The sequence below is a fragment of the Sycon ciliatum genome, chromosome 8 (genome assembly GCF_964019385.1).
Source record: "Sycon ciliatum chromosome 8, ocSycCili1.1, whole genome shotgun sequence".
Lineage (NCBI taxonomy): Eukaryota > Metazoa > Porifera > Calcarea > Leucosolenida > Sycettidae > Sycon > Sycon ciliatum.
Genome location: NC_088650.1, coordinates 26,953,658 through 27,025,169, shown reverse-complemented (window position 1 = coordinate 27,025,169; position 71,512 = coordinate 26,953,658). Strand labels below are relative to the sequence as shown.

At 48.8% G+C, this 71,512-nt stretch overlaps 4 protein-coding genes across 5 annotated transcripts in view; 2 read left to right on the top strand and 2 right to left on the bottom strand.

Annotated features, from left to right (window-relative positions):
• The window catches only part of LOC135822538 (adenylyl cyclase-associated protein 1-like), a 4,793-nt gene extending 2,605 nt beyond the window's left edge, over positions 1–2,188 (bottom strand). The window contains exons 1-4 of the mRNA XM_065335329.1: positions 2,024–2,188; positions 1,863–1,894; positions 1,645–1,713; positions 722–1,135 (exon numbers count right to left, since the gene is read on the bottom strand). Coding sequence (XP_065191401.1) covers positions 722–1,135; positions 1,645–1,713; positions 1,863–1,894; positions 2,024–2,132 — 624 coding nt within the window. The 5' untranslated portion in view covers positions 2,133–2,188. The remainder of the gene's footprint in view (positions 1–721; positions 1,136–1,644; positions 1,714–1,862; positions 1,895–2,023) is intronic.
• Positions 2,189–4,019: 1,831 nt separating this feature from the next.
• Positions 4,020–8,051, top strand: LOC135823668 (uncharacterized protein K02A2.6-like). The gene has a single exon (XM_065336517.1). The coding sequence runs from the start codon at positions 4,020–4,022 to the stop codon at positions 8,049–8,051; it is 4,032 nt and encodes a 1,343-aa protein (XP_065192589.1).
• Positions 8,052–11,760: 3,709 nt separating this feature from the next.
• Positions 11,761–20,314, top strand: LOC135822537 (ras-related protein Rab-32-like). The gene is made up of 7 exons (XM_065335328.1): positions 11,761–12,414; positions 14,207–14,323; positions 14,741–14,819; positions 15,226–15,254; positions 17,986–18,138; positions 18,730–18,873; positions 19,458–20,314. The coding sequence occupies exons 1-7, from the start codon at positions 12,412–12,414 to the stop codon at positions 19,563–19,565; spliced, it is 633 nt and encodes a 210-aa protein (XP_065191400.1). The 5' UTR covers positions 11,761–12,411; the 3' UTR covers positions 19,566–20,314.
• A 1,218-nt stretch (positions 20,315–21,532) lies between these two features.
• LOC135822536 (RNA-binding protein 24-like) lies at positions 21,533–50,307 on the bottom strand. Of its 2 annotated transcripts, none has more exons than XM_065335325.1 (6): positions 49,569–50,307; positions 44,962–45,088; positions 31,238–31,313; positions 29,532–29,692; positions 23,681–23,811; positions 21,533–23,097 (listed from the first exon to the last, which is right to left on the bottom strand). In XM_065335325.1, exons 1-6 carry the CDS (start codon positions 49,878–49,880, stop codon positions 22,807–22,809), a joined length of 1,098 nt encoding a protein of 365 aa, XP_065191397.1. In that variant the 5' UTR covers positions 49,881–50,307; the 3' UTR covers positions 21,533–22,806. The 2 variants fall into 2 exon arrangements, with proteins under 2 accessions (XP_065191397.1, XP_065191398.1); XM_065335326.1 differs by having other exon boundaries at positions 31,238–31,310.
• Between the last annotated feature and the right edge of the window lie 21,205 nt (positions 50,308–71,512).

The following is a 71,512-nucleotide window of genomic DNA, read 5'->3' as shown; positions in this document are numbered from 1 at the left end:
CTTTGTGAGCATGGCGCATACCGGACATTGGAGTGCAGACGGCGACTAAAAAGATTACCTCTGCATGCACATACTGCTGGCATCAATACTATCGACTGTAAGCAGTGCACATCGGTGGCGCGAACCCAGAGAGGCATTAGTGGTGTCCAGGCATCCTATCCTATTATTTCAAAGAATGAAAGGTGTGAAGTTCAAGTGTGCATGCCATCATGGTAGTTCACATCTTGATGCACACCGGTCACCTATCCTACTCTTCCAAGGTGTGGAAGGTAGGGGTAAAGCAGACCAGCTTCACCCTAAGGATGTGTTTACATGAGAAATTTCAGCCCGGGTTGAAAGTCTGTACGATAGACAAAATAGGTGAGCGTTTACACGAAGACAATTGACCCGGGTCAAATACTGATACGCCGCCAAAAGTCCACTTCTACATTGCTGTATGGTCACGTGAAACCGTTCGCGCGAAATTTGCATGTGCAGTGCTGTTCAAACCTGGCGCGAGATACGCACAGAAGTACGATTGTATGATTTTCTTGACCCGGGTTGATTTCAACCCTCCCCCAAGGGGAGGGTTGAAATCAACCCGGGTCAAGCGCAATGAGTCATGTAAACGCGCCATTCATTTTGTGTAGATGGCGGGTTGAAATCTGACCCGGGTTGAGACGCCTCATGTAAACACAGCCTTACTGGCTGGCGGTGTCACTACACTATTAACTTCTCTTACCTGTCGGTTCCATGTCACACCCGTGGTGTGGTGCTGCTTGATGTAGGCGACGAGGTCGACCATGGCACCGAGGTAGGCCTTGACCCAGTCGACGTGCTTCTGGTCCTTCTCCTTGTACTCCTTGAGCACACGGTTGGTGTAGAACTGGCCGGCATCGGACATCTCCTTGACGTACGGGCCTGGCTTGGGGGTGATGGACACCCAGCCGAGAGCCGGGATGGACTCGCTCACGGCGGACAGGTGGTTGAAGAAGGTGCTGCCGCGGCTCTTCTCGCGGAACTGCTGTGCGGCGCCGATCTGCTCAGAGATGGGCTTGAGCAGCGCCTGCATCACGTTGGCGGCGGGCTGCTTGCACTTGGATGCGGTGACCAGGACGGCACGCACGGCCTTGTAGGCGGCCTCGACCATGGCAGCCTGGTGGCACATCAAATACACCACAAGCGCAATCAGATACTCGTAGTTTGGTGTTATCTGGCATACGTCCATACGACCAACTCCCGTGAAACTCTGTCTCGTTAGGTTCTATTTGACAGGATAGTGCTCCTGACAACATTCCGTGTGAACTGTGTTCAGTTAGAACGTGCATTGGACTGAACAGCAATAACTTCTGATCAGACTGCTTGGAATCCTTACACATTTGCCAGCCAGCAAAGCCCTTGATCTATTCGACAGGGCATTTCAATCATGCAGGAATGCTTTCCCAGGCGGTAGCTCAGGGACAATGAAGACACCGTATGTCGCATCCAGTTGATTCTGAAACGTCACTGATGCCGTAGGAATTATTGAAATTGTATCTGGAGACAATGTGGGGGTTGTGGAGCTAGAGGTATGCCATACACCGCAAGTCAGAGATCGTGTGAGGACAAAGACAACGAAGGCCGTGGGAATTCCCGCGGAAGAAGCATCTCGAAAGTAGTACTAACCTGAGTGGCGACATCACCGCCGATCTCCTTGGAGAGGGCCAAGAAGCGGGCAACCTTGTTGGATACGATCTGTGAAGAGGAACAAACGAGCAGGAAGACAAGCCAATGAGAACTCCTACTGACACAAACAGGAACAAGACACCGGAAGGGCATGAAGCTTCGAAAGAAGACAGCTGAGGGCACTACCACGTTGTATTACTTTCGAAGTTCTGCCTTACCTCATCGAAGGCCTCGACAAAAGCAGCAGGCTCTAGAGTGGAGAAAGGGACATCGAAGAATAGTTCAGTGTGTGTAAGTAACTGTAATCAAATGCTCGTTCAACTCAAACTCCGCAGAGCAAGAGACGAAGACAATGTTGTGTAAATGCTTCGGCACTCACCTCCCTCGGCGGGGGCAGCACCACCAGCAGCACCACCTTTGCAGGACTCAAGCCTGCTAACGGCAGCCTCCAGGCGGGCAGCGATGGACTCAAGACGATCGGCAGACATGATTACTATGATATAAACAAACTAAATGTCACTCCCAAGGATTGTTTGTATGAAAACGAAGAAGGAGACGTCGTTGGGTGAGTTTATACGAGTGTTGCTGTTTTTGAGGGTGCGCGGTCGCGGCAGGCAACACCGACAGTGCGCATGCGTATATCTGTTACACGTACGATTTCTTACTGTACCCTTGCACTTTCATGTACGTCGTAGAGTAGCAAGGTCCGGAACAAGGCCGAGTTGTAGCATCACAATGCTACGATTTTGTCGAATGAAAGCTCCTTGGTACGGTGACGTGTGATGTTCGAAATGTTTGCCGGTTTGGGATCCAAGGCGTCCACATCCAGCATCGACTTCCATGTAGCAAGAGTACATGAAAACCATGTACTCTTGCATGTAGGCTTTGGCTTTGAAAGGGTCCTGTGTAGTGCTGAGCTACAAAGCGTGATCTTATCTGTGGTATGGGTCGTAGCGGATAAGCATCACTGTGGCTGATTTGGACACGGATGGTTACACATTGGAATTTGGAGCAGCTGAAGTGGGTCGCGCTGACTCATTCCCCGAGCCTTTGAGTTTGACTTCGAGAAGTGAAGCAGACAACGAACAATCATCATCAGCACTGCGGCTTTGGACAGCGACGGGTGCCTTGCATATTTGAGAGCCTATTAGCTCCTCTTCAGTGCCAGAAGCCTGGAATCACGGTGCTGAACCACATTGGGAATCATCCAAACTGCATAGAAACGGTACGACCGAGCTAGTGCGAGAAAAAACATCCAATAAAAAGAAAACATTTATTTATTTGATAACCGCAATCATAATACAAGCTGGCCTGGATCGACATTTGTGTACACTTTATTCATGTAATGTAAAACTGTGGAGACAATGTGCAATAAAAAATAAATTTCACGGTTCGCGTGAGACTCGGCTGGAAGCCGAGTTTTCCGCATCCGCCGTGGGAACGCCACCACCCTCTAGGATCAAAGGCGCAGATGCAGCGCCTAAACGGTGGGAGGTGAGTAGATCAGACGCACCACCAAGTGGTCAAAGACCGAAATCCCATTAGCTGCATCCATGTTACCCTCGTGCCAGGCCACGAGTTCCCAATTAACTGTGGGTCGCAGCACGGCTGGAAAAATTCCTTCCGCTTCCAAGCAGGACTTGAACCTGGTACCCTCTGTTTCTCAATCATGGTCTTAGACCATCCCACTATGCCTGAATGTGCAATAAAACGATGAAAATGTGAAGAAATGGTGTAGAGAAAATGAGGATTCAAACAAGTTTTCGTACAACACTCATCAGGAATCTTCGTTGTACTAAAGGACAATGAAAACAAAATTGAACTATTATAGAAAATTTAAGTTAGAGAAATAACACTAAGAACAACAGCAGTGAAATTTACAAGTGTGAATTTTAACAATGAAAGCGAGAGCAATAACGAATGCGTGTACTAACACTAAACTTGCAACTGAAAAATGAACAAAGAAGAGAAAGAAAGAAGGAAGGACAAAGTGATAACAAATAACAGCAGTACATTACACCTAGAACATTAACGGCCAAGCTTGGCCGCACCAAACATGACACTTTACTTGAACAATTTCAACCCAAGTATACTATCCTTCTGTACACACAAATTAGGCTTATACAGACGCTGACAGATGGCTTCCAAAACTTTTAACTGTAGTCCATAACCATGACGACTGTAGATATCGTACATGCAGTTGTATGTAGTACTATGTACGCACGTGCAGGCATGCCGTGCTTGTACCGCTTTATGTATAGCACGAGAGAGATGACATGGCGCACTTCTGATAGAGAACTAAAGAAGATCTGTTTAGCACAATGGCTGTCTTGTGAGTGACTGAATAGATGTCTACATTGGCGCAGTGAACGAAAATGACAAAGGGCAGGACGCCCAAGGAATTTATTCCTGACTATGCTGCGAGCAACGTCGGTGCTGATTTTGAACTCTGGCTCGAGGACATAAATGATTTCCTTTCAATCAGTGAAGTGACGGCAGCAGCTGACAAGAAACGCTTGTTCTTGAATCTGGCTGGATTAGCAGTGAGGCGCATTGTGAAAGGTCTGGTTGTCACGGTGGAGCAGACACAAGATGGCTCACCTGGAGATGAGTACCAAGCCTTGACGGACGCATTGTTGGCACACTTTCGACCGTCAACAAATGTCACGTCTGAACGTCACAAATTCCGCCAACTCCGCCAAATGGAGGGCGAGTCGGTGACTTCGTTCGTTGGGCGGCTGAGAGAAAAGGCAGATGTTTGCGAATTCAGCTCCACTTCTGTGGATACCATTGTCAACTGCCAAATTCGCGACCAGCTGATCGTGGGCCTGCGTTCTGTTGAGCTTCGAAAGGAGCTGCTGAAACAGTCGAAGCTGACCCTGAACGACGCCGTCACCAAGTCAGTGGCGTTGGAAGCGTCGATTACTGACAGTAAACTGTACGATAGTACCAGAGCTAGTGACGCACCGCCTGTGTTCCCCGTGCCCATCCAGCGTGTGCAAGCTGTCTCTGCAGCTGGTTCTGGATCAGAGGGAAAGAAGTGCAAATACTGCGGACGTAGTCACAAACCAGGCATGCGTAACTGTCCTGCGGCCAACGTCACCTGCAACAAGTGTGGCAAGCGAGGGCATTTTGCAGCGGTCTGCATGTCAAACAAAGTGGAAAGACACGAAGAAAGAGCCCGGCCAGTAGAGGATGAGCCTGATGAGTATGAGCATGCAAGTCGCATGTACGACTCCGCTTTCGCCGTCAGTAGCTATGCACTCGCTGGCGACAAGACATTCCAGACTACACTCAAAGTCAATGGTGAGCTGTGCACTGGACTGTTAGACACAGGTGCAACTCGGACGATCCTCACTGATGATGTGATCAAGCCCACGCGCAAGAGTGACCGCTTGCTGAAAGCGTACAATGGCGGTGTCGTAGAGACTTTGGGCATGGCTGACGTCCACATTTCACATGGTGGCAAGAACGTGAAGTGCAGTTGTTTCGTGGTAGCAGCCAGTCAGCACTCCGTTCTCTTCGGACAGGATGTCATCAAGGAGCTGAACCTCCTGTCACAAGCAAACGTGGTGAACGTGTCACCCATCGAAATCTCTCTGGAAGACGGTTCAAAGCCTCTAGCCCAGCCACCACGACGCCCAGCTTTCAGTATCCGGGCTGACATCGAGACCGAGCTGAAACGGCTGACCAAGTTGGATATCATTGAACCCGTCAAGGAAGCCACGCCGTGGGTGTCACCACTTGTTCCAGTCCGCAAACCGAATGGAGCATTGCGACTATGCGTGGACTACAGAGAACTGAACAAGAGAGTTACACGTGAGCGCAACGTTCTTCCAACCGTTGACGAGATCACAGCTCAGCTTGATGGCGCAGGGGTCTTCTCAGTTCTGGATGCGGAATCTGGATTCCATCAGCTACTCTTGTCAGAAGAAGCAAGGCCTCTAACGACTTTCTCATCGCACTGTGGCCTGTTCCGTTTCAAGCGTTTACCTTTCGGTATCGCATGTGCGCCTGAGATTTTCCAGCGAGTGGTGTCCGACATTCTGGAAGGCCTGCCAGGAGTCATCGTCTACATCGACGACATCCTAGTGTTTGGCTCCAATCAAGCAGAACACGATGCACGGCTAGAAGCAGTCAAGCAGCGACTGCGAGCAGCTAACCTCCAACTCAACTGGACCAAGTGCCGACTGAACCAGGACCGTGTGAAGTATCTGGGACATTGGCTAAGTGCGACCGGCTTGTCCCCAGATGATGACAAGTTACAAGCCATCCAGGAGCTGGCCCCTCCGAAATCTATCTCTGATGTGCGACGGTTCCTGGGGATGGCTACGTACCTTGGAAAGTTCATTCCGAACTTGGCCCAGATCACGGCTTCTCTGCGCAGGCTAGCAAAGCGTGATCCCTTCAGTGTGGATGATGAAGTCCTGCAGGCATTCACCTCAGCAAAGGCTGGTATAGCGTCAGCTTTGCAAGCGTTGGCATTCTTTCAACCAGCATTAGACGTCCCTACTGCTATCAGCTGTGATGCATCGCCAGACGGTTTGGGAGCAGTCCTGTGGCAGAAGAATACCAGTGGCTGTTGGGTACCAGTGACATGTGCCAGTCGCTCTCTATCAGATGTTGAGTCACGCTATTCTCAGCTGGAACGAGAGATGCTGGGAGTGGTATTCGGCCTGACTCGCTTTCGGCAGTATGTACTAGGCCGAGAAGTGCAAGTGTTTACGGATCACAAGCCGCTTATTTCTATCGTCCAGAAGCCGTTCGACGAAGTGCCACCGAGGCTTCAGAGATGGCTGGTCGCATTGATGCCCTATCGCTACAGCTTGGTGTTCGTCCCTGGCCAGCAGATGGTTTGTGCTGACACCCTCTCTCGAGCTCCTCTACCTGATCGCACAGCTTCACCTGCAGAGGCACGTTCAATGGCGGAATTCGTTAGTCTCATTCTCGAGGCTTGTCCGGTTCGTTCCAAGGATATTCGCCAGGCCACGGACTCTGATCCGACACTGAGCAGCGTCCGACAAAGAGTGGGCACATCAGTTTGGTCAGGGTGCATCCAAACGGAAGAGCCTTACTTCCTGCTACGCCATCAGCTGACAGTCATTGAAGGGATTGTCATGCTAGACAATCGCTACGTCATTCCAGAAGAGCTCCGCCCAGCGGTGCTGCGACTAGCACATGAAGGTCATCCAGGCATCGATGCATTCCGGGATACCCTTCGCGAACGGGTTTGGTGGCCAGGTCTCATGAAGGATGCCAATCTGTTTGCAGAGAAATGCTCTGAATGCTGGCGTAAACGCTCCAATCCAGCGCAACAGCTCCTCCCTACAGAGATAGAAGGTGTCTGGCAGAAACTGGCCATTGACCTTGTTACCATTGAGGGAGCCACGTTCCTGTCTGCTATTGATTATGGTTCCCGCTGGCCAGAGCTTCTACCACTGTCCAATACTACGACAACGGGTGTGATCGACAAGCTGATGGAGTTGTTCGCACGGTTTGGTCTGCCTTCAACACTCGTCTCGGATTGGGGCCCACAGTTTGCATCCACTGAGATGTCCAAGTTTCTCGCTCAGTTGGGTGTTGAGCATTGCAAGTCTAGCCCCCGGTATGCCCGCTCTAACGGTATGGTGGAGCGACTACATCGTCTGGTGAAAGAACGAGTTGCCAGCCTGAGACCTCATCTACCGCTACACCGCCGCATCACTCAAGTCTTGTTCGACATTCGCAATTCGCGGCACCGGATGCTAGGTACATCGCCGAGCGAAGCGTTGTTCAGCAGAGTCATTCGGACACGGGTTCCAGCATCCATCACCCCACAGATCGTCAACCCATCTGAGCAGATCAAGGCGAAAGCAGCAATGGTTGAAGGTCATGACTCGCGCCGAGGTGTCCGCAAGTTACCCCATTTGCCATCAGGTACGCGGGTAGTGCTCCATGATGGGTACAGCGACCCTCGAAAAGAATGGAAGGTAGTAGAGCAGTATGGTCGTCAGGTTGGGGTCACTGATGGGTCACGCATACTGCTCCGGAACCGTCAGCATGTTACCGAGTTTGTAGCACCAGCAGCAGCAGCAGCAGCGGAGAAAGCACCCATGAGTGAACCTCCGGCACAGTCAGAGAGGGAGCATGTGCCAGAGCCAGTGTGTGCTCCAGCACTGCCAGTGTCCGACCCAACAAGCCTTCCGTCAGCGAGCAGCGCAACATCCAGGCCCGAAGCTCCGGTAACTGCGCTCACATTGCCGTTGTCTCCTGCAGCTTCACCGGAGACGACAGCATCACCTGCAACACCGGCCTGTATGTCACTGTCACCGCCAACTTCTCGTCCAAGTGTATTCCGTGAGGGCGTACAGACCAGAGCTGGCCGTCAGATCAAGCTTACAGAGAAAGCACGTGAAGCTGACATCTGAGTCGTCGAGTCATGCATTACCAAATGAGTGGCTTCAATCGCTACCAGATTGGCGTTGTTTAGAATCTTCTAACCAGATTGGCGTTGTTTAGAATCTTCTAACTACCTTGTGAATATTTAGATTTTTCTTTATTTTTTCCCCTTATTGGTCGAGTTTGCATTGTAACTCAAACTCATGGTGTTTTTGCCTCAAGTTTTGAGTCAGATTATTTCTAATAGTTGCAACACTTCCCGTCTCTCTTTTACTCCAACACATGTACGTACATTCCTCTGCAAGCTGCAGGATACGGATGCAAGTGTTTTTTTGTTTGTTTTAGTTTTCCTTTTTTCTCTTTCTTCTTTTTTTTTTTCTTTTTGAGGGAAGGGGGGTAATGTAGATATCGTACATGCAGTTGTATGTAGTACTATGTACGCACGTGCAGGCATGCCGTGCTTGTACCGCTTTATGTATAGCACGAGAGAGATGACATGGCGCACTTCTGATAGAGAACTAAAGAAGATCTGTTTAGCACAATGGCTGTCTTGTGAGTGACTGAATAGATGTCTACAACGACCACAGCACAATACAGTGAAAGAAGAGTCGGAATACGAATTGCAACAATCAGGACTAGTCAACAGATGATTGTACACTGAAGATTTGCTACCACGAAACCTACGCACAACACTAACATTCTCACCGGCACTCTCGCGATCACTACAATCGTCGCTCTCCGACTCATTGCTCCCTTCACCGTCCGTCCCATCACCCGCTTCCTCTCCGCTCTCTCTGTTATCCCGCCTGACTTGGTCCATTGAACGGGACTCGGCCGTCACCCTGCTGTCACGTCCCTCCTTACGCCCTTGTCCGTTGAGTGCGTAGCTTCTGTTGTAGTTGGCTGTTGATCGTCTTGGTCTTTCAATAGTGTGCTTGGACGGTGGATTAGTTGTGGTTGCTGTAGATTGCATTGTTGGTGATGATGTGGGAGCTGCTGATACGCAAGGTGGGTCTTTTTGAGTTGGCAATTGTAGTGTTATTGCCAATGTCGATGTTGCTCGCGGTCTGTCACTGGCAAGCTCCACCGCCGCAAGAGCCGATGGCGGAGGATCAGGAGGAGGCAGTGGGACCGGGACCGCAAGCGGCACCACCCCAGCCAAAGCCGCCGGGGGCACTGACGAAGGAACCGCCGACGGCAGGAGCAAAGGCGGCGACACAAGCCGGCCCGATGAGCCACCACGCCCACCCTCCTCCACCAGCGACGGCGGAGCAAGCACAGTCTGTGAACCAGGATCCACAAGTTGTGTAGGTAACGGTTGTTTTCTGGGTCGCCCTCGCTTCGGTCTTTGTTGTTGTGCGCAAGGTGGAAGTATGTGACGTGGTGTGTGTTGTTTGATGCGTGCGTTTAGGTGCTGAACAGTCCTACCAACATACCGACTAGCGCATTGTCGGCATTCAAAATTGTAAATAAGATGACTAAGGTGAAGGGCTGGTAGGACATCCTTCCGCACCGTAAACGCACGCACCGTCGTAAAGACTGGCACAAAGTGTACTGCATAGTATGTTCGACGAACAACAGACTTGACGGCACTACAAACTTTAGTCGACTCCTGTCCTTTCCAAGGACGGGACAACGAGCAGGACCAAACACAGGAGCCTTAGTAGTTTGTTCGACTTTCAACAACTTCTGCAACAAAAAAACTCAGGGTACCCGTTCTAGTTCCGTGGAAGCACTGGAACACACGCACAGAACATGTTGAATGTGCACCATACTCAACCTATAGAGAGCATGCTGTCCTGCAAATTCCTATAATTTTCATTTTCACTCTATCTTTTCCGGCTTCGTGAAGGATGAACAACATTCTGGCATTCAAAACCGGTAAATTGGCTGGCATGCTTGTAAAATAATCACAACACCAACGCACTGCGTGTCTGCGAAGTAGGCTGCACTGAATCATGCCCGATTGAGTATTGTGTGCACAAGGGCCTAACGCTTCTGACTGCGGATCATTCATACGGATCATTCATACACGTACATGAGATCAACATGAGATCAAGAGAGTTATGCAGGCTCTTGGTGACTCAGTCACTGACTGGACTTTCTCCATAGAAACACCACCACCCTTGAGCCGGGATTAAGGCGCACTGAGATACAGACTCTCCAGCAGTGGGAGGTCACTGGCGAGTGGATCAAACCCACCACAAAGTGGTCAAACAACTGTCTCCGAAAATTCCATTCACTGCTATGCAAGTATAACTACAATGTACATGTAGGTACTAAATTCAATTGAGTTCTTATGGCAGAAAAGGGTAAGCAGCAGATTTCAGCCTGTTCGTCAATAAAGCAATTCCACCTCCACCGCATGTGCTCTCTGGCCGACCTTAATGGTCGAAACAGCATTGTATGGAGGGCATTCTATTCGCCAGTATCTACACTGTTGACTCAGTGGTGACTTGGAGTCATGTTGCTCCGGGTGTGATGAGGTCGGCCAGAGAACGCCGCATGATGCGGCGGAGGTGGAATTGCTTTCTTATGGAATCTCGATTGAAACTGTGGTAAGTGGTGTCAGCACATGACATTTTCTCTGCAACCAGGTTCTGGCAATAGGCTATTTTTAATTTATTAAATTTTATGCTTATTAAAAAAGGTGGTATGAAACGGGCAGGGCTGCCAAATTTCGATGGCTTTAGAGAGCAAAGAAGGATAGGAGTACACAAAAAAAAACTGTTCCACTGTGACCTCAGATACCAAACTATGGTTTGTGAATGCAGTGACGCGTGACTTGAAACAGCTGCTGCGCCTGCTGCCCCGGTCACCGTGAGTCTGCTGTGATACTACCACAGACTATACGACTGCATAGCTTGGTAGTCTTGACCAACTAAATACTCCCTACAACGTCAAGCAGGCTGCTGTACAAGGTCTGTGCCCTGAACCGTGACTGAGGAGCTGGATGCCATGTCTGTACGGGTAACATCATCATGTGGAATGACATGATGTCATCATGGGTTGGAGTCAGGTGATGCACCATACAGAGCCCTGTGTCACCAGCAACCACCACAATGAAGTCCTTTTCCTGTTCCTGTGTCTTTCAGGCTCTGCCAGTCACCCGCTGGTATTGCTATTCCTGTGTCTGCCAGTGTCTACTCATCAGTCTCAAGACTTTATACACATACACCTGGTTCAGAGAATATGGCTGATGCAGTCATCCTCCGCTACGGCTGTTTGATGTGATGTAAGAAATAGTTGGTTCTTATCGAAATAGGGATACTGGGATGTCTATGTGGTCTGTCCTCACCTTTTTGCCCAAGTGTCAGTTGTATTGCTAGCAGTTGTACTTTGACTCCGACGCAGGGGCGACACGTGATCACCTCAAGGTCTTGTTGTGGCATGCATGCATTCGCAGCATGAGAACGATGAAAGACCATAACGAGGCACAGTCGCTTTTACTTGGCATGCAGATCTAGAGGCGATGGTCACATTATCAGCAGCAGTCCGTGCATCATCATGCATGAGGTGACATGACAGTGAGGCGGTACGCGGTTGCTGCAACAGCCAAAGCCTCAGCTCAAGACTTGGCCATTGGCATTGGCGAGGCAGCTCAGACGCCGAGACTCCGCACGCATTACTTCACGCCTTGGCCCCGTTTATGGCACGAAACCCAGAGTCCAGACCATAGCAAGACCCGCAGCTCAGTGCAGTACACTGTACAGTGGCGGCACTGATTTGCCTGCAAGTCGAGACTCAAACTCGAAGGTGCCCCTAAAAACAGTCACTTGCGCTTTTCACATTCAGCTTCTGTGTTGTCTTGAGGGTGAGAAATATTGGAGGAGAAGTAATTATTTTGTCCAACGTTCTTTTGTCTTTTACATTCTTGAACTAAGTAATTAGTTACTTACACGGCTTGCGCTGTGTGGGTGGATCTAACCAGCAAGCAACTACAACTACTCGTACGAGAACTAGGCAAAGATTGAAAGAAGGATTTGGCTGGATCTACACTTCCGAATAGTTTAGCGCCGCGCGGGCGCAGCTAGCTATAATCTATCTCATCGATCATCTGCAACATTATATTTTTTTTGTTGCAAAAGGTCACCCATATTTGTACTCGATCGAGTACTCGTAGTCTACTCTGTAGCTGTCTGGAACAACGGGCGTATCGCGATCTCGCACGCGTGCGAGCACTGTGTTCTCGTACAGAAAGCCTGATAGTTCAACTGTCCTCGACTCGATTGTTGTGTTTTCGGCATTTGGAAATAATTGGAGCAGTTTTCAGGACACTCACAACGGATTTGTAGCATTATTTGTTTCCTGGACTTGTTCATTCCGGAGCGAAAGAGCTACTGCCCGAGTCACTGAATCTGGCCGCTGAGAGTGCCAGTGTTTCCAATAATGGTGAGTACCCTCTACGTACCGATCAATTACTTGCCCCGTTTTACGTTTACATTAATTTTGATGGTGAGATGTGGGTGGCCTGGGGACTACCCACACCAACCAAGCCATGGCACGCTGAGCTACTTGAGTGCTTTTGTGCGGGAGGTGTGATCAAGTCCACTCCTATTTTCCCTTTTATCAAGAGCTAGGCGTGGAACAAGACAGTCTTTTCCTGCTTCACATTTTTCGTGACAATTATTTTAATATTTTGACATTGGTTCTCTCAACGTGAAAAGAGCGAAATCAGCAGATCGCGTACGAGTACAGCGTGCATGAAGCACTGACGATTATGAATAATGTGCAAGTACGAGTACCGTAGCAGGTGTTGCCGACAGGCTTTGTCTGGGCTCCCGGGGCTGAATGAGCTGCAGAGTGAGATGCAAGTGCTAAAAGTGCACTATCATAATTTAAACTAAGAAGTAACTTTTCATAGGCTGTGGTCGTTTGGTCGGATCCTGATCCAGATCCGAGATCCACTGGGTCTCTTAGAAGACAGAACCCATGGATCACGTCTGCTCACACCGCTACTACGACCTTATTCTATATATTGATGTGAGCGGAAAGTCACTCCACGGCTACCGGCATGCGGCATTGTGCAGTGTATGCCCATGTGTATGTGCACCAAGTTACACAATAAGGTTGTTACCCGCCAACCAAGTGCAGGCATCTCGGTTAGGCGTTAAAGAATCAGTCGGAACCTGTCTACCCTGCTCCCGCACTAGAGTTGCATGGATCTGGATTCAAACAGTCGATGAATGCAAATCGACTGGATCCTATGGATCTGGATCTGGATCTGAACAGACCACTGTCCTCGGGGGGAAAATTGCAATTCCACGGATGCTATTTTCCCCCGGTTTGACGACTTTTTAGAAATCCGCAAATTTTGAAGTTTTGTTGCGTGAAAACATTCTGATCGACTGTGCTTGCATCACCTGGTTTAGTTCTTTATGAAAGATAGACAGTTTTTGGCAGGCATACTGGTAGATTGACCAATCCACTTGCAAGTATACCAAAAAACTGTCACAAATTTCCCACGAATTGTGCCAATGTTGACCTCAAATCGTGCTGCGAATTTTGAGCTGGTCTTCCGCTATTTCCTCCCGCGGACAGAAACGAGGTGCAGTCTACTCACCGTGTCGTGTCATGAGTGCCTGCGCTTAGCTAATAGGCCGAATTTGATATGATTTCCTGGAGATTTTGTCATGACCTCTATGACATGAAGATGAACATATTCACCTTACGTCGCCATGTTCAATGTGCCCATCTTTGTTTATATCAAGTGACAACGCTAAACCTTTTTTTTGGGGGGGGGGGGGTACTTTGGCAATGGCATTTGACACAATTGAAAGTTGCCTACTGCCAGCATCTACATCTCTATTCTGTTATGGTTGTGTTAGTCTTGTGCCCGTAGCGCGAGATACGCATCCATTAGAGGGGTTGTGCATAACGCAGTTTTGTAGCTGTTCACAGAGAAAAGCTATGACGAAAAGGGCTATGGAAATCCGTTCAGTCATGTATTGGGAGCATGCGAGACAGTTGGAAAGTAGTGCGGTTGTTGTGGTGGGTTGAGTCATCGCCATCACAATTTACTGATCCTTTTACCATGTTTACTATCAGCAGCCCAGTCTCCCCCCCCCCCCCTCTCTCTCTCTCTCGCTCTCTCGCTCTCTCTCTCTCTCTCTCTCTCTCTCTCGCCTTCGTTCTCTCTTTCTTACTTTGTCGGTATGTGCTACTACTGTCTTGTCTCCATCAGGCTGAGAAGAAGGAGCATCTGTACAAGGTTCTCGTCATCGGAGACCTGGGCACCGGGAAGACGTCCATCATCAAGCGATACGTCCATCAGTTCTTCTCTGTTCATTATAGGGCAACCGTATCCTTGATTCGGCTATTTCTCTGCTTGTTGAAGTTGTTCCAGTCGGCTGCTCTGTCTCTACTCCTAGAGTGATGTTCATGTTTTCCTACTGCTATACTACTGCTATACTACAGTTGCGCTCGATGAAATGCGACCCAAAGTGCAAAGCTGGCGCCCTGGACCCGTTCCGATTACATCATTGTATTTGTACATGTGCACATACAGCCGCATTCGTGCCACTTCCAGGGCGTCAAGGGCCGTGCAAGTTGAGGGCGCCAAATATGCACTTTGGGTCGGATTTCAGCAAGCGCAACTGAAGTTTGTTATGTGATTGTTGTGACCCTTGCATTGTGCTCTACACTGGCAGCACTTCTAGCGTCCTAATGTAAAAGGGAGAGTCCCAATAGGTTTCCTTAACGGCAATGTGCTCACCAGATCGGTGTTGACTTTGCACTGAAAGTCATCAATTGGGACGCGGACACTTTAATACGACTGCAGTTATGGGACATTGCAGGTGCAGTATGCGCGGGATGTTGCAACGGTTCTCTCTCTCTCTCTCTCTCTCTCTCTCTCTCTCTCTCTCTCTCTCTCTCTCTCTCTCTCTCTCTCTCTCTCTCTCTCTCTCTCTCTCTCCCCCCCCCCCCCCCCTCTCCCCCCCTCTCTCTCCACACACACACCATGTTACTTATTGTACCATGACACAGACAGACGCACACACTCCACTCACCTCCGACTCCGACTGGGAAAAGCTTGGGATAGCAACACTATTGTTGTCTGTGCCTCTTTTCTTTTCACTAGCCTCCTCCAGACATTTCCCTAGAATGTACACAAATGTACATGTAGTATGATCATTTGTGTGAGTGTCTGCCTCCCCTGCTGTTTTTTTATTCATCATTTTGTTGGTTGTTGATGTGCAACAGGTCAGGAAAGATTTGGTAATATGACCAGGGTAAGCATTACCATACTTTTGACTCTCTTGTTGCGGCTGCTGCGCCGTCGTTGTTGGTCTGGGTCTTCTCGTTTAACCCTCTCAGTGCCACGGGCGACTTTAGTCGCCCAGAATGAGTATGGGTGTACAAATAAATTTGTATCTCCACTTCTACACACAGGAGAGTTACAAACGACCACTCTACGTGTTCAGGAAGACCTTGGCTATTGACTCATCACATCGCTTTGTGTCCGTGGGGATAGATATCGCCAGGGCGAAGCCTGAAGTGCGCGCGCTCGGACAAACAATTGTCGCGCGTAGAAAACATGACGTATGCGCATCGCGGGTTTCTCTATTTCTTTCGCGGCAACCCATGCGTATTGGGTATCAAAACATCGAGATTTTCAGTGGCTTTCGGGCCAACTTTGTCCGAATTTCGTGCGTTGAAAGTTGACTGCACTGCGATCGATCGCGCGCGTGAGAAAGTGCAGATGCTACGAAAATGCAGAAAACGGACTTCGCTCAGGCACCCTCGCGAGGAAGACTATTTTCGCTGCATTTTCTCTTCACAGCTGTCTGCCTGGCCATGATATCTTTCCAAAGAGCCATCGTTTGTAAAGATCCGTGGATATACAGCTGAGCTATGAAAAATTTGAGTTCGGCTCAACTCAGAAAAATTTGAATTTTTCTGACCCCCTTGGCACTGAAAGGGTTAATACTACCGGTATTGTTGTGGCGTTACTTGGCTAACTGTCCATTATATCTTGTTGCGCAATAAACATAGCACTTTACCGTTCGCACAATTTTCGATGGTCGTCCCATAAGGGGCCACCCGTAAATACCGATACTTATTTAGAAGCGAAACTAGTCGTTTCTCTTCAACCCCCTCCCTCAGAAACGAACACATACAAACAATGCATAGTATCGATATTTTTTCTTTTCTTTTCTGGCCGTGCCCACACATACAAACTGTGCATTGATATTTTTTCAAGAAACGAACAGGCGCTCAACCCCCTCCCCCCCCCCCCCCCCCCCTAAACGATTAGTTTTCGTTTCTATTAAAATAAATATCTATATTTACGGATGGCCCCTAAGTTTTTGATTGGCTACATTGATATGCCATGGTTTGCATTTACCGTTCACTCTAACAACGGTTGAACCAGCAGTCCACGCGTATGCATATACCGTAAAGTGTCGTTGACCCGCCCCCTGATTATTAGTAGACTGAGTGATAGATATCTACGTGTGAAGCAACTACTTCATTCGGCGTGTACGTCAAAGTACGGTGTTGAGCCAACGCATGCACTGCTGTACACGATACGTGCCAGTGCAGGTATGCTTATAGAATGATCATAACACAGTGCATCATTGAGCAGGGCAAGTCTGATCTTTCTTGTAGTTGTACAACATAAGTCACTGCACTTGAGAGCCTTGATCTAATTCCCACACCCTGCCGAAAGCCAGCTGGGAAGCCACACGCGCAGGGTGGGGGGTGGGGGCAGCGGTTACTGCACCGTAAGGCGCGTGCCTCTACCGTTGTGCGCAAATGTCCGAACGATGATGCATTTTTACTCAATTTCCACTGCTGGATATGGGTACCATGGAACGTAGTGTGAACACTAAAACTATGACTGTGTTGTTGAACAGTGAATTTGGCGACATCAACTTTGTAATTGCGATAACGAGAGTGAGTTGTACTGGCAACCTGACATGTCTAATATGTACGGAGCCCGCCCAGCTTTCTTTATCAGTTTATGTCAACAGTGCTGCTCAGTGAAATCCAGTCGTGTCACTCTAGTGCGTGCCGAGCGTTGCGCAGCCCTGGGCTTTCAAGTACTGGGGGGCTGCGAAATGGTGAAAGGTGCAAACTTGAGTGACGCGACTGGATTTCATTGAGCAGCACTGCAGTAGTGCATGTACTGTGGTGGACATGGACATCCTGTCGCACGTCTAGCGGCCCCAGGGCGCTGGCCATGCAACCATGAGTAAGCGGTACACACAACATTCATATACCGTAAAGTCGCGGATAAAAGCCGGGTTTGCATACAAGCACATCGCGGATAGAGGCCTGAAAATCAAACGCCCCAGGGCGCTGGCCATGCAACCATGAGTAAGCGGTACACACAACATTCATATACCGTAAAGTCGCGGATAAAAGCCGGGTTTGCATACGAGCACATCGCGGATAGAGGCCTGAAAATCAAACAGGTCAAATGCATATGCCTGTCGCGCGTAGAAGCCTGGCTTCTATGCAAGCGCGGATCGGGTAGGTCAAGAGTGCATGCGCTATGTACGGTGCATAGTAAAACTGCCACCATACTGGTAGTCAGTGGCAGATCTACGCGTGTCGCGCATAGAAGCCTGGCTTCTATGCAAGTGTGGTGCATATAAGCATGGTTTGCATACAAGCCTGGTTTGCATTAAAGCCTGATGCAGAAAGCGGCTTATATGCTTATAAGCCCGGCTTTTTTCCCGCGACTTTACGGTATGCGCTGCAGCGTGCTGGTCGGGTCGGATCAACATGTGCACTGCATGCAACGTACTGTACACGCTGAGGGCACCGGCCCCGGTCATTCGACCGGATTTCCATGTCCACGACAGTAGTAGGGTAGCTATACATGGACAGTACCTGATTGCCTTGACTAACACTCTCGGCGCGACGGACGCGTCACGTTCAGTGTCAAGACTCATCTTATCATAAGACTTATGTTTTCTCCCGTTTTTGTGTGTATGTGCATGTGCACCATGTCAGGTATATTACAAGGAAGCTGTCGGGGCCTTCATTGTCTTTGACGTAACGCGAACCTCAACGTTCGAAGCAGTGCAGAAATGGAAGAATGACCTTGACACGAAGGTGACACTTCCCAATGGCAAGCCTGTTCCTTGTGTCTTGCTGGCGAACAAGGTGAGATTGTAGGCGTGTCGGTTGTACCCTGTGTGTGTGTGTGTGCATGCGTGTGTTTGTTTGTGTGTGTGGGGGGGGGGGGGCAGGGAGGAGCGCGTGCGTATTCCGTGTGTGTGTGTGTGTGTGTGTGTGTGCGGGATTTGACAGAGTAGTGGTATAAAATGGTTGATTCGGAGCCTGCCCAAGAAAAGTGGGCACTTCACGGTTTCTTCCGAGTGCGGGAAATAGGTCTTAACGGCCGGGTATGAATTACGGCACTTGAGGCAATCCATTTGTCTGTGGCTCTCCAGCCATGGGTAACCTAGTTTTACCAGTAGGAAGAAAATTCTTTGCCTGCTATACTTGTCTTCATTGCTTGCTATACTTGTCTTCATTGCTTTGTGTAATGTGGGGTGTGTGTGTCTGTGTGCCTCTGCCTGCTCTCTACCTGCATCTCTCTCTCTCTCTCTCTCTCTCTCTCTCTCTCTCTCTCTCTCTCTCTCTCTCTCTCTCTCTCTCTCTCTCTCTCTCTCTCTCTCTCTCTCTCTCTCTCTCTCTCTCTCTCTCTCTCTCTCTATGTCTTTCTCTGTCTTTCTCTCTGTCATGGTGTAGTGCGACCAAGCAAAAGAGGGTTTAGTCAACAGCAGTGCTCAGATGGACGACTACTGCAAAGAACGTGGCTTCGCTGGCTGGTTCGAGACCTCGGCCAAGGAAAACATTAACATTGATGAGGCAGCCAAGTTCCTCGTTAGTTCGGTGAGTACAATGGCTGGGTATCTTTGCGTTGTGCCTGGTGTTCTCACATGCACGGACAGTTCACTTGTCGTCACGAAAATCTATTCCGGCGCAATGAACTTTTTTTAAATAGGTGATTAAACTGCAATCATTGAACCTTTTTTTCCAATTATCGAACTTTCTGGGGAGCTCACTCCAAGACAAGCAAGTTAAAGAGTTAACACCACAGCTGGAGTCTAGTGATCGTACAAGTGTACCAATGCCAGACGTTACGTTTAACCAGCCGCTCCAATCGCTTTGCTGGTGTCACAGCTGCGACTTGAATCCATGTGTCCCTTGGCTGCAGGGCGGTATGCAGTGAGATGCTAAAATACCTTTTTTTAAAGCAACATCGAAGTGAACGGCCTGTGTGCTGGCCTGGCTATTTTCTAGCGGACTGTCTGCCATGGTGACGGCGAGGTTGGTCAGTGTGCATGGTGGTGGTGTACACGCATTGGCCAGTACAGTGTAGACAGTATGCGCCTCGTTTGCTGCAGATTGCTGTTGTCGCGCAGCTGCGAGAAGCGTTCTCTTCTTCTTTTTTTCATTTGTAACACCTGTTGCAGATCTTGGAGAACGACCGTGCTAATGACTGGGAGGGGAGTGGCACCAATGAAGGTATGCACCTGAAAGATGAGCCGCAGCCAGAGCCGAAATCTGGCTGCTGCAGCTGATCAGCTGCGCCACCGTGCAAGGCCTGTCTTTCTTTTGCCGCTGTTTTTCTTACGACACCCTAGTCCTGTAGCTCGCAGGTAGTAATCATTCCTTGTAGCGCTTCCGGCACCGATGGAGGCACACGCTTGTTTCGTCTTCCCCGCCACTCTGATTTTTCAATTTCCATTCCCAGCCTCAAAGGGCTGTCTCGAAGACAGTGTTTGCAAGATGTCCTTTGTTTTACCACGTGAAGACGTTTACAAAAATTTCCTACGTATTGGCTTTCATATCATCTAATGTGTCGACTTGCCATTGACCGAGTTTGTGTACCTGGTGTGGATCACTTCGTCATCCTGTTGCTTCTCAGTCTTTCCCATCGCCCAGTTTTTAGTTTAGCCCATGTATAATTTGGATGCATTGCGTATGTTCCCTTATCGAAGATTCGCACAGGCGCTGGCAGTCGTCTGTGTTCGCTAAATATATCTATTCTTTTTTTTGTTGTTGTTGTTGGACAGTGGGATTGATTTTAACTGCATGCGATTTTCTCCGCATCCTGCCACAGCATCATTTCCAAAAGTATCAGTAGAGGTGAATCTATTATGTACCCGTCTCTGTCTACATGAAATACACGTGATTTATCAAATGCCAGGTTTGCTAGTCTGGCTTTCTTTTTTTTCTTTCTTTTCCTTCTTCTTCTTCCGATTGAAGTTAATTTGCTTTATGCTATGGTGTGCTATGGTGTCCAATAGAACTTGTAGTAGCACGTGGAGTCTTGCTCCCTCGGTGTTGTTTGTACGCTGTACGCCGCGCGTGTCTGCTTGCTTCGCTCTCACAAACCGTCGACAGTTTCTTCAAGGGTCTCTTGACTGCAGCATGCTGTAATCTGTGGACACGGTGTCATCTTCAGGATTGATCAGATACAGCGATGTGCACAGGATAGCCTGTACAGCCATGTCCAGGATACCGTACATGTACATGTAGTCCACTCAGAAAAAGATGAGCGCTGGCTCTGGCGAGCTGCCGTATTTGGTGATTTTTCGTGAGTTTATCATACGCTGTGCAGTGCAGCAACATTTGAAACTTGAAGAAGTGTCGGCAAAGGTACATTTACCTCAACCCGGGTTCGAACCGCACACTGTACCGTAAAGTACCGCCAGAGCGCCCCACCTTGATTTCACAGCCAGAGAAAGGAGGGTATGGCAGAGTGCAACGAAGTTTGTACGGTGTGAGAACCTCCGTGTACTAGGGTCACACTTAGCAGGGTTTTGTGTGGAGCTCGTGTCTGCTCGAAGGTGCGGATTGACTGCAAAACGTGCACTATTTGTATAAGGTTTGTGTTGTATGACCTACAGACAGCAGACCACCTCCACAATATGACCACGAAAGGACGAGATGGCGGGGTGCTCTTGCGGTACTTTACGGTACTATTGCAAGTGGAGTGAAACGGCCTGGATTTTCATGGTTTCTCCCAATTCAGTGCTCTTGGGGCAAAACCTGGCCGAAATCCTATTGTTATGAAGACATCGATTTCAGAAACATAAGTGGAAGAGCATTCCATGGGGGATTGCCCAAAAAATTGTGAAAGAACTGCAGTGTAGCGAAAGCGATGCCACCATTCTCGCAATCTAGAATACTTGACAGCGCTCACCATGAACACACAACTACTAGTCCCAGTAGGCAGGATGTCCAGCACGCCAGACCGGTCCCACCAACACGAGAAATGATGCAAACGACCAACAAGCTAGGAGTGCCAAGCAACACAATTACCAATGTTAGCCCCCCCCCCCCCCCCCCCATGCACCATGTATACGCCCGTCGCAAGAGAAGCACGCAAATCTGCAAATGCACTGGATGTGCACCCACAGATTTTCTCTTATAGCGACGATAGCGAACAAGTTATGAATGAGACAGATCAAGACCCACATGCACACACACACACACATGCACGCACACACAGACAGATACCACAGCCACAGAACACTCGGCGTTGATTAAGCTACGGTGCAACACACAAAACACTTTGCAGTGGCGTGCGTTGCGTCAAAACTACGGCATTACGACATTACTCTAGTAGCGAAAGAAATGTTCCAAGTGATGGCAGCATACATGCGTTATCTTATTCATGATCCTGCAGGTGTAGGTGGAAACGAAACAAGAAGCATGCACATGGACGCCGAAGAACGATACAAGTAGGATGTGAAAGAGGCTAGAGCAAGGGTGGGAAACTGGCAGCAACTATTGAACAACTACGGCATTACGGAGCTACACTGGTAGTGAGAGAACTGCTTCCCATGATGTCAAACATGTAGACTATGTTGATAATACATGCATTCAGCTAATTTCAGGGGCAAAAGCAAACTACAGAAGGTGAGAAAGCAACACCGTTGGTGCAAAAAAATAAATGCACTAGTGTGATGATCGGATCGTGATCATATTGGTCATGCTACGGTGCGACACACAAAACACTTTGCAGTGGATTGCATGGCGGGTGCGTAATATCTTACTGTTATCTTAGTCATCATCCTGGAAGTGCAGGTGGAAATGAAACCAGAAGCATAGTCTTATGGACGCCAAAGAAAGATACCTGTATTTGCCATGGGTGAAAGAGGCTAGAGCAAGGGTGGGGAACTGGGAGCAACTTTTGAGGAACTACTGCTCGTACGAAAGTGAAAGAAAATGTTCTCTTCTGTTGAGTGCGACAAGAACCCTGCAAATTAGGCGTATCTCGTAATTGAAACATGGGAAATAGACAACGAATAGAGACAAATGTGCTGAAAGTGGATATCAAGAAGAAACAAATGAGTAAAAGGGTAGCAAAAGGTAAGACGAGAGGGGATGTAATGCACATTCATCCTACATTTGGTTCTTCACAATGGTAGCGACCTTCCACCATTCGTCAATGGTTTTTGTTTTTGTTTTAGTTTTTTATGAACTTGGTTCTTCACGATGGTAGCGACCTTCCACCATTCGTCAACGGTTTTTTAGTTTTTTTTTTAGTTTTAGTTTTTTATGAACTTGGTTCTTCACGATGGCAGCGACCTTTCACCATTCCGTCAACGTTTTTGTTTAATCTACTTCCTTCGGTGCAGATTGGCACCTGGACACCAAGAGTACGCGACCCTCCCAGAGAGTGTGCAGCTCACCTGTTTGACGTCGTCGTGAAATTCTGCCGGGGGGGGGGGCAGCAGCCCACCCATGCTGGAGTTGCGCACACTCCCCCGGGAGGGTCATGTACTCTTGACGACACGCGGCAGCCGCCGCTCAGATGTAGACCTGCATGTGCGCCCTCGTTGCAGGAGGGACTGCAGGAGCGACGGTGCCAGCGGCAGGAGGCATCATGTTGTAAGTAGCCGGTGCCATGTGGTAGTGGCTGGCCGGTACTGGGCCTTGCGGGTGTACTGGGCCTTGCGGGTGTACTGGGCCCTGCGGGTGGTAGTACGCCAGGCCAGCAGCACCCATAGCGGTGGGCAGCAGTGCTGCTGCTGCCGGTCCATTAGCAGGTCCCATGTCGGGAGCTGTGCTCAGCTTGCCGTTTTGCAGCTGATACGGTATCTACAGCCACAGTAAGAGCAGCAGCAGCAGCAGCAGCAGCAGCAGCAGCAGCACAACAAACAACAGTTACTGATGCTAGCCCTTTGACAGCCAAAGAACATGCCTATATTCGGAAGTCAGAAATGTCTTTCACAGCTCGCGTGAGACTCGGTCAGACTGCGTTTTCAACATCCGCAGGAACGCCACCGCCCTCAAGGATCAAGGCGCAGATGCAGCTCCTTATGCAGTGTGTGTGTGTGGGGGGGGGGGGGGGCGGGGGGTACACACACACACACACACACACACACACACACACACACACACACACACACACACACACACACACACACACACACACACACACACCACCACCACCACCACCACCACCACCACCACCACCACCACCACCACCACAATCATTCGAAGAACTTCTTGAATCCAATAACGTTTGCTTGGTGATGTTCATGAGTTGAATTTACACCACCGAAGGGTAGACAATGCCAAACAAGCATTTGAAATGATGACGAGCGAGGCTATCTGTTGTTTCTGGTCTTAATTTTAACACACGGCCCTAGTTCACGTTGGAATCTCATTTTTCACTTACCACCGCAGGCGATGCCACCCGGGGAGCCATATGCATGGGTGCTGGGTTGACCGGCTGCATGTTTGCGATCTGCCGTGCGTAGTCAAAGTACACAGTACCCATGTGCTGCGTGGGGGCCACGGCAGCAGCAACTGCAAACGAGATCACAAAACACAATCATGCACATACGCGCGCGTGCTCGCGCACACACACACACCACCCATACCTTGTATGTAGTTCAAGGGCCACGAACAGGTGAGAGTCACACATACCCTTCACTAGGGTATCAGGTAGTCACACATACCCTCTCCTAGGGTATCAGAGAGTCACACATACCCTCTCCTAGGGTATCGGAGAGTCACACATACCCTCTCCTAGGGTATCGGAGAGTCACACATACCCTCTCCTAGGGTATCGGAGAGTCACACATACCCTCTCCTAGGGTATCGGAGAGTCACACACATACCCTTCACTAGGATATCGGGCAGTCACACATACTCTCTGCTAGGGTATCGGTAGTCACACATACCCTCTACCAGGGTACTGGAGAGTCAAACACACCCTTAACTAGAGTCACAAATACCCTCTACGCGCGGGTATCACACACATACCCTCTTCTAGGGTCACAAATACCCTCTACGCGTGGGTATCACACACATACCCTCGACTAGGGTCACAAATACCCTCTACGCGTGGGTATCACACACATACCCTCTACGTGGGTATCACACACATACCCTCGACTAGGGTCACAAATACACTCCACGCGCGGGTATCACACACATACCCTCTTCTAGGGTCACAAATACCCTCTACGCGTGGGTATCACACACATACCCTCGACTAGGGTCACAAATACCCTCTACGCGTGGGTATCACACACATACCCTCTATGTGGGTATCACACACATACCCTCTACGTGGGTATCACACACATACCCTCTACGTGGGTATCACACACATACCCTCGACTAGGGTCACAAATACCCTCCACGCGCGGGTATCACACACATACCCTCTTCTACAGTCAGTTTCAAAAAGATTAGCAATCCTGGTGATCGCCCGGGGAGTTTGCCGTCTTACCGTATGAGCGCCCGAGCGCTACCTGGAAAAACTCACTGTGAACTCGAAGAAATATTCCGCGCGAAAGCATGAAAAATGACAACTCACTCAGGTCGATGTCGGTATAGTCGTGTACGTCTGGTTCACAACAAACGAGTTCTTCCTCGTATCGATTATGGAGTCAGAGAGGACATGTCGAAAGTGTAGTAAATGCCGAGGCTGACGAGCGGCATGGGTCCCAATATGTTTTGTGACCAAATAGTTTCTTTGAGCTGCGATGCAATTTACTCTCACCATGTGACGAAAACAACATCGATACAGACTCATTCCCAAGGCCATGACTTGGCGAAGCTATCCGTGTGACTTCGACAACATTTTGAGAAAAGCCTGTGGAAGCTGATAGAAGACGGCGTTGACTACTAAATTCAAATAAATTGGCGATCTTGAAATGCTAAAATAATTCTCAAAAAGAAATCGATCGATCGATGTGCCGGTGTATTCAAAACGTAGCTACAGCGCAATGACTTCCGTATTCACTCACACCGTTTCAGTGTTGTGGGTGTGTTCACATGGCGTGAGCCAGTCAAGTGTCAGTCAGTTCGGGAGGAAGCGGGAGCTCCAACAACAACAATACAACCGTGAACAACAACAAGTCTGCTTGATCACCAAAAAAAGTGTGAGTTGAAGATAGGTTGGGATTTGAACTCATAACTTCATGGTCAGCAGACAGCATCCATAACCACAAGGCCAGAAAGGAAAAGATAAATCGTGGGTTTTGATAGAAAATCGATACTGGCTTCCAGGGCAAATTGTAAACCATGGGAAAAGGCCGGAAACCTGGCCGAAATTCTAACTCCTTAACGGCTGGTCCAATTGTTCCGAAACCTTCACAGAACAATTTGCCGTGCCCTAACCAGCCCTTTTATGTACTTCGTTGTCCAATTTTCCCTTATCTTCATACTTTTTAAGACCAAAACCTGATTGCTAATCTTTTTGAAACAGACTATAGGGTCACAAATACCCTCTACGCGTGGGTATCACACACATACCCTCGACTAGGGTCACAAATACCCTCTACGCGTGGGTATCACACACATACCCTCTAAGTGGGTATCACACAGATACCCTCGACTAGGGTCACAAATACCCTCCACGCGTGGGTATCACACACATACCCTCTTCTAGGGTCACACATACCCTCTACGTGGGTATCACACACATACCCTCTACGTGGGTATCACACACATACCCTCTGCTAGCCGTGCTGCCAACCTTCCGTATTTCCTGTATTTGTACGGAAAATCACTCCTTCGTCTGCGCGGAAAATTGAAGAGGATCGATGAGATACAGCTACATGTATCTACGCATAAGGATGTCAAGCATAATCTGAGCGATGAATATGGTTGATTCTAATGCATAACAGAGAGGTTAAGTTTCACGTAAAAGTCTTACGTCCGTGAACTTTTACGTCAAAAAGTGAAAAAACTCACGTAAAATTTGACGTGTTTTACGTGAGTTGACTATCCCGCACGTAAGTTCATGACGTGAGTTTTTGGAAGTTTCGCTTGGTTATCCCGGCCGAAATTTGTGTGAGTTTCCGGAATTTTATCGAGATTTATCAAGTTTGTTGGAAGATTAGATATTTGTGCGAACTAAACCCGAATCCTGCCAGGCAAAATTTCACGTCACGTCGCACGTGTAACTTAACCTCTAAAAATTACACGTAACGTGAGATTTGCACCGCGTTTTGAAAAAGGGCAAAAAACGTGTAACTTAACCTCTCTAACGTATGCCCCACTGTTTTCCATGTTTTCAATTTAGATAATTTTTACATGATTTGTTTGGAAACCGCGCGGAAATTTACAATGGCCGCTAAAGGGTATCAATCAGACCGCCATTTAGGAAAATTACCCATTTTCTAGTTGAAGGCACACCTGCCTTGACCCCTACAATTTATAGCGATGCATACCGAAAAAGCCCGTGTATCGGCCCCGGGCGTATAGACAGGGTTCGCACCAAGTCATGAAAATATTATTCAAGGGTTTTCAAGGGCCCCAAACCCCATTTTTTCAAGGACATTCAAGGACATTAGTTGGTGGGCTAACCGTTGGTTGGAACATCGCCGCCATTATCACTCAGAGAGAAGACATCGCGCTCAGAAGAAGAGGTGTTCACGCTGCGTCCAAGAGTGAACTATTGTGCTCTTTGACCCTCCATAGTTCCTCTGAGAGAGTGCCTGGGAGATAGGTAGCTTGGAAATGGCCGTAGAACGTGCTTTCCTGGACGCAATATTCAGCCATTTCTACCGTCTTCTTCAACTTGATTTATTTCGAAAAAAATGTTATTTTTCAGGGTTTCTGCACTGGACGCGTTTGGGATCGAAAATCTCACCTGCGCGAACAGGCTGCGCAGCTCACGCGCTGAGATCCCTATCAGTACTACCAAGAGTGGATCCACTCTTGGTACTAGATCTACGGACTACGGTACCGGTTACGGGTACCCAGCAGTGCGCGTAGACCTACTGCATGAACGTGAGTAGATCTACCGCATTCAAACCCAAAATCAAGGAAAAACACACTTTTTTCAAAAATTCAAGCACCCACACGAAAATTCAAGGATATTCAAGCACTTTCAAATCCGGCTTTGACATTCAAGGACTTTCAAGGAATTCAAGGAGTGGTGCGGACCCTGATAGAATAGCAGCCTTGATTTCCTGGGCGTATACAAGGGCACGGGCGTTATTTGGAACCGGGCGTATACTTGGAATAGGGATAGCAGTAAGTATTGGGTATCAGTACCTGTACATGTACTGGTGCTGCCGGCATACCTGGGCGTATACATGGGCATGGGCGCTATTTTGAAACAAAAGTGTTGACTTTCCCTGACTGGGCGTGTACAGGGGCTTTTACGGTATTCGGATGCAATTATACTGTATGATTTTGCCACCCAGCTTCAACCTTGATCTCAAAGAAGTACCTCCGGCACAATGGTTTTTTGTTTGTTGAGATCACAGCTGACCAATTGAAACTCATATCCAGTTGCCAACCGGCCAGCATTTTTGTTTTAGAACACGAATTTTACTGTTGCTAGAGGATCGTGGTTTCCGGAGATCAACTGGGCAAAAACAGGGAGAGGTTTTTAAATTGGCTTGGTTTCCTTTGGAGAATGGAGTTGTGATCTGTCAACTTTTTCGTTCATCCGTGACCCCCCCTTCTCTGCCTATCCTTCTCTCTCTCTGTCATCATTTCTTTACTAATAGTTTAAAGGAGCTCAGGTCCCCACAAGCTACACAAGCTGATCTATAGTCCATTCAGAAAAAGATGGACTTCTAGCTTTTGGCCATAAATGGGTCAAACTTTGAATTTTTTTCTGCAATCCCCTATGGAATCCTCTTCCAATGATGTTTCTGAAGTTTTTTGGTCCAAAAAGCAAGCCATAACAAGAATAGGATTTCGGCCAGGTTTTGCCCCAAAAGCACTGAATTGGGAAAAACCATAAAAGTCCAGGTCGTTTGACCCCGCCTGCAACAGTGCATTGTGCGGTTCGAACCCCAGTTCAGGTACCTTTTTGGACCCTTTTTCAAATTTCAAATTTCGCAGCACTGCATGCACTGTGTATGATGAAATCACGAAAAGCGCCAAATACGGGAGCTCGCCAGAGCCAGGGCCCATCTTTTTTATGAATGGGCTGTAGAGCACCTGATAAGCAGCACTTATGCATCATGGACCACACGTGAGCCACATCCTGAGTAGGTCAGGCCCACCAGTTCTGTGCCAGGTACACTGACATTCACACTATCACTCTGAGCAGCAGCTCAGCAAAACATGACTCATCTTTCAATTTTAGATACACTTTGGCAATAGTGAGTGCTGAGGTATGGCAGCAGCACATGACCAAGACTGCAAGAGTGTACCCCCCCCCCCCCCCCTTGGAAAAGGTCATGGTTCTGGGAAGTTGTACAGCACTATAGCACCAGGAAGTAAATTTACACTCATTTGTGGTGTATTTTCGGCCGGGGCCAAGCACAAGGAGCAACCTTTTGTCCACAAAATCTGAAAAAATGGTGCTCAGAGCTGCCAAGTTCATTTTTGCTTTGGTCAGGAAACATGTGGATGAGAACATAAAACAAAACAAAGGGGATGTAGGGACGACGTGCCGATGTACTGAGAGCAACTCGACCGACCAGAGGTATCAGTGTTGGCGTTGCGATCAGGCATCGTAAATGGAGAAAAGGGAAGGGGTGTTATAGAAGAGCAACGCTCTGCAAGGTCAAGAAGCACAACTCATAATTGGCCCGTGCATTGCTCCCCTGCACCCCGTACATATAGCTTCCTGCGTTCCCGTATGACACCTTACGACATTCCATTGGCCTGGGTAGCTGCTTACGCACCCATATTACATTTTTACAATAGGTACCCAGGCCCTTCATCTAGCTTTCTTATCATCATGAAGTCGTTTGCCTTCCTGTCTTGTCCCTTGTTGTTTCCCCAATGCAACCGTCATCACCAACCTATCTCGCTGTTGGATTGCTGTGAGTGCGGAGCAATGGGGCCAAGAGGACTGCAATGGGACCAAGGGGACTGCAATGGGACCAAGGGGACTGCAATGGGACCCAGGGGACTGCAATGGGACCAAGGGGACTGCAATGGGACCAAGAGGACTGCAATGGGATCAAGAGGACTGCAATGGGATCAAGAGGATTGCAATGGGATCAAGGGGACTGCAATGGGACCAAGGGGACTGCAATGGGACCAAGAGGGCTCAACAGTACTCTTGAAGTGACCTGCACTGCGGCAAGACTTCGTCTTACCTGGCTGAATGGCGCCCCGCTGGCACTGGGCAGGTTGCTGGTACTGGGCAGGTTGCTGGTACTGGGCAGGTTGCTGGTACTGGGCAGGTTGCTGGTACTGGGCAGGTTGTTGGTACTGGGCAGGTTGCGGCTGCATGTAGTACGGCTGCATCTGCTCAGGTCTGTTGGCAAGATATTCAGGCAGACACGCACGCACGCACACACACACACACACACACACACACACACCAGCAGACAATGCCCATCCAGTGCATGTGTACGTACCAGCAGGTACCATTGTAGTTGTCCGCACTCCGCGCGGCCAGCAGTGTATAGGAAAGCGATACTGTCGGATGATTCAGCAGTACGGCTGGGTGATGTAGCGCTACCGAGTAGCGATGAATATCAGGCAAAACACCAGTCAGGCACCCAGGATGGAGACTATCACAGCATACTACTTCATCCGGAAACATCAACTTTGACGAGTACTCTATCGACATTCTAGTGCATTATGCAGTTGAAGACACCATATTGCCAGGTGTGTCTTTATCACCATATCTATCAACCATCCTAGTGCGTGGACTTGTTTTTAATCCTTTAAGAGCCACAGGAAAATTTCAAAATTCTGCATTTTTCGTGTTCCTTGGATCATAGCTTCAGTTCTACTCACTCAATCCTCACAATCTAGGGCTTCCTGGAACGGTCTCCGCGAGAGGAAGAGAATAAGGTCGGTCATGATAGCCAGCACACCGTCTATCTAGCGCTAGATCGCAGCGACAGTACGAAAAATGCCCCAAATGCGTCCAATTGCGTCCCGCTCCAGATATTTCATTTTACTCGATCGTGGAGTTCCAATTTTTTCGCTGTGTACTCTTGACAATATCAACAGTGAAACCCGTGCTAATTTGAGTAAACCAGCGTGACGAAAAGTCTCAAAATTCTCAATACTAAAGTCGCACTGCGCGCTTTTGAAATTGCCGCGATCGCGGCTCAACTTACGAGTGATTTATCTCAGGAACCGTTGCTCGCAGCGCTTTGCGGATTGTTTCTCCCGACAGGTGAGAGTTTTCTCTTCGCCCTGGATATTTCGATCACTGGATTTGAGCGAGATTGGACTGAGTTACGATCTTTTGAAGTTTTGCATTTGAATGCGTCGTTTACGACGCATTCAAGTATGTGGCGGCTCTTAAAGGGTTAAAGTATGTGCACTATTGTACAAAAGGAATCGGCACCGTTCGAGTCTCACTTGTGGTCACCATTGCTTGATTCCCCGGAGTTCAATTCACAAAAACCAACAGGTTGATCGAGGTCGCAAAGGTTTTTTTTGTTTCCGGAGGAAGTACACAACCGAACTGACACTTGAGGTGCTAATTTCATCTAGCTTCAGCACCATACATACACCCTATACGCACTGTGCATACTGCACACACTACACACACTGTACATTAGAAAAGGTCTCTCTCGAAATAGAGAACAACCAATTTACTAGTCCTTTTGGTGTGTGGCGAGTGCGAAGAGGTAGATCGTCACCAAAAGCAGGCGACAACACCAATGTGACTTACATACATAATCCGTTGTAACATGGGAAAAATGTGGGTACAAGTGCACAAGTTTTTTTCATGTTACAATTTTTCCTTGGCTCCCCATCTGAGTTCATAACCCACTGTGTTTGTTTTTGCCCGTATTAAAAGAGGATTTTCCTAACTCTCTCAAAATATAAGACTTACATAGTCGCCATAGGTGCCTGTACCGCACTGCTGGGGTAGGAGTTCATGCGAGAAAACGCCATAAAACGCCCTGCTGCTGGACAACACACAAGACAACAGGAAAACTCTGCAATAACTATTTACTTTTCATGGTATCTCTATTTTTTATTATACATCTACATGACTTTATCTTGCCCGTAAAAGAGGCCGTGCGCTCACACTCGATTGGATGCAATACGTTCACACTAGGGAAGTTTCGCTCTACGGAATTACGTATGAAAATAACGTAGGAACTGCACGGAATTTTCATACGTAAGAATCAGAGCTGCTGGGTTTCGCTCTACGTGATTTATCCACGACTGCTAAACATGCCTTGTTGCTTTGGAGACGCGTTGGCTGCACGCGCCCACGGCATGCACCATGAACCGAAACCGCGTTTTCCATCTTATTTTGCACGTGGTGTACGGTGTGTGTACCTTGTGTTTCGCGCGGCTTGAACGTTGCCATGGACAAATGCGGAAAATGCGAAAACATATTTTCAAAAAGTCCTACGGAGGACCCAACGTAGGAAAGAGCTTTCCTACGGAAATTCTTAGAGAGAGATTTACGTATGAAAGCTGCCCTCGCTCCCCGGCGTGTAAGACATACGGATTTTCATACGTAATTACGTCGAGCGAACCTCCCTACTCTATTGGATGCAATACGTTCACACTCTATAGAATGCAATACATCAGTGGAGCTCTGGTAAGATGTATCCCCCCCCCTGTGAATATGTATAGGATATTTGACCAAGACGAGGTCTATATGGAAAATATAGGCCGAGTGTAATACGCGACCGAGTGACAAGGCAAAACTGGTTCAGTCTCTCCGGCAAAACACAGGTAGTATTCTCAGGGAACAATATTGCACACACGGAACGACAAACGTAGGTGACACAGAATTACTTATAGTATATTGAAAGACTCAATAAGTGAAGGGAAGACGACAGAAACAACGGACGCAAGGACTCTGCAACAACTGAGCTGGGCAACTGACACACGGATCTATATATATGGTACGAGATTGCCAGTTACAGCTCCGAGCGCTAGCTAGCGAATGAAAGCAAGGGATCTGATGGTGTCAGCAATGCATAGTGCAATACATAGTAATACATAGTGATTTGTGTAGGGGGAAGTCCGTCTACTACGCTACATAGTAATACATAGTGATTTGTGTAGGGGGAAGTCCGTCTACTACACTGCTCCCCCCTCAAATAATTTTCCGTCCTCGGAAAACAAACAAGAACATAATACAGAATTAACGTAGACCTAAACGAGGCTCAAGCAGCAAAATACATCAGCAAGAAAAAGAAAATCATACACAAGCACACAATGGAAACAGAGTGGAGCAGAAAGGCAAGGCAAGTGCGAGTTTGGAACTCATTGTGGGAACACATAGTTGTTCCTGTAACGAACAGGACGACCGGCGTTGCGGTGCAGATGGGCACGCGGACCAGGTGCTGGTGGTGCTGGCTGCAGCAAAACCGGCGGCGGAGGAGGAACAGGTTGGGGTGGGGCATCATCAGCATCAGGCCAGGAGAATAGCGGAACAGGCGGCGGACATGGAGAAGTAGGAGCCAGTGGCGCTTCAGACAGCGGGACATCTGGGCCGGACTGAGAGACTGACGACTTGGCGTTTGAGCGGGCGTGTAGCTTGAGGCGGTTGAAATGTACACGCTTACTGGTGCTGGAGGGTTCGTTGATCAATTGAATGTCGTATGACGTTGGTGGCGACACATGGACAATCCGGTATGGTCCGGTCCACGGTGGCTGGAGTTTGCGACGCATTCCAGGTTCAAGGAGCCACACACTATCACCGACTTGGAATGCAGTGCCACGTTGACGAAGGTCGTAGTGGTCCTTCTGGCTGTGGTGCGCAGCATTATCATTACGACGGGCAGTATCGAAGCTATGGTGGAGGGACTTGGACAGTTGTGTTATATATTCGGCGGGCGACACAAACTCTGTCGGGGGTGACCCATAGACAAGGTCGATAGGCAGACGGAGTTGGCGACCAAACATAAGCTGAGCTGGGGTGAATTGAGTAGAAGAATGCTTGGCTGTACGGTATGCAAGCAGGACGGTTGAAACATACTGATCCCAGAAGGTGGGCAGATCCGCTACATACACTCGCAACGTTGAAACTATGGTGCGGTTGAGGCGTTCCACGAGCCCATCGCCCTGGGGATGATACGCGGTGGTCCGAGTCTTTCGGATATTCATGAGGCGACACAGTTCACTGAAGAGTTCAGATTCAAATTGTGTGCCCTGATTGGTGTGGAGTTGTTCTGGGGCACCAAACCGACAGATCCAGTTCCGAAAGAACACATCCGCAACGGCAGCAGCAGTCATAGTGGGTAGAGGGTACGCTTCAGGCCAACGTGAGAAGTAGTCACTACATACCAGTAGGTAACGGTTGCCATGGCGACTGGTAGGCAGTGGTCCAACGAGATCCATGGCTACGATCTCGTTAGGGAAGCCAGCTCGCATGGACTGCAATGGTGCTCGGCCAGTCGTAGCGCTCTTACGGGACATGCACTCTTGGCAATTAGCTACAAATGTGCGCAAATCAGCTGACATACCTGGCCAGAAGAAACGGCATTTGGCCTTGTCAATGGTCTTTGTAGCACCGAGATGACCACCACTAACATCGGCGTGCACTGCAGCTAAGATATCAGCTTGGAAAGAGAACGGAACAGCTAATTGCAAAACAGAATCAGCCGATGGGTCTGTGCGATACAAAACACCATCACGTAGGGAAAGCAAATGAATTTCAGAAGCATAGCGGCGAACAGCACGGCTAGAGGCAGTTAATGTGTGTGCAGGGGGAGAATTAAACACATCATGACTAGAATCATGCCAGCCTAACACAATGGACACATCAGGATCCTCTTTTTGCGCAGCAAGCAGCTCAGCAGCAGTAAAGCGCGGCAGCCAGGAGTCAGGTGCAGGTTTCGGTACAGTGGGGCCAGGATCACAAGCAGGAGCAGGAGCTGCTGGTGCGGCTGGTGACGACTGGTCAGGCGGTGACTGACGGGTAGTGGCGGCAACAGACTCAGGAGGACGGCGAGACAGAGCATCGGCATTGCAATGTTGACGGCCAGGGCGATGAATAACCGTGAACTCGAGTTCAGCAAGTTGTTCTAACCAACGGGCACGACGACCGCGTGGTTCCTTGAGCGAATGGAGCCATTTGAGAGCAGCATGATCAGTGCGCACAACAAATGCTCGACCAACGAGGTAGTAGCGGAACACATCAGCGAAGTGAACAAATGCAAGGAGTTCCTTCTCCGTAGTGGAGTAGTTACGTTGGGCGGTGTTGAGAATAGCACTACCGTAGGAAATCACACACTCATGGCCATCTTGTACCTGAGAGAGCACACCGCCCATACCAAAATCACTGGCATCCACATCAAGGATGAAGGGAGCGGCGGCAGACGTGTAGTCAGGCTGAGCAAGCACAGGCGCAGATGAGAGGCGTTTTTTTAGTACACAGAAAGCAGCCTGACAAGCAGGACCCCAGGAAAACTTCGCATTTTTCTTAGTGAGTGCGGCCAGTGGGGCGGCAGCTTGCGCGAAGTGCGGAACAAATTTCCGGTAATACCCAGCGAGGCCGAGAAAACCACGCACTTCACGAACGGATGTCGGCGTACGCCAGTGAACAATATCGTGAACCTTCGAAGCTGAGGTGTGAAGGCCATCGGCACTGATGTCCACACCAAGGAACTTAGTGCGGGGCTGCAGGAAAGCGCATTTCTCAAGCCGAAGCTTGAGATTGTACCGACGAAGACACGTGAAAACGGACCGGAGGCCATCCAAGCCAAGACTAACAGTGGCTGACCCAAGGCCAATGTCATCAAAAAACACACGGCAGACGGGATCAGGACTGGTAAGGAGATTATTTAGGATCGTTTGCATCAAGCGCTGAAATGTGGCAGGCCCATTGCAGCAACCCATAGGAAGAACCGTGAACTCGTACAACCCAAGGGGCGTCACGAAGGCTGTTTTAGCTTGGTCTTGAGGGTGGATTGCGATTTGCCAGTAGCCACTAGCAAGGTCAAGTGTCGAGAATACCTTAGAGCCAGAGAACGCGTCTAGGGTATCGTCGACCCGAGGAAGAGGATAAGCATCAGCTGTGGTGATCTTGTTGAGCCGGCGATAGTCAACACAGAGACGCAGAGAGCCATCTTTCTTAGGCACGAGGACAACAGGCGAAGCCCACGGGCTCGCAGAGGGAGTAATGACACCTTTCTGCAGAAGGTCATTGATAATATTCTGGAGCTGCTCACGATGACGGAATGGAACACGGTAAGGTTGTTGTTTAATAGGCGAATGATCACCTGTGTCTATCTTATGTGGCGCAAGATCACAGTACCCATGGTCGTCGGGATGAAGAGCAAATACATCGTGGTACTGCAGGAGAAGGTCACGCAAGGTAGAACGGTCCGTTGGTGACAGGTGACAACAATTCTTTTCGATATACGCATCAATCTTCTCTACTGGGACAGGCGGCGGCGGCATGAACGGCGAATCATCAACAGCAGCACAAGTGTCAGCACACTCAGGGACAGGTTCACATACAGCAATATGAGTATTTGCATGCAAGGCAATCTGGGTGGTACCACGGTTAACCACATTGATAACCAAGTTATCCGGGGACGTGACAGACGTTCCGACATCCAATGTCGGGTGTTTCTCTGAGAACGAATCAAGGGGCTCGATTAGATACGAAGTATCAGCAGCAGGAGAGCCAGCAGCACATACCGACGGGGCAACCGGAAGAATAACTTCATGACAGGGCGGAACTGAAACAGACTGTGTGATGAACACACGGAACGAGGAAGCAACACGAGACACCAGAGATTCAACAGCATTGGCAGCAGCAGCAGGCGGAGCAGCAGCAGCAAGCACGGAGGCAGGGACGGCAGCAGGTACGGAGGCAGCGACGGCAGCAGGAACAGTCGGAGCACTCAGGTCGGGCACGACAGTCGTAACATGGGCTGGTGTGGGCGCGGCAGCAACAGCAGCAGAAAGCGAACGCACACGTGGAAGGGGTACAAGCGGCAATTTAACATCATCCAGGACCAACTGAGCCCGGGAGAAATCAAGCAGGACATTGTGCTGCTGTAGGAAGTCAGCACCGAGGATTACATCAGACGTGATATCAGCAGCAACGATAAAATTCTGAACAGCTACGAACGAGGGTGTACAAACAGAGAGGGACACGGTACCCGTAGTGGAGAGGGGACGGCCCGTCACACCAGACACAACAGGAGCAGCAGACACAGGGACAGAGGAGGTCGTGCACAGACTACGCCACAATGCAGTAGACACAAGGGAAACACTAGACCCAGTGTCAACAAGAGCATGGCATTTCGTCTCTTGGAGACTAACCGCAACATAGACAGACGGAGAAACTGCAGAAGACGACTGAACATGCGTAACAGGACACACAGTCACAGGTGCAGACGTAGGGCAACGCACATCCACAGTACAATAACAGGGACGACATTCACAACCAGTACAAGTCGGCACAGTCGAGCTAGGAACACTAGTATCGAAGACTGGAGCTTGCCGAGCAGCACCAGTCAATAGCGGTTTCCCGACGGACGACCCCCACGCGTCGAGTGGGGACAATCACGACGGAAGTGTGCCGGATCGCCACAATTGAAGCACCCGCGATCCCGCGCGCCATCGTAAAGTCCGCGGCCTGTGCCGTTGTACGGAGGCGGGTTACGATTCGAGCTGCCAGGAAATCGAGTTGGGCCCGACATGGGCGCGCTTCGAGGGAAGACGCTGTGACCACGGCCGCGTGGAGCTCGAGTGTCGTCACTATACGCCCGTGGCGACGGAGCGGAGGTTGCGGAGAAGACCTGTAGATCAGCTAGCTGGTCCGAAATTTTGCTCAACAACGATAGTACGAGCGGGTCGGTGGAGCTCGAAGTCGAACTCGGAGCTACGTGGGCCACGGTGGCACTGGACGTAGGAGTCGGATCCGCGAGTGGACCTACGGAGTGTGCCTGAGGCATAGAGGCGGTCAGGGCAGCGCAGGCTGGTGTAGGAACCGGAAGACTGCGGCGATTCTCGACCTCTAAGATCGCTGCAACTTCGTACGCCCGTCGAACGGCGGCATCGAGGGCTGCAGGGCTGGATGTCCTGATGTGCAAGCGCAGGTCACTATTGACCTGGCCGTCAATAAATTGATTGAGCGTCAGGCGATCTAACAGCGGACCCTGTTGACCTGGAAAGGCGCGTGCCGCAAGGCGCTGAAGAGCTGCGGCGAACTCGGCCTGGGACTCAGTGGATCGTTTCAGGCGAGCTCGAAACTCGGCCTCAAGGAGGCGACTTTGCTGTGGCGGTGCGAACCGTAGCCCTAATTCGGTGCACATTTCTACATACGTATACTGCGGGTGCGCCGCCAGAATGGTCTGGTAAGTTGTAAAAGCACTCTCCTTGAAACAACAAGGTAGAAACTGCAGCCTTTCCGCATCCCGGTACCCATTGACCACGCACGCTGCGTCGAACCTGGCGATGAAGCAGTGCCAATCGTCTTGGCTGGCACCCCCAAACGTCGGCGGTACAACTACCGGCCGAGCAAGTGGTGCCTGTCGAGGAGCCGGAACCTGACCCGGAGCCACAGCTGGTGCAGCGGGAGCAGCAGCGGCAGCGGCAGCAGCAGCTTGAGGATTCTGTGCCATTTTCGGTGTCTTGTATATAAGGATAACAAACAAACAAGTAGGCCTATAGGACTTCGCAAGCAACACGGGACGCGTTTGAGGACTAAGCCTACGCTATAGCAACAGTTCAAGTACGGCGAGCAGTGCAAGAAAAACTGGCAACGAAGAGCTAGCTTACTTAGGGGACAAGACGACGAAGAGATCCAACAAAGTAAGCCTAGACAATACTAGCACTACAAAAATGTAAATATTAAAATCGGAATTGGCACGGAACAAAGTTACTCAGCTTGAGTTGAGACGAGAACGGCAACGGCAACGTTCACTGCACGGCGAAATAACGAGGCGTGGTCCGGAATACTGCGACTGACGAACGCAGAGCTAACACCGCTGCCACCAAATGTAATACGCGACCGAGTGACAAGGCAAAACTGGTTCAGTCTCTCCGGCAAAACACAGGTAGTATTCTCAGGGAACAATATTGCACACACGGAACGACAAACGTAGGTGACACAGAATTACTTATAGTATATTGAAAGACTCAATAAGTGAAGGGAAGACGACAGAAACAACGGACGCAAGGACTCTGCAACAACTGAGCTGGGCAACTGACACACGGATCTATATATATGGTACGAGATTGCCAGTTACAGCTCCGAGCGCTAGCTAGCGAATGAAAGCAAGGGATCTGATGGTGTCAGCAATGCATAGTGCAATACATAGTAATACATAGTGATTTGTGTAGGGGGAAGTCCGTCTACTACGCTACATAGTAATACATAGTGATTTGTGTAGGGGGAAGTCCGTCTACTACACCGAGTAAAAGACCGAGGTCCACCGAGGTCTTTTACTCGGCCTATATTTCCCATATAGACCGAAGGCGAGGTCAATATCCTATTTATCACGATTCCTTTGCCATAACCCCAAAATTTGAACCTTTAGGAGCTATTTTAACCTTTTAGTATAGCATGTGTACTATGGTGTACATAGGATGTTGCCTATTTTGGGTACAAGACTGTAAGAACAGCAGGGTTCAGCATCTGCAGCACAGTGGCTGGGTGGTATAAGGGGTTGCTTGTGATTCATACTGTTGTAGGTTCGAATCCTGCTTGTCCTCTTCCTTTGTCTTCTTTCTTTCAAATTTTCTTTTTGAAGTGGAGAGAAAAATTCTAAGGCTGTGTTTACATGAGAAATTTCAACCCGGGTCGAGTTCAGCCCGGGTTGAAAGTCTGTACAATAGACAAAAGAGGTGAGCGTTTACATGAAGACGGTTGACCCGGGTCAAATACTGATATGCCGCCAAAAGTCCACTTCTACAGTCCTGTATGGTCACGTGAATCCGTTCGCGCGAAATTTGCATCTGCAGTGCTTTTCAAACCTGGCGCGAGATACGCACAGAAGTACGTTTGTACGATTTTCTTGACCATCCAAGTAACTTCATCAGTTCTGACTAGAGATTGGACTCGAACTGAGCGCCACGGTCCGACACAAGGGAGGACGGAACGCCAAATCGGGAAACCCAGCCATAGACGAAGGCAGCGGCTACTGTAGCGGCAGTTGAATCAGCAATAGGGAAGGCTTCTGGCCAGCGGGTGAAGCGGTCGATGCAGGTTAGCAGGTATGTATAACCCTGGCAGGTAGGCAGAGGGCCAACTAGGTCAACATGTACCTGTGCAAAGCGGTCGTCGGGTGGCAGAAACTGGCCAATCGGGCTTTTCACATGACGGAACACTTTGGCACGCTGACACTGCTCACACGTGCGGGTCCAGGCGGTGATATCACGGTGCATGTGCGGCCAAACAAAACGAGCGGCAATGAGGCGGTTGCTGGCGCGGATCCCAGGGTGACTAAGGCCATGAAGCGAGTCAAAGACAGCACGGAATTGCAGCGGCACAAACGGACGGGCGGGCAATGTTGCAGCATCGCACAGCACAGGAGCAGCAGAGCCAGGCAGAGCAAGAGACTGAAGACGCAAGGCAGAGTCAGGATGATTGAGATAAGACTGAGTTTCAGCATCAGCTTGTTGCGCAGCAGCGAGACTAGCAAAGTCAACAGCGGCAGGCGGCGAGACAGCTGAGACAGCAATACGAGACAAAGCATCCGCAACCGGATTGTGCTCACCCTTAACGAAACGAATGTCCGTGGTAAATTCTGCGATGAATGACAGCTGACGGAGGACACGGGGCGAGTGTGATGCTGTGGTGGTCTGCTTCAGAACAAACGTCAACGGCTTGTGGTCCATTAAGACGCGGAACACACGACCTTCGATGTAGTAACGGAAGTGTTTGACAGCCAGATACACCGACAATAGCTCTCGGCCGAAGGTGCTATATCGGCGCTCGGTGTCAGACAACTTCTTGCTGAAGAAGGCCAGCGGTTGCCAGGAGCTGTGCACGTATTGTTGCGGTACAGCGCCCACACACAGGTCAGATGCGTCAGCCATTATGCAAATCGGCGCTTGCACACAGGGATGACAGAGCAGGGTAGCGGAGGCCAGAGCAGCTTTAGCGGCGAGAAATGCATCAGCAGCAGCTGGTGGCCAGACAAAATCAGGTGGCTTACGTGGCGGACGAGCAGACTGTTTGCCGACCTTGGTGCATAGCAGATCCGTTAGGGGCTGAACAATCTCCGCACAATGCGGGATGAAGCGTCGATAGTAGTTCAGCATCCCCAAGAACTTACGGAGCTGGGTCAGCGAGGTAGGTGCACAGAACTGCTGGATGGCGTCGACCCGACTGGCAGGAGGGCAGATTCCATCGGCAGACACAGTGTGGCTCAGGAACTCTACGGTGGGCACGGCAAATACGGACTTGGTGACATTAATGACGAGCCCATGCTTATCGAGGCGTTGCAGAACCTGCTCCACGTGGCTGAGGTGGGTGGACAGGTCTGGGCTGCCGACGAGCAAGTCATCAATATAGTCGAAGCTGCAGTCGAGGCCGGCGAGCACCTGATCCATAAATCGCTGGAAGGATTGTGCAGCGTTGCAAAGGCCAAACGGCATGCGCACAAACTCGAAGAGGCCAAATGGCGTCGTGACAGCAGTTTTTGCAATATCGACAGGGATTTGGTGGTACGCCCGGACCAGGTCGATCTTGGTGAAAACCTTGCAGCCGGCGAGTCGTACCGTAAAATCCTGTATGTCAGGAACTGGGTACCGGTCTGGTTGAGTGGCCAGATTGAGGGCGCGGTAGTCGCCGCAAGGTCGCCAATCTCCATTGGGTTTGGGGACCATGTGGAGTGGGCTGGCCCAGGGTGACTCGGATGGCCGGATGATGCCAAGGTCAAGCATGTGCTGAAATTCCTGCTTCGCCGCTGCCAAGCGTTCAGGAGCGAGGCGGCGTGGCTTGGCGAAAACAGGAGGTCCACTGGTGACAATGTGATGCGCCACGTTATGCAGAACGGGCCGATCAAACGCAGGAGGTTGCGTGACAGACTGATAGCGAGCCAGCATGGAGCGAATAGGCGGCGGCAAAGAGTCAGGCATTAACGCATGTACAGACAGCTGAGCGGAGGCAGAAACAGGCACAGAGATATGCAGTGAGGTGCGGGCATCCAGCAAGCGGCGGCTGTGCAGATCAACCTGCAGCTGGAAATTAGCGAGGAAATCTGCACCGAGAATGGGCTGCATGATGTCGGCCACGACAAACACCCACTGAAAACGGCGACGGAGACCAATGTCAATCGTCAGGGATCGCATCCCATAGGTGACAATGGTACTGCCATTAGCTGCTCGTAGTGGTGGAGTGCCACGGCAACGGTGACGCTCCTGGGAGGTCGGCGGCACTACACTGACAGCGGCTCCGGTGTCCAACAAGAACTGCATCTTGGAGAGCCGATCACGGACGTGCAGGCGGCGACTTCCAGCTGGGCCAGACAAGGGTGCCACTACTTGCTGGCCTGCGCGTTTTCCTGCCGCTTGAAAGAGCAGGGGCTCCGGCAATGGCGAGCACGATCGCCGAATCGGTGGTGATAAAAGCACACGTCACGTGTTGGTGTGCTAGACCGTGAGTGCGAAGGTGTGCTGCTCCTGGAACGACCACGGAAACGAGGCTCAGCAAGGGCTGACACTGCTGCAGTCAGTTCAGCAATTTGCCGCTCCAGGCGTGCCACAGTACTGTCCGGCATACTTGCTGCCGCAGGACGAAGAGCCATGATTGTGTTCGCTTCGGGCGAAACTGCCAAAATCCGGTCGGCCATGGTGGCCAGATCCTCCAGGGGCAGTGCCTCCGAGCTTGACGCGAGGATCAGGCGGGCTTTCTCTGGCAGCCGCTGGATGAACAACTCGCGGAACAGTCCGTCGTCCATTGTGTGGTCGTCCAGGAGTTGTTGCATCCGCCGCAACAGCTGTGTGGGCTTCCTGTCGCCCAATTCCTCTTTGGAGAGGAGCAGGCGTATGCGGCCCTGCTCACTCAGCTGCGTACGCTGTATCAAGCGAGCTTTCAGCTGGTCAAACGGTGCATCCTCTGGCGGGTTGAGGATGAGGTCGCGTACCTCGGTGGCGAAGTCAGCGCTCAAACTGCTGATGACATGGTGGAATTTCGTGGACTGCCTGCTGATATTCCTAGTCCGGAACAAACTTTCCACCACGCCGAACCAGACTTGTGGGTCGCTCGCGTAGTAAGGCGGTAGCTTTACCGTAGTAATTGCTGACACCTCGGGACTGCCAGCACGGTGTGCGGGCGGGTCGGCGTTGGCAGCGACGAGAGTACCTGTGCCTTGTTCTGTCTCCGTGGACGAAGGCGCCTGCTTGGCGGCCAACCTGCTCGGTGTCCCTGTGCTCTTGGCGGCCAGCGCGGTCTCGGTGCGAGCTAGCAATTTGCTGCTACCGATAGGTGTGCTGGGCATGGGAGTGCCTCTAGCGTGGGCTGAGGTATCGCGCTCCATTACTACTACTAGTACTAGGCAGGGTCTTTAACCACACACGAACGAAAATTACTTGCAGCGAGAGTTCGGGATACCGGCACTTGGGCTACACAACGCGGTAGCCTGATGCTGACCGGTTGTACGGGGTCACCAATTTGGAGGATAGCGGCTCCAATTACTATACTAATTTACCCACGAACACCAAGACTGTGAGAGTAGAAAATAGAGTACTTGCTGTTGTCAATCGAGTGGGGAAGAAGCCGAAAGGCAACGGCAGAGAAGAAAAATAAACAAGTCGGATAACTCAGTGTGTACAAATGCATGCCGGTACGGGACTGGGTTGTACCGCAGAGTTCAAGGTTCATACGAACGCTCGGCATGTGCAAGAAAATCGTATACGGGAATACAACGTGAGTTACAAACATGGTGTACGCTGTGCTGTACACCTCCGCAAAAGCAAGTGTGACGCAAAAGGGAAAAAACCTGAAAATCTATGGTAAACCAGACGAAACACAAATCAATGATCCATAAAGCGCGCAGCGGGTTGCTACACCTCCAAAGTCGAAAGATTACAATGCCTAAGTGGTCGATACAAGCGGTCGATATTACGGCGATATGGGTAATATAGGACCAGTCAAGGATCACGAGAATTAGTGGAGGTCGATATAGAAGAGTGATAATTAGAGATAACACTGTGGTAAATCGACTGCTTGTACTGTTACAATAGTTCTGACGATATTATTTATTTGATGGTATTCTGACTTTGTAGCTGAGTCCAGGCTCGTTGGAATAGTTTGCCGAATTCTCCGCCGAGTTCTAGTTCCCTAGCTTCTCTAAGAATTCCCATTACAGACTCCATTCTAGTTTCGAAGAGATTCAGTCTTGTGCATTTGTTCTCAAACAAATTCCTCGTAGTATTTGCAGTAGTCTTGCGCTCTTTGATTTGTTTGACTCGCGCGTGACTTTCCTTTCTTTTCTTTTGCCATGTATGATGTATCGGTATGACGTGAGTGTGTACGCACTCTGTTTATGACCACGTGACTGCATGCTCACGTGGAACTACAGTCAGTAGGCTAGTGCATTTTAGCGACTGCAGCGATCCGATCTTCTTGCTGCAGCGCTGTTTCTTCTTCTTCACTTACTGTAAAGTGACAAACTTTCGCGACGCGCAAATTTTACGTTTTCATAAATTGGGCTGGTTCACGACGAGAAACTTTTGTGATTCTATCTCTTCAGTCTGGTCTTGTACTGTCTACAATCAATGTACGGAGAGGTTTGCGGCGATTTTTATTCGCGAATGTGTGATGGTCGCGAAAAATAGAGAAATTTAAGCTCTAGCGAAAGTTTCTCACTTTACAGTATGTCCTTTCTTTGGTCGCTGCACTAGTTTGTTTTGCATGATTACCATGATTACGCGTCAATGGACGACATGGTCGCCATTTTGTGCATGTCCTTTTTCCCGATGGATCGTGGATCTCGTGGAAAAAGAACAGTTTTCTTTTCTCCCAACTTTATTATTTCAACTCTCTTGATTCCTTGTTGATAGTTGTGGCTCAGTGCATGTACGAGTGTGCTGGAGTGCTAGCTGGAAGAGACAGAGAGCAGAGTAGTGGAGTAACACCACACACACACACAGCGAACAGGAATGTTTACACATCCTAGCATACTTAAGAATTGATGACAAAAATACCCGGGCATGCTCCGGACAATGTCACAACTCAGCAAGGGTACAGTAAAACCGGGAATTTTCGGTATTTCCCAAAATCAACCTGTCCCTCCAAGAAATCGCGATTCCACGGATGCAACAAATTTCGCGTTTTTCGGCCAACCCCGCAATTTTGCACATTGCGCACTGTGTGGCATGGCATTGTTGAATTTTAGGTTGCGTTTTATTTCAGGGTAAAAGTACCTATACCAAATTTACCGAAAATGAAACTGCACCGAATTTTTCCGGTTCCGCAGTATGTCTTATCAGAGAATGTGCTACTAGTAAGCGAGTTCTACTGTACAATCGCGTGCATGGAAAGGGGAAGCGCATTAATATTGGGGGAGCGGTTAATGAAGCCAGCACAACCACAATCACATCATTCCGAAGCATCTGGATGCTCGTGAAAATCCCAATCCCCCCCCCCCCCCCCCCCGCGTTTAGGACGCCGCCGAAACTTACGCCCGACTCTGCTTCGCTTGGGCTTTGCCCCTTCGATGGCCAGGCAGACGTTCGCCCGCCGTCCATCAATCACGGGGTGCCCCTCGACACGGGCGGTTGTCGCATCTTCCTCCCTACTCATGATGACCTACGCGGGTAAGCGGAAGCAGCACACACAGCATACACAGCACACACAGCATACACAGCATACAAGATATCATGTAATTAGGCAAATTTGCCTGTTTGTTCTTCGACTAAATAAACAAAAAAATTAAAAAAAATAGTTTAAAATACACAGGGGCCATCGGACACGCTACAGTCACTACGGTCTTGACCGTACCACTATTTGCCCCCAGGCACCCCGCGGACCAACAAAGTGCCCTGATCTGGGCTCTAAATTTCATAAATCAAGTTTCAGCAGAGACCCTCCACCTCGAGTACACCTCAGATGGCCGAACGTACCACCCTAGAACACCTTCCGACGCCTCTGATACGCATAGCCCGGAACTCACACAGCCCATCACAACAGACACGCACGCCAGTCAGGTGCTGAAGAACGAGCTGGCTAGAACGTTAGACGATTGCGAGTGCAGTGTATCCGTATGTACACAGTGTCTCAACTACATGTACCTATTACACACTAGGTTGTAGTGCACACTAGTGAGAACAACAGATGGCCTGGTCAGTCACAACTTGAAGTTTCATGCCATCTCAGCGGACACTCATCAGCTGATCAGGTGATACAATACACTAGGTTGTAGTACATGTGCATAGACAACAAGAACGGCGGCCCTGAGCCTCTGTTCTTCTTCGGCACCAGGCAGCACTATCGGCAAGGCAACCCAGTCACCGGGCATAACTTCGGCTGGTCATAACGTTACTATCAGAACAATGGGAACTGACTTTAATAGAATAAGGACTAAACTAGGCGTTGGCCTCCAGAAGGGCTGGGCGGATGTGGATAGTAGCTGTCCTATGTTGCGTGCTCTGGAGAATCGAATGAGACTACAATTTAAGCAATTCGAGAAAGTGATTTTAGTGATCGAAAAATGGTGGAAAGTCGCCACTGCATATTTGTATTTTGAACAATTCAGAGCGACGCATGCCTGTACCAACGTAATACACTGTACGAGCATGTATTATTATTATTTTGCTTGTTCGCGTTGGCATCAACCTGCATAAAGCAGGTATATAGCCTTCGCTTAAGCTGCCATAAAAAAGAAAGCTCATCCTAAGCGAGAGGGCTAGAGGGAAATATAACGATAACGAGATACAGAATACAAAGAAATCCAATGAGTTCAACGTACAATTCAAAACAAGAAAGAAAGGGAAGAAAAACAGAGCCGAATCTACCGATTGATCCATCAATCGACAAAGGGGACTAATCCGTTAGTGTTGCAAAGTAGAAGCTGATTATAGTTGCAGATCTCCAGGCCAGGGCCAGCATATTGCCGATTCTGGATAGGTCTCCGCAGCATTTGATGTGGTAATTATCATAATGTTTGATAAAATTGTTAGAGTATCTAGTATCTAGAGTACCGAGTCTCTAGTATCTAGAGTATCTAGTGTAATTGTATCCGTTATTATTGTTAAGGGTATCTAGTGTAATTGTATCCGTTATTATTGTTAAGGGTATCTAGTGTAATTGTATAACTTCAGCCATTACACACAGCACACATTAGATCCTTCCACTTTCGACGATCCTGGGCGAGCTGCCTCAGTGCAACTAGATCCTCGTGTGATGTGAGGGAGTTTGTGGATCTGGAATTTTTCAGGTCGTTGTTGATGGATCGCGGGAGTGTTGTTCTCGGGCGGCCTCGGAACCCTGAGCTTCCTGGCTGAAAGTATGCCGACATAGCCTGCTGGACCGGGGATGAGGTGTCTAGTCGAAGCATGTGGCCAAACATTCTCCACCTAGCAGACTGGATGATTCTGCTGAGTGGCTTGGAGCCAGTGCGCTTGTACAGTGCTTCATTGCGTATTATACGGGGATATTTGACCCCTATGACTGCTCGTAACTGCTGGCGGTGGAACGAGTCAAGTTTCTTTTCTTGAGTCTCTGTCAGGCTCCATGTGCCGCAGTTATAAAGAAGTATTGGGAGCATGTGGAGACACTAATTATTTACTGTTCTCGTCATTGAGTAGACAAACATTGGTGCTCTGAACTCGGAGAGGGAGAGCTGCTCCGGCTGACCTGCTACAACGATATGCATCAAAGACTAAGTCGTTGTACTCGAGCTATGCGTGAAACAGCTGCTATCCGAAGATGGGCTGTTCCGGCGGCCTTTTCATTTCGCGGTCCAGCCAGACTTTCCCACATCGAAGCCACGCAACAGCAACACACCAAATGGATCATCGGACGTTTTGAACATCATCCAGCAAAGGAAATTGACGACGTCCGGCGCGGGGCTCCAGCTGGAAGCACCAAATCGGCTATGCTCGAAAACGTATTTTCAGAACTATTACTTTGTATGCACCTCTCCACCCGAATGCAGAAGTCGATGCGGCCGATTGAAACCTACGATTTGAAGCCAGAATACACGACCGTCAGTCAGCTGTATCCTCCCCAAATGTAGCGATGTCAGGGTAAATTTCTGTTTTGAGAATCGGGCAAATATTGTAATACCATCCGATTCCTGAAGACAAGTAGAGTATACTGGCAAAGTTTGAAGCAAATCGGAGCAAATATAGTGGACTTATTCCAGTTTAGAGTGCGCGGGGTAAGCGCCGCCATTGTCGAAAAGCACCATGCCGCACTGTACACAAACCAGATCTCACCACGGCACAAAATCGGTCTTGACAACAGGGATCTCGGCTCATGAATAATCTTGCGCACTGTACAAAATGTACATACCGTAGCTGTACTGTTTTTTTTTTGTTGCTGCAAACTGTTGGAGAAATTCAAGAAGACTGTTGAAGAGTAGCCGAAGTATGAGTTGTGATTTGACCATTCTCCAAGACAAGAAGAGTTCGACAAGTAGATTATGATCCTGGTGGTGGTCCGCTTTGAACTTCATCAGTTCTAACACCAATGCATTTGAAACGTTTCCGATCATTCTAGGCAGGGGCTTATCCTGCAATAGCTGCTCCTCCTCGAGTCCAAGACTCGACAAAACATCTTCACCGCCGGTCCCTTTGCTGGACGAACACTCATGATGGCGGTGTATCCAGCAATGGAGTACCTGTCGCGAAAAATACTACAAGTCTGGTGCGCGGCGTGATACGCCGGTGAAACTTGGCAGCAAACTAAATTGGACGACGGGGAACACGATGGAACTAAAATCAAACCTGTATCAGGCAGCGCAAGAGATGAAAAAGGCGACTGAACATACGCTAACTTGTCGGCGGCCATACTCCCAGCTCCGTAGGCGCAGCGCGCCCGCACAAACGCGGATACGAAAGTTCATCTTCTATTTTCGTGGCAATAGTCACGACCAAGCTTGTCACTGACGTCTTCAGGTCACATTTGAATATCCCGCGTGCCAAGTACTGCACGCTCTGGCCGCGACTGGCATTCTGCCGTACTGACCTTTTGTGCCATCATTTCAGCTGGTTGCTAGGGAATCCAGCGACAAGCGTGGAGGTCACGTGGCACGGCACTCTGACATCGCTACCAAATGTCGAAAGTAAGGCGCAGGCGGAGCACAGAACTCGTTGTTTTGTGTGAACATTGCAGATTCGCGCCTGGCGAACGGTAAACATTTCACAATACTTGAAATCGAAGTAAGTCTACTCGGAATATAGAATGCTCTTCGCTCAGCAGGCTGCAGCTAAATAATTATTCAGCAAAGCATTACTCTGGTGCTAATCATCTGATGTTTCCCTTTCCTGGCCATCACCCTTGAGTCTTGACCATGCTGCCGCAACTGTCAAACCTACAAGACTTCGTACTTAGCGTAAGTACTACCTGCTGTTATCAGCTAGAACCATCACTCAGACGTCGGGGAGCCTTCTGCCTGGGCCGGGGGTAGTGGCCTCGTGTCTCGAGGCGAAGCAGCACTTGGAGCATCCCGCCTATCTTCGCACTAAGTGGCACTCTGTGGTGCTTACTTTTCACCTGCCTGCATCTCGGCTAGCTACTGCAAAACCACGACAGGAGCAGAATCAAGAGCCGAAGCCTTCAACGTAATGTCTTCTTCAATCTCGAAGGCACAGGTTTGGCGCAGTTTGGACGCCGGACGCGTACGGTACAGACATTATAGCCTAGGAGAAAATATTCAAATATCGAGAATACTGTCAATAGCTCATGCGTACAATTCACAAGACTCAAGTCAAGAGCACGGTAGACTCGGTCGATCGCACCCGGACCCGGCCGTAGATCTACCCACAGCGATTTTCCATGAACAAAATCAGCTGCTGCATGCTGAACTGAACGCGCGCGAACTGAACTGCCAACGTTGCAACCTAGCCACCGCAGCTGACACAGACCGACACGCACAGCTACGGACTACACCCTGGCACATGCACTACATGTAGTGCACTAGCTGAATCTAGCACCCGCCATTACCATGATTACAACACACAGACTGTCAGTTTGTACGGAACTAACACACGTCTTCCTACCATACAGGGACACAAGAAAATGCAAAGCAAACAAGATGATCGCAGAAGGAAATACTCCAACTTACAAAGCCATATCCTTTCGATTTGCCAGAAGCACGGTCCGAGATGACCACGGCTTCTTCAATGGGACCGAACTGATCGAAATGCTCTTTCAAAACCGAGCTGGATGTACTGAAAGGCAGCCCGCCGACGAACAGCTTCCTCAGGGTGATACTCGTAAAGCCGCCGGGAGTCTGTGGATTCCCGGTTGGCGCTGTTTCTTCTGATGTTGCTGATGAAAGGGAGACAGCCGAGGAATCGGGGCTGGTGGGCACGCTGTTGTCGGCGCCTTCAAGACTTGACTGGCTCGAGTCAGCCTGGCTGCTGGGCGGATCCATGATGAGAAGAAAATAGATTGAGCTCTGCAACACAGGAAACTGCACTGTACTTGGGAAACGCCTAGGGACTAGGTAGGTTACTAGTTGACGGCACTTTAGAGCGGTTCTTGATGACTGACTAACAGCTGCGCGAGCAGCGGAGCTAGCTTGGTGGTTGGGTGGTACAACGACGGGTCGGAGACGGATCTTCGCACACCTGCGACTCAAATGCACCTATGTTACTTCTATTCCACCTGCAGACCTGGCTAGGTGACTGCTGGTCAGTACACTCTAGACTCTAGCTGGGTTCTGCGCAAATAAAAACGTAGATCTACACGGCTCTACCTGTCCTTGCCCTTGGTCCTACCTCCTGCACTAGTCTGTAGTCTCTACTGCTGCCAGTGCTGGTGGATGCATGGTGAAAGACTCTCACACACTCACAATGCTCACCCTGCTCACAGATCATCTTTTCGAAAACTGATCTTCGTGCGCATGCGCAGATTATACTCAATCTCCATATTACTAGGTGAGAAGAAGTAGCTAAGTACAAGTGTGGTTGTAGATCTACTACTACCACGACTACGGTACTAGACTGTCTAGTACTACTAGTATTACTGAATACTGCAAGAGGTCGATCGCTACCATCATCAGTATCCATGGTATCCCGCAGCATCGGTGCCGGCACGTGCACGACGACATGCCAGATCGCGCCCTGTACCAGGCTGTAGCTAGCCTACAAAGCGCTATCCTCAGTACAATAGGCCCAGCATGTCTTACAGTCAGACCATGATGACGTACAAGGAAGGAGGAGGGCCTTGTGTTAACTGTTATACTGACTGACGTGACAGTCTGTTGCTGCTTGTCTGATTTGTGCAAGTATTAAAGACAGTAATAGTTAGTTAGTTACTGTAGGTGGCGAGGGAGCCATCAGGCCCACGAAACAACATACCGTAGCGGGTAAGCCCACCCGCGTATAACTAGTAAAAGTTCGAACAACACAAGGCTTCATCGACTCGTACAAGCCCATGAGCCTTGGTCATACCGAGAATCCATAAATTATGGACTCTTGGCCATACCATGTAGTACATGCACGTCATTATAGTTTTTTTTCGTACATTTCAGCACAATCATCGGTTTAATTATTTTTAGCTACATGACTGTATACTGTACAGTTAATTGTAGCAAAAGTACAGTACATCATGTAACATGTAATCCCCTACAAAAAATATATATACTGGTGAGTAGGTTGTAGGGGGTTACATGTCATTGTATCATCAAGAGTACTTAACCCCCGCCCCGGGGTTATGTACTAATGGTGTATCATTTTGTATATATGAGTCCTATGACTGTACTATTTTTTTAGTCTTGGACTTGATTGTAGGCCAGGCTACGTCACAGTACGTGACCTACTTAACCACAGACCGAGGATCAGGCCCGTCTGGATGTGGCGGCGAGTGGCGTGTGAGGAGGACGGTTTGAACGCGTTTATCTTGATGTACCCTTTCGCTCCTTCAAACCAGGGAGTAGTACAATTGTACTACTCCCTGCTTCAAACCGTTCCTCTTCTCTCGCTGCTAGCACATGCTCGCTACCAGAGCCATGAGCGCGAGAAGCGTCGCAGACGCAGGTATGGTCAGAGGGTGCAAGAAGTTAGTTGAGCGAGCCTCCTTCGTACCTGTCGTATCCCAGAAGACCACTGGAACCAGGACCAAGGGATGCTATTTCCAGTCAAATGACCCTGGATAAGGAGACCACCTGGTAACAGAGACCAGATTCTGAAGGTCCCTTGAGCGGTCGTCATAGACAGGTTTCACTGTACGTAGACACGTGCACGTGGGTGGTAATTCCAGCATATGCGTGGCGCCATGGCGCGCCGGCCTAGCGCAGTCGTTATTAGCGAAGTTGACTGTAGATACATAAACATAGAAGTGGAGTAGGTGCTACAGCTGATCATTTTATCGCAGGTTGTGGGACTAAACAAATACCAGTATGCAAGTACACAAGATATAAAAGCTGAATAAATACGACACTTTCTACTGCAAATGCACAGTCGTGCGCTTCATCTATTGACAGCAGGCTAGCCAAACGCATCATTTTACAGTCTCAATAGGTAGGTGACACCGCAGGCAGACACCGTATAGTATATTCCACGATAACTGTTCCAAAGAAGACATGGTGTGTCTACGCATTACGCACAGTAGCTATCGCAGTAAGCTAGCCCTCACTCTTGGGCTAGGCTATGACATACTAGTAACTAAATTAATACGATTGTAGATGTCGTGAATCAGGGGTGCGTTACCATGGTTACACCCAGGCTATGACATAAAATTAGTCATAAAATGTACGAATGTATTATGCTGTTTCGTGGGATCGGGACTGTTGGCTCCAGATCCAGTCCAGTGTTGCTGCAGCCTCCACATCCTTCCTTGTACGTCGTCGTCATGGTCTGACTGTACGACATGCAGGGCCTAATACTTAATAGGCTAGCCTAGGCCAGGGCGCGATCTCGACCGCGGCATGCCGGTAGGGTCCAGCGGATAATGCCGGCAATATTCGGCATTATACGACTATCCGAGCATCAGAGCATTATGGAGCATTAGAAAGGAACAAAACGAGCATTATATGTGAGATTTGAGCGGCATAACGAGTTTCATAGTGGATAATATCGGGAAATCCCAGGTTTTTGGCAACAATCGGCTACCGTAATCATGATCATGAGATGTTGTCTGATGATAAAAGGAAGGCCTCTTTTACGGGCAAATCACAGCACAATCATCACCATGTATCAGTACAGTGAATAGTCAAACCCAACACGAATGAAAAATGAGAAATGGAATAAAACAAAATTTGTAAAAAATAAAATTAATAAATAATTCAATATCGAACACGAATAAAATAAAATTAATATGTAAAAAATAAAAATAAAAACAATATCGAACACGAAACTATCTACTCAACCAATTCATAATGCAATAACCGCACACTGTGTCAGCGATGGAACCCCACTAACTGATCAACATGCAGAGACCACTCAATCACATGCTTAGAAGCCGCTCTCCACAATGGCCAACTCCCTCATCGCATTAACTGGACGATGGTAGGCCGAACGTGCACCGCGAATACACATTATCGCTGCCCTGAGCAAAGCGAAGGACAAGCGACACCGCACATAGCCTAGTCATAGGCCATTAGCTGGGCATACGGTCGATCGGCAGTCGCCAGCAATCCACACAATCGCTTAAACTTTAAGGTGGCGATCTACCTTCGCGGATAGTCCACCGTAAAATACAAACATCTCAGCCAATTCTCTTTGGAATTAGGTCAAATTTTCTGGAGACATTCATTATGTACCAAAGGACAAGGAGCAGCACAAATAGAGGACAGACTCCGCTCATGTCCGTTGTTATTGCCGAATCGCGATAATTGGCCGCACCCGCACCTCTTAACCGCAAAATTGAAATATGCATCCATCAAGTAGAAAATAACCAATTGCTACAGCGTTCCTAACATATATTTCTAGGTATTGAATATCAAGAAACAGTTGCAAAGTCCTTTAGATCACAATGTCACAACAAAGCGTTTTGACGCGCGCATCCGCAAAAAAAGTCATGATCGGGTCCACAACCAATGTGAGAACAAGCAATGATAAATGGCTAAACGAAGACATTCACGAACTAGCTGATGCATCACAGAGCTCAGAAATGTATAGGTTTAGGGGTATAGCACCTACCACTTTGCCGCAATCGTGGTAGAAAAATGCGGGATAGGCTAAAAAGTTACCAAAAACACACAAAAAAAGTCTATCCAATTCCAGCCTACCTGCCTACAAATCTTCACATCAGAAGCCATCTGGCTCGTAGGTGACCTCATTTTGGTCTCCTTGATGATTAGTGATGCTCTTCTTCAGTCTTCTTTACTTCTTCCTTGACTTCTTTGTCACTTCCCACAAGTTCCCAGCTCTTCCTGGTTGTATCACAATGGTGTTACTTAGTGCGGTGCCGAGCAGAAACGCGATGCTATCTGGTTTCAGTGTTCAGCTAGAGTCTTCATTTCTTCTCTAAGGGCTTGTTCAATCAGGATCATTGCAGGTAAAATCATGTTGGAAACCCAGCCTTCACTGGTGGCCTCTCTCCATGGGTATGGCAATATAGGTGCTGATGAATGAGGCATATCCAGGGTGCAGCCATGCCGTTTCCGTCACACATCACGGCGATCGCATGCGGTTGCAGCACTGCCACTTTGGTAAATTGCCTCAGGTCCAGCGTAGCAGATCACATGTCTGCTTCTGAACTCATCTCGGAGAACATGACCACAGATTGATTAGGATCGCGTTGCCGCCACAGGTCTTAGTATATATGGGCAGTAGAATATTGAAAACTATGCAAAGCGTCACTGGCGGTGATGAATTCGGCGCATACTAAATACAGGCCTGTGGACTTCCAATTTGAAATTGAATTTCTCAGAAGTGAATGGACTTCTCTTCTCACCACACACAATGAAATCCCAAGGCAAATATCTGGGTTTGCCTGCTCGCTTAGTAGATCTACGATGGGATGTGGACTGGTACAGCTGACAGCATACTGATTTGACCAGAAATAGCAGAAATCACTCAATATTTCACAGACTAACTCCAGTAGGCTATATTTTGCACTCACTGCCTGACGCCGAAAGAGAGAGAAAAAGTAATCACCACAATAGCTAGAACTGTTGTTGACATCGTCATCGTCAGAGTAGTCAGAGTTGGAGATGAAGTTGAAATACGTCTTCGCTTGGCAATTTTTTTGCCAATAAATTTGAACAGCGTCGTCAACGTCAGGAATATTTTCAGCGTATAGATGGATATCGAGAGCTTCTGGCAGTCATATATAGCTGCTTCGGACATCCAAGACGACGGACAGTACTCATTCCACCCGATCTTGGTGACAGGCGACGACGTGAGACGGATCCAATAGACTTTCCAAACACAATTGTTTGAATTCTTCACAAATTATTGATTTGCGCATGCGCACTGTGTCCATGATGACGTAATATGTGCGTATTGGTATGGCATGAGTCAGCAGTGGTATTTCTGACGAGCACAGAAAATTTGAACAAAATCCACAAGGATTTACCGTGAAAAGACCGATTTCTACGTTTTCCCCCAAAAAGTTGCAATTGTGCGAGTCAAAGATATGTTACATTCGGTCTTTGCAAGCTCATAGCAGCCATATGGATAAAGCAATCTCACTCAAATTTTCAGAGATGATGTCTGGGATCTATACGAGCAATTAATTTGACACCGCATTGGATCGTCCTCTTTCCAAGCCCTCCTAATGTCGATCAACACAACAGACATACGACGACCCCGAGGACGGCCACGTCTGAGATGGATCGACGTTGTCAAGAAAGACTTACAATGCATTAATCTGTCGCTTCTGGATGCTGTGCAATCTGCTTCTGATAGAGCTGCTTGGCTCGAAATTGTTAACAGATGCGTTGACCTCATGCAATGAGTGAAATGCGAACTGTCATTATTATTATTATTATTATTATTGGACGAAATTAGAGCAAGTTGAAAATTTCACAAAATGGGGCACTCCGGGAATTTTTTCGGTGTTGTGTTCTCTTCATGGGGCCTTATATGGCCCCAAGGAATGGGGAATCGCGAAAACTAGACCCAAAAAGTCGATATATGAAGCCAGGGAGGGTCAAGTTTGTCTCCTCTTTTGATGGTTTTGATGACGTCAAGTGTGATTAGTATTCAAATTCTCTGCATTTGAAGATCTTAGTTGTTTGAATTTTCTGGTGATGAAGAACGATGTTTGGTCAACATTCCCAAGCTTCACAACTGCGACCATACTCTAAGGAACCTGAAGGACCTCCTGAGGTGCCCCTGGTAGAAGTGCAGCCTGATGAGGGCCAGGAAATTAGAGCGGACAAATTCACTGGTCGACAAGGAAATAACGATTGGTGTTCCTGTGGGGTGATGCAGGGGGCAGTCGATTACCTTCGCTGTGGAGAGAGCGCTGCAGCTGTTAGCATTGACAGCCCTTTGACATGCGTTACACATCATCCCGACTTCACGTCAGCTTGTCTAAGCAAAACTGTTCTGACCATATGCCTCACGGCGTATAGAGAATTTCGGGATCCTCGTACTCGGACCAGTGAAGTCATCCGCTCCAATCTCCTGGCCCTCATAAGGCTGCGCTTCTACCAGGGGCACCTCAGGGGGTCCTTCAGGTTCCTTAGAGTATGTCCGCAGTTGTGAAGCATGGGAATGTCGACCAAACATCGTTCTTCATCATCAGAAAATTCAAACTACTAAGATCTTCAAATGCAGAGAATTTGAATACTAATCACACGTGACGTCATCAAAACCATCAAAAGAGGAGACAAACTTGGCCCTCCCTGGCTTCATATATCGACTTTTTGGGTCTAGTTTTCGCGATTCCCCATTCCTTGGGGGCCATATAAGCATGAAGAGAACACACCACCGAAAAAATTCCCGGAGTGCCCCTTTAATGAATGTAGTACACTCCGGAGCACAACGACCCGCCGTGGTAAAGACTAGAGGGGTAAATGAACCACGGTCGACATTGTTGATACGCTCGGCATACTCACTCTCCTTGCAGCGCTCATGTTGCTTCAGAAGATCACTGACGGGCTTGCTCTTGTATGATACTGCATCCGGGTGGAAGACCCGGACATCGAAGAACGCATTCTGAGCCCGGGTCCAGAACCCACGAGCTCGGACATCAGCGCGGGCGTCGTTCGCGGTGTTTGTTGATGCCGATAAAAACACCTCGCCTGTGATCGGAGCAAGTACAGGCTCGACTGCCACATCTGAGCATACCTCCGTCAGAAGATCCGCCACGATATCTCTTACTTCATTGTGGCGAATTGTCGGGAAACCTCCGCGGGGGGCAAATCATCGCATGCGTGGCGTCGAACGGCTCCCCACACACACTGAGCTCGCTGGTGTGTCCAAGAGAGACCAACCATAGCGGAGAGCTAGAGCGTCGCGGAAGTCTCCCTTGGACAGATGGTGACCATGGTCTGCCAGAGGCAACACCCGGAGCCAACTCGACACGCCTTTCGTGGATAAACTTTCCAGCCGACGAGCCAGGGCAGGGGACGCACTGTTCTTGATCGTGACGAAATCATTCTGCTCCCTCTGACGACGGTCATGCGCTAGCGGCGTGTCTTCTCGCTTAGGGCTGCCTGGCGAACATCCTCCGTGGAGTTATGGGTGAATTGAACATCATTCTGGTGTACAATCTCCTCCACCTGAAGGGCCGTTACAGCTCTCGACGCAGGGAGCTCCGCCGTACCCATTTGCTGAAAACACGGTAGGCCCCCCCCCCCCCCCCCACTCGACAGGGCAGGCGGAGAAGGTTCAATTCCTCTGGTAGGAGCTCCTCCGTGATCACCTTGTCCAGGTCGGTAAGGCATTGTGCAGGGAAAGGTACTGTACGCAATAGGTAGGTCCACCTACCACGTAAACCATGAGATATTGCAGCATAGGCAGCATGTGGCTCCGTTTCTGCAATCTCAGTAAGCTGCTTCAGCTCTTCCTTCCACTTCGCCACCCGTTGCTGCACATTTTCCGCGACCGCCTCTTCCGATCCAATCTCGGAGCCGAGATAATGCAAGCTCCCCGTGACAATGCGGATCCCTGTCTGATGATTGGTTTTTGCCATGAAACTCTGAGTAACAACGAAACAGCCCTATTTTACTCCTTTCGTGTACCGCTAGCTCTTGCGTACTACGCTCCGCCCATTCCGGGCATTTGAGCACGATGCATTGTACCGGGTGTGATTGTGTAGACATGTAACACCTTTAGCATCAGGTATTTTACGACTCCCTGTTTAGCACTACTAATATGTAACGCTGCAAAACATTGCTACATAAAAACGTTATGATTGTAGCGATGTGGTCAGGTAAGCCATTTGTGAAGCATGCCCAACCGAGGCTGCGCTGATGCAATTCAAGTGACACAAATCAGGAGAAATTATTTACGAGGTTTCTTTTACTTTTAGAACAATGGAGAGCTATGGAGGAGACATACGCGAAGTGAATATCAAACAGACGAAGAAGAGTTTTCTAGTTGTGCCAGAGTCTCTGGCGATAGCATCTCTAGCGATACTGAAGTAGACACTGATGCATTGCTAAATTAGGACCAGGATGAAGGAGCGGCCATAAACAGAAAGAGCTCGCTCCACAAGAACTGCCTTTGCCGAGTCCAGCTCAGGAGGCTCGAAAAGAACTAGAATTTCTCATGGACTCAGTACCAAGTCGATTGCTGAGCAGCGCCTGTCTTACTTTCCTGATGAAGCACGTACATGTACAGTAGGCCTTTGCAGATATAAATGCCGGCAAAAAAATTGGCAGAATTCGGTACTTTTTCTGGTAAGTTTCATGCATGTTTGGTATGTGGATAAAGAAATGGAGCAGAATTCGAGGAATTGCCCGCCATAAGGTTTGTATGGTTCTGCCAATTTCACTGCTTTTCGAGCAGAATCTGCCACCTTTTCGAGCATTATCCGCACACCCCTATCCACCAGCACTGGCAGCAGTAGAGTCGAGACTACAGACTTTTTGTTGTACAGAAGGTTGGACTAGGTAGAGCCGTCTACGTTTTTATTTGAATTCGCAGAACCCAACTAGAGTCTTCTCGGCAGCAGTCAACTAACCAGGCCTGCAGGTGGAAGTATTACCGGTAGTTGCATTTGAGTCGCAGGTGTTGTGTTGTGTACATGCTTGAAAATCAGGCTACATGTACGTCACAGCATTGCAACAATTATTTGAAAAATTCAAGAACTGGATCCACATGGGGATATGGATCCAGTTTTTGTATGGATCCAAGCACATTTCAAGCGGTCTTACTCACATCAAGGTGATATCTTACTACATGTATTTCGATAAGTATGTCCGGCTTTTTAATAAGTGCCTAAGAATAGTTTTTGGTTTCGATAACTTTACCAGTGCCTCACATATTCTTAGCCTATACAATCTCTCCCACATTTCCGTCCGAGTCAATTTGAAGCTTGTTATTCCCGTATTTCGCTCTGTCCATAGCGGCACATGCAGCTCTCTCCTAAAAGAAATTTCCATACCCGCTCCTCCAGTGTACACACTACTGCAGCCTACACTAGGTCCCAAATCTCTTTTTCTCTGGCCTTGCCTTCTGCCTGCACTAAAGCTGGTTTTTCTCGTCTTGGCTACATAAGTTCTGATCGGTGGAACATGCTGCCTTCCACTGTTCGCTCTTGCACAGATTATCGCACTTTTGTTCGATCATGCTTAGTTATTAGTTAACCTTTCTAGGGCTAGGGGCTCCCGTAAGAAGACCATAGGTCTGTGGGAAACACCCTAGTAAATAAATAAAATAATAATAACTTAGAAGTTGCGACTTCGGCGGTAATAGTCATGAAGTTGACTGTTCCAACTAGGAACACACGCTTCTTGCCGAACTTGACACTTGACTAACTCACGACTGCCACCTGGAGCACACGAGGAGCACGTCGCACCTTCCACTCAGCAAACCTGCAAGAAAGCACCACTCCCTGCTCAAAACACGGTGTTTCGGGGAATTCACCACTCATCAGTTGAGCTTGAGTAGGCTGAGGAAGATTGTGCCTGAAAAGCACCACTTATATACAGGCCAGGCCAAACCATCACCAGGGATACAAACTTACAGAGACGCTTTGTTTCCAGCGCGACAAACACCTCGTGAAGCTCCAGGTAGCAGCGTGAGTCAGAGTCGCTCATGGAGTTGTGATAAACAGACGTTGAGAGCCAGTATCTATTCGCAACGCCCATTTATCTCGTATGCAGGGCGCGCGATAGTGCGGGTTCGAATCCCAGGTTATATCTTTTTTTTAAAAGGAGAAATTTATAAGCATTTATAACATCCCTATGCTTTTTTTGTATGCGTCATCAAGGCAAAAAAAGCATAGCGTAGGGCCCTGAGCTTCCAAGCTCTCTCGTTTTCAAATAATTACAATATCTACTATTTCGTCGTCTTCACTTGATCACTATCAGTATCGCTTTTCCCCACGGTTAGGGTCCAGCGGATAATGCTCCGAAAATGTTCGTATAATGCTAACCATAATACTCCAAAAACTGCCATATAATGCTGATTATAATGCTTCAGCAAGGGATATAATGCTCTTGGTTTGGGACAAAAATGGAAGAAAGTCTGCACATTGTCAAACTTCCAGGAAATTATGCATATCGTCGATCTGCATCTGAAGTTGCCACCTTATCTCTGACGAGCTCCACTACTTCTTAGCACTATAAGACATGATCGCTTCTCCATTGATTGCTCTCCATTCCAAATTTGATGCAGGGTTGTGGCAGAATAGTCGGTACTATCAGTATCAAATCCCTCCCCTAATTATCCATGTAATGAGAGATGAAACCATTATTGCAGGTAGTCATTCATTGTTGGGATGAAGTTAATCTTGGCAAATACACTGTAGTATTCCTGCCTGCAGACAAGCTGTCACTGCATCCACTCTGTGAATAATGTCTTCATCTGAAACACGAGACGTGAGGCCAGCTCCTGAGATCCGATCTCAGGTGCTGGAGAGCCCTCCCATTTGCGGAAATCCTGAAAACACGTGGTCAGAAGTTATTTTGCCACTCTACATCCTTTGCTTGTGCTCTCATCTTCCCCTTGAGATGGTGTGTAGACGTATGGCTTGCCACAATACTCTTCCTTTCTGATAGCATTTGACTGTAGGCCTGGCATTACAACCGTCCACAACTAACTGTACGCGCTTCATCAGGAAAGTAAGACAGGCGCTGCTGAGCAATCGACTTGGTACTGAGTCCATGAGAAATTCTAGTTCTTTTCGAGCCTCCTGAGCTGGACTCGGCAAAGGCAGTTCTTTTGGAACGAGCTCTTTCTGTTTATCTCTTAATTTGCTGGCCAAAAATCCTATATATTATAGGATTTGAAAATGTGTGCCTTTTATGCCGTTGTTATTGGTCATCACGACCAATAATAACGGCATAATGGTTTTCATGGAAGTTGTAAAATATGTTTGAGGCATGAATGTTTACATTTTAGATTCATAGGGCGATAATATTTCTGATGAATATCCATTTTCAGCGATAATTGAAAATTTGAGCATAATTGTTCAGCTGCTGTCATGGAAAGGACTGAAGCAGTGAATGTGCAGAAGAACATTGCAGGTGTGGCACGGGGTGGTTTCTTGACGACATATCGCACATGCCGTCATGAAACTACCAGTTTTAAGGATAAAACAAGGTCCAATAAAATCTCAAATCCTATATATAGGAATCGTAAAATAGGGCACAGGCCTTAGTAATATTGGGCAAGGAGATGAGCCTGAGATGTTAGTGTTTGAAAAAATTATCTTATTCAACTCTCGATATCTACTAAGACCTAGCAAGGAAGAATTGGTCACATACTTTTTGCTATTCTCATGCCACACCCATTTTGAGTTGAAAAATATGACCAAAATCCTGTATATAGGATTTAGCATAATTAAGAGATAGCCGCTCCTTCATTCTGGTCCAAATTTAGCAATGCATAAGTGTCTACTTCAGTATCGCTAGAGATGCTATCGCCAGAGCCCCTGGCACAACTAGAAAACTCTTCTTCGTCTGTTTGATATTCACTTCGCGTATGTCTCCTCCAGCTCCATAGCTCTCCATTTATCTAAAAGTAAAAGAAACCTCGTAAAATTCCTCCGGATTTGTGTCACTTGAACTGCCTGGGCCTCGGTTGGGCATGCTTCACAAAATGGCTTGTATACATTTACCCGACCACATCGCTACAATCATAACGTTTTTATGTAGCAATAGTTATGTGGCGTTAGTGCTAAAGCCAAAAGGTGTAATACGTGTCTGTACACAATCACAAAGTCATGCGTCGGTACAATGCATAGTGCTCAAATGCCCGGAATGGGCTGAGCGCAGTACGCAAGAGGTACACAAAAGGAGTAAAATAGGGCTGTTTCGTTGTTACTCAGAGTTTCATGGCAAAAACCAATCATCAGACAACATCTCATGATCGTGATTGTAGCCGATTGTTGCCAAAAACCTTGGATTTCCCGATATTATCCACTATGAAACTCGTTATGCCGCTCAAACCTCACATAATGCTCGATTTGTTCCTTTCTAATGCTCCATAATGGTTTGATGCTCGGATAGTCGTATAATGCCGAATATAATGCCGGCATTATCCGCTGGACCCTAATCGCCACCCCGTCGATCTACTTGTACATATTGTAGTTGAAGCTGCACTATACATCTGTAACAGATTCACTGTTACTACTAACACTAGGAATAGGATACACTTATCACCTGCTATTATCACGCTGCTGCTGTTAGGTGTTATGTCCATCATTGCTTGTTCATGTATAATGCATTATGGCAAGGATCATTGCTTATTCCAAGAATGACTACTGAAGTTAGTTGGACTGTTACACTGGTAGCAAGAGGATGGTTTTTCTTTTCGTCATGTTCGGGCTATGCGCAGTGGCCGCATTAGTCGCCTACGGTATATTCGAGATTCAGAAGCGTCTGAATCACCTTATCGCACTCGGTCAGTGCAATGGATCAGATCAAACGCCAAGACGTGCTCAAGCTCCCAGCGGAGAGAGGCCACGCATGCGCCATGTTAAGTCTCCGCCTGTGTTTCGTGGAGATACAAGAGAGTTCAAGGAGTGGGCCTTCGCCATCGAACTCGCCATAAAGTCCCTGCAGCTGGACAACGCGGAGGAGCGCTTGAGCTACGCGGCGAGTTTTCTGGAGGGCAACGCTCGTCTTTGGTTTATCGCCTCTCATGAGGCAAACACGCTGTTTTCCGACTGGCCAGACCTGAAGAGCAAGCTGGGAGAAGTGTACGGCCCGGTTTATGACAGGGAACAGGCGCGCATCGACTTATTCGCTCTTCACCAAGATGAGACTCTTGACGAATACATCAACAAATTTTCGCGGCTTAGCTTACAAGTTCCCGAGCTTGATGACCACTCCAGAGCTATCTTGTTCACGCGTGGGCTGGCTCAGGGCCTAAGCGGTGAGGTACTTAGGGAGCATCCGCAACATTTGGCCCAAGCCATACGAGCTGCGGTCTCAGCAGACCAGTCGATGCGGCTAGCCCAAGCAAGCTACGCCAAGGCAGTGCGCGCACCAGGGCATCAGAGGCGCCAGCCTGGACCCTGGTCAAGCCAACCAACACCATCCGGTGGGAGAGAAACCAGGGAGCCAGAGGGTCGTTCAAGGCTGTGTTTCACCTGCAGGAAACCCGGCCATATTGCCAGATTCTGTCCAGAAGGAGGGAGGAACGCCACAAGCAAGCCTTCTTTAAACGATGGACGCCAGTAAGGAAGGGAGTGCGACTACTGGCGAACACGAGAGCACCCAGGAATAGGCCACGAATCAAAGTTCAGAACAAATTCAGCCCCTTAGCAAATGAGGAACCACGCCTCGAGGAGACCGAAATTCAAGCCTCGCCTGTCAAGCATTCGTCACCTGATACTGTTGGCCGGCCTAATGAAGTAACCGCCAGCACAGGGAGCATTTCCGCCGACAACGAACACGACCTAATGCGCGTCCAGGGCAAGATAAATGGACGTCGCGTTACCATGCTACTGGATTCTGGGTCAACCCACGACTTCATTTCAACTGACCTTGTCAAGAAGCACAACATCTCCACAACAACCGGTAGCGACGTCCTGAACGTCACACTTGCTGATGGATCGGTCCGCTCACAGCCTATTACGAAAACGGACAGCTTGAAGACCGTAGTCGGCGACTTTAGCGAGCACCAACAGTTCCTAGTATTCCCTATGACGCGGTATGACGTGATCCTCGGCAAACCATGGCTGACCCGGACGAACCCACAGATCAATTTTCGTACCAATGAAATCAAGCTGGAGGGTGGATCCATCATCTGTCAACCGAGTGAAAGTGATGGCACGAACAAATCCAACCCACCGATCGAGACGTTCCTCATCTCAGGGAAGCAGGCTAGGCATGCAATGAGAGGTGGCGCAGAAGGAATCCTAGCGTATGTGACAGCAGATCCGGACGAGCCACAGACGGTGGATAGTCCGGGTAGGGAGGATCAGAAGGATTTCAAGGACCTGCTGAAGGAGTTCGGGGACGTCTTTCCCGATGAGCTTCCAAACAAGCTGCCACCCAGAAGAGGCGCAGATCACGAGATAAAAACGGAAGAAGGAGCTAAACCGCCATCTCGTGCAGCATATCGTTTACCAAAACCAGAGATGGATGAGCTTCAAGCTCAGCTCACCGAGCTGCTCCGTAGAGGATTCATCCAGCCCAGCAAATCCCCATACGGAGCCCCTGTGTTCTTCGTAAAGAAAGCGGATGGAACACTTCGAATGGTATGCGACTGGCGTGAGCTAAACCGCATAACCATTAAGAACAAGGCATGCCTACCGAATATTGACGACCTCTTTGATACCGTCCAAGGCAGTGCGTATTTCACCAAGCTAGATCTGAGGTCCGGTTACAATCAGATTCGAATAGAAGAAACAGATATTCCGAAGACAGCAATAAATACCCCATTCAGTCACTTTCAGTTCACAGTGATGGGTTTCGGCCTAACAAATGCCCCGGCAACATTCCAAACCTTGATGAACAGTGTCCTCCAGCCATACCTGCGTAAATTCGTTGTGGTGTTTCTAGACGATATCCTCATATTCAGCAAATCATGGGAGGAGCACCTCGATCATGTCAGAACCATCTTAAACGCCCTCAGGAGGAATGAGCTATATTGCAAACCGTCTAAATGTGAATTCGGCCGGACAGACGTTCTGTTTCTTGGGCACCGGATAGACGGCCAATGCATTTCTCCAGATCCAGAGAAGATCAAGGCCGTGCATAACTGGCCTGTCCCGACGACGGTCACGCACGTAAGACAGTTTCTGGGATTCGCTAATTACTTTCGAAGGTTCATTAACCATTTCTCGGCCATCTCCAAACCCCTGGAGGAACTGACAGGGAAACATGTGCGCTTCGAGTGGAATCAGACTCGACAGGAGGCATTTGAGCGATTGAAGTCTGCTCTGCTGGATGCACCAGTGTTGCGACTAGCAAACGTCAGTCAGGATTTCCGCGTTGAGACTGACGCAAGTGACTTTGCTGTGGCAGGAGTCTTGACGCAGCAAGCAGAGGACCAGTCCTGGCATCCTGTGGCTTACGTGAGCCGAAAGCTGTCTTCTGCCGAACGGAATTACACGGCCGCCGAGCGAGAAACTTTGGCTGTAGTGTACGCCCTGCAGTGCTGGCGAGTCTACCTATTTCGCCACTTTCAACTCTACACCGACAACATGGGAGTTGTCTACCTCAGGACCAAACCAAACTTAACCAAGAGAGAGGCTCGATGGATTGAATTCCTGGCCGACTATGACTACACGGTACATCACAAGCCAGGGAAGTGTAACATAGCAGACCCGTTGTCACGTCGACCAGACTTGGAACTGAATGGAATCGAGTTCTCTCTGGATGTGAATCAAGGAATTGCGAATCAGATCTCAGCAGGGTATGATAGTGACCCAGAGCTTTCGCCAGTAATCAAGCGCTTGATGGCTTGTAGCGAAGACGCCATGCATGAGCGATACGTCTGGAACAGTGTGGACCGGCGGCTGTACCTAGTAACATCGGGCGATGCCCGCCTCTGCATTCCTCGCGGTCCGGTACGGCTGCAACTGCTCAAACAGAATCATGATTGCCTGACGGCCGGCCATCCGGGGAGAGACAGGACCTACCTGAAGCTGAGCAGATACTTCTATTGGCCAGGCATGAGAAGTACTGTGAAGGACCTCGTTAAATCTTGCGACCGGTGCCAACGCGTAAAGGGTAGCCAGACCAAGGCAGGACTGTTGCAGTCCCTTCCAGTCCCCGAACAGCCCTGGACAGACATCAGCATGGATTTCATCATGGCACTGCCGCTGACCTGCCGAGGACATAGCGCCATTCAAACCTTTGTGGACCGTCTGACGAAGTATGTGCACCTGATCCCGACGACTTTTCATGTTGACTCTAAGGAGGCAGCCCGATTGTACGTGGATCATGTGTTTGCTGCCCATGGCTTGAGCAAAACGATAGTTTGTGATCGAGATCCGCGATTCACGTCGGCGTTCTTCAAGGAGGTTTTCAGTATTCTTGGCGTGGAGCTAAAAATGAGCACGGCCAACCACCCGCAGACCGATGGCATGACTGAGCGTGTGAACCGTGTCATTGAGGATACGCTAAGAGCTTTCGTCAACCATAGGCAAAACAATTGGGATGAACTCCTATCGCTATGTGAGTTTGCGATCAACAATGCCGATCAAGCGTCAACAGGTAACACGCCATTTTTCCTCAACCATGGATGCCATCCAGTTACTCCCTCGAGCTTATTGACGAAGCAGAAAGCTGGAGCTGGCATGGACACGAATGGTCCGCTGTCATGGCTGGATGGCCGCGTAGAGGCACTACGTGAGGCACAGGATGCCATCGTGGCGGCGCAGGCCCGGCAATCATTGTATGCGGATCGAGGACGGGTGGAGGACGCCCTGAAGGAGGGGGATGAGGTGTTGGTCTTCAGGGACTTCCTGCTGACGCCCGAGGAACGAGACAGGCCTTCACACAAATTAAGGCTCAAGTGGTATGGGCCGTTCAAGGTGCAGAGGAAAGTGGCCCCGAATGCGTACAGATTAGCTCTTCCAAGAATCATTCGGGCCCATCCAGTGTTCAATATTGCTGCCCTCAAGCTGTACCATGGCAATGAGATACCGGGCCGTACTCAGCCGGCACCTCCACCCCTAACCGATGCGGATGGCCATACGCGGTACATTGTCGAAAAGGTGTTGTCGCACAAGAAGAGAGGACGGCGCACGCAGTACCTAGTGAAATGGAAGGGCTACCGAGATGCCACCTGGGAGCCGGAGGAATACTTGATGGATGAAGCAGGAAACACTATTATTCCGCTGAAAACCTACCTGGACCGTTTTTCATAAAATTGCTATTTAATTGGCAGCCACAGTTGTATTGCTAGTTTCTACGTGTTGCAATAGAAATGTAGCATTCTGCATGATTAGGATAGTGCTTCCCTGCCAGCCAGGCGTTATTTGCAGAGGACATGCACTGGATCTTGAGTTCATCAGTGTTGTTTTCGGCTACCATGCATTCCACATATCCATGCATGATCATTAGTTACCATAACTGTTCCTTCGAATTGGTACTGTTCTGACAGTTGAGAGGGGGGAATGGTGTAACAGATTCACTGTTACTACTAACACTAGGAATAGGATACACTTATCACCTGCTATTATCACGCTGCTGCTGTTAGGTGTTATGTCCATCATTGCTTGTTCATGTATATAAGAATGCATTATGGCAAGGATCATTGCTTATTCCAAGAATGACTACTGAAGTTAGTTGGACTGTTACAACATCCCTGGAGGCTTTGTATAGAAGCTTGCGTAATAGATTTTCTTCAACCTCTGGCGGAATGAGATCACTTTGGTAGAGAGCCTCCAGACAGATATCAATGGTTTCCACGAAGGGTACGTTGGCTGAATGCAGTACATGTATGTAAGAATATTCCAGAGCACTTCAAGATTCACGCGCAGGCGCGCAGCAAATGTCACTGTAGTCCTAGATGTGCTAGAGGCTGTTTACATTGCCTGGTGTTAGTGGACAGTATAGCGTAACTTGTAGTTCCTTGGTCTTTCTCTTTTGTATAAATTATTATTATTAATACAGTGTAATTGATTGTTCCAGCTAGGAACACACGCTTCTCGCCGAATTGCTTGACACTTGACTGACTCACGACTGCCATCCGGAGCACACGAGGAGCACGTCGCACCTTCCACTCGGCAAACCTGCAAGAAAGCACCACTCCCTACTCAATACACAGTGTCAGTGTTTCGGGGAATTTACCCCTCAGGCATCAGTTGAGCTTGAGTAGGCTGAGGTAGAAACTACTTCTCTGCACATGCACCCAAAAGTGCTGATTATAACCTTGTCTTTTCCCCCTCATCATGACCAGATGACCAGGCCGGACAATTATTATTATTATTATTGTTATGAAATGACCCAACGGCAGTATGTCTATCGAGGGGTTCATTTGATTGAAAGAACAATGAAAGCAACTCCGCTGTCGCGCAGGGCCCCTTCAGTCTTCAGAGGTGTACCCATAATGGGCCATATCTCCGTGATACATAGCTACGCGTACCGGTACATCCAAATCTGCTGTTATTGTAGAATGTGCTTTCCGACCAGTACTCGTACCACCTACGGACATTGGTTGTTGCTAGCCACAGTTGGTGCGAATGCCTTTGTGTGCGGAAGGGCGCGGCAGTGTGTGTACTTCGAAGTACTTGTACATGTACTTGTAGAAGAGTTGCAGTGTGGTCTCCCACCATGATCCAGCTCCCACTGGGCATACCACTGTGACTTTTCTTTTACTTCACCAATTGCACATGACTGCATATAACTGTGATATGGCATGTTCTGTATTTCTTTCCTTGGCGCTGATAGGTGGAATTCTCTGCCTGTCTCGTGTCGTCAGGTTGAGCATCTATTTGAAGTATCCGTTTTTGTTCCGCTCTGTAAAGAGCACTTAGGGTTCCCTGTAACAAGACGGCAACGTCTGTAGGGCCTTCCCTATCAAAAATAAATTCTACTACTACTACATGTACTACTGTACATGTATTGTGTATTATGAGTTACAGAGTAAAAAAAGACTTTTAAGTGGACAACAAAGGGCGTGTAGGTGCTACTCTGCTGCTGTGCAGGTGAGGTGAAGTGCGCTCTCCCGACCAGTGGTCTCTGGATCAAGGCGCCCATCACGCGCCATGGGGAAGAGAATAGAGATTGTGTGCGAGAGCCTGAGAGAGAGAGAACGTGAAGAGAGAGAGAGAGAGAGAGAGAGAGAGATAGATAGAGAGAGACAGAGACAGAGACAGAGACAGAGACAAAGACAGAGAGAGAGACAGAGAGAGAGACAGAGAGAGAGACAGAGACAGAGACAGAGAGAGAGACAGAGACAGAGAGAGAAAGAGAGAGAGAGACAAAGAGAGAGAGAGAACGTGAAGAGAGAGAGAGAGAGAGAGAGAGAGAGAGAGAGAGAGAGAGAGAGAGAGAGAGAGAGAGAGAGAGAGAGAGAGAGAGAGAGAGAGAGAGAGAGAGAGAGAGAGAGAGAGAGAGAGAGAGAGAGAGAGAGAGAGAGAGAGAGAGAGAGAGAGAGAGAGAGAGAGAGAGAGAGAGAGAGAGAGAGAGAGAGAGAGAGAGAGAGAGAGAGAGAGAGAGAGAGAGAGAGAGAGAGAGAGAGAGAGAGAGAGAGAGAGAGAGAGAGAGAGAGAGAGAGAGAGAGAGAGAGAGAGAGAGAGAGAGAGAGAGAGAGAGAGAGAGAGAGAGAGAGAGAGAGAGAGAGAGAGAGAGAGAGAGAGAGAGAGAGAGAGAGAGAGAGAGAGAGAGAGAGAGAGAGAGAGAGAGAGAGAGAGAGAGAGAGAGAGAGAGAGAGAGAGAGAGAGAGAGAGAGAGAGAGAGAGAGAGAGAGAGAGAGAGAGAGAGAGAGAGAGAGAGAGAGAGAGAGGGGGGGGGGAACTCGGTGTAACCAAATCTCACGCAAGCCGTGCTATTCTTTACTTTGATGTGTTTGCATTTCAGGAGCTTCATTCGCCCGTAAACTGTGGAGTTGCAATGTGAAGCAGGCCATCACCTCAAAAGACTCATCTGCCTGGAATGGCCCTTCAGTTCTGGTTATCGCAGAGTCATGAAAAATATGTTCCTGGGACAGTCGGAGTGACACACGTCGTAGTCTCACTGTGACAATGACTGAAGTGTATTCACACACAGGATAACAACTGTCAAGCGCAACGGGTTTGGATGATTGAAAAATAAACTTAGTGACTCTACAGGAAGATGTGACTAACAGTTGAATTGTGAGATAATGAAGAAGGGAAGGACAGAGGCTTTCAAAGGTTGGATGCAGGCTCAGTAGTTGCCACGTTTGTCCTTGTTTTGTCTCAGTAGTACCATTGTCTTTCATTATTATTTTTACGAGTTGGGTATGTGCACATAGTAAAAAAAGAAAGAAAGAAAAAAGTGATGCTTGTCTATGTTCTACATTGTACTTGTTGTAGGTGGAGTAGGGACCGGCGGATTCTGCTCGAAAAGCAGTAAAATTGGCAGAACCATGCAAACCTTATGGCGGGCAATTCCTCGAATTCTGCTCCATTTTTTATCCACATACCAAAGATGCATGAAACTTACCAGAAAAAGTACCGAATTCTGCCAATTTTTCTGCCGGCAGAATCCGCTGGACCCTAAGGTGGAGTGGGGAATGGTGTAGAGGATAGAGGGGCAGGCATGCGGATGGAGCAGTGCCAGTGGGTGGCTACACCCTGGCCTAGGGCATCGCTATAACCATTGGTTTGATACATGTAAAAGCGGGAAGCGTTGTTATGCGTGGGGTGCCGTGGTGAAGAAGAAGGTCCGGCACTGCAGTGCCAGCGACAATGACTATGTCGATCATGTACATGTACATGTATGCGGAGGAATAGAGTCCAAACATGGGAAGCCGACACTGGCGACAGTCACTCCCGGAATGCATGATTTGCAAAAGCAGTGGCGTGTACTAGTATGTGCGCATGCGGGAGATCTCGAGAGGAGAGTGTGACTCTGTGAGCAGGCTGTGTCAAGAATGCTGTGTATGCGTGGTACATACCATGTACCAGGGCTAGGGAGTAGTATTCAGTACAATGTACATAATGTAGTACCATGATGTACGAAGGTCAAGCCGACAAGCGTTTAGAGGACCTCCAAACGGAGCTGTTCGGATCATCCGGGATAGCCAACAACAGGTAACTGCTGCTGCTGGTACAATGACAAAAAAATTGTTCTACACTGCAAGTACAAGTACATAATGTCATTGTACGAGTACATGTACACATCATTGTACATGACATCCCGGTGGCAAATCTGATCCCTGATTTTCGTGCTCGAGTCGAGGGCAGCACACAAGCGGTCTCGTATCCGTGCTGGGTCTTTGCGATGTGATTGTGAGCGCACCGGTACGCGGTCAGGGATCAGATTTCAGTTGCTAGCATTGTACTTTGTAGCTAGTGAAGGCGAAGAGCCGCTACACGACCGTGTTTTCGAATCAAAATAACAAAGGCGACATAGAGAGAAAGTGAGTTTGGCTTTGAGCTGCAAGATCAAGAACTTACTTGAAGAAGGGTCCACCGGACTCCATGATCCACCCTGTTTATCGACCCTGCCTTGGTTTACCTGGCAGTGAATGTAACCATAGCAACTATTTACTTCACTGTGTAGTGCTAGCATCGCTCTAGCTAGCGCATACAATACCATGAATAGTCAATACTCAATAGTCATTATACATGATTGGTCCGAACCTGGGTTTTCCCAATACGGTTCAAATGGTCGCAAGACCGGGACTCTGCCAACCGCGTACCGGGTTATGGTTGTAGTCAGGAGCACTACATGTATACACTACGCGTCCTCGCCTTGTAACATGCTGTCAAAATAGAAAAACATGATACAGTACATGTAGTCACGTACATGTACTAGACCTCGGAGTAGTAGTCAGTACACTTCAGGGAGTCGTAAAAATCAGCTCTATTGTGTACAAGGCAACCGTCCAAATAACCGGAGAGGACAGA

Excerpts from the sequence above, each read along its gene's own strand:
- LOC135822537 (XM_065335328.1), top strand. Across the intron at positions 15,255-17,985 it reads GATTTGGTAATATGACCAGG|GTATATTACAAGGAAGCTGT; the intron begins GTAAGCATTACC and ends GCACCATGTCAG. Across the intron at positions 18,874-19,457 it reads CCAAGTTCCTCGTTAGTTCG|ATCTTGGAGAACGACCGTGC; the intron begins GTGAGTACAATG and ends CACCTGTTGCAG.
- LOC135823668 (XM_065336517.1), top strand. The coding sequence starts at position 4,020 with ATGACAAAGGGCAGGACGCCCAAGGAATTTATTCCTGACTATGCTGCG.
- LOC135822536 (XM_065335325.1), bottom strand. The coding sequence starts at position 49,880 with ATGGATCCGCCCAGCAGCCAGGCTGACTCGAGCCAGTCAAGTCTTGAA. Across the intron at positions 31,314-44,961 it reads CAAGCGAAGCAGAGTCGGGC|CAGCAGGGCGTTTTATGGCG; the intron begins GTAAGTTTCGGC and ends TGTGTTGTCCAG. Across the intron at positions 23,098-23,680 it reads GGGTGGCATCGCCTGCGGTG|ATACCGTATCAGCTGCAAAA; the intron begins GTAAGTGAAAAA and ends CTGTGGCTGTAG.